The sequence below is a fragment of the Culex quinquefasciatus genome, chromosome 2, assembly GCF_015732765.1.
Source record: "Culex quinquefasciatus strain JHB chromosome 2, VPISU_Cqui_1.0_pri_paternal, whole genome shotgun sequence".
Classification (NCBI taxonomy): Eukaryota; Metazoa; Arthropoda; class Insecta; order Diptera; family Culicidae; genus Culex; species Culex quinquefasciatus.
The window spans coordinates 190,565,211-190,637,299 of record NC_051862.1 but is presented as its reverse complement, the minus strand read 5'-3'; positions in this window follow the sequence as shown (position 1 = coordinate 190,637,299).

Here is a 72,089-nt window from a genome sequence, read left to right as displayed (position 1 = left end):
CCGACAAAAACTTGACGGTCGAGCAAAAAAAAAAAGTGTCCAAAACTTTTCCCCCCTCCACGTTTGTCTCGCTAGACCTTGATTAAGGGTAAGCAATGCCACCCGCGCACGTGCACGATGCTCGTGGCAGGAGGAGTGTGCAACTTGATTTGCAAAACTCGACCCGACTATAGTGGCGAAACCAAACGAAGAAGAAGTCCTTTTAAGATGGTAAAAAATGGATGAAAGCTGGGAAAGTGAGCGTTTGAAGCTTTGACAAGCTATTAGCGGGATTTATTCATGTGCAAGTTTCGAGTTTCACTTGGGAGGTTTGTTGTTGTTTTTTTCTTTCGGTTGTTCGATAAACAGAAATGTTTGTTTTGCTCTCAATGCTTTCAATTCGAAAATCTATACCAAAATGCATGACGGTCAAAAAAAGAAGAATGTTTTTATTAAATTGAAAAGTGTTTATATACATCAAACACACAGTTCAAAATTATGGTATGTATTATGTATCAAGGAATACTGGTAACGAATGACCACCACCCTAATGGCACAAATGTCATAATATTGGTTTTAATGTTTTAGGATGGTTAAATTCTCAACAATTTGTTTATCAGTCATAGAAAGCAATCTAAAAAAACTCAAATTTCATTTAAATTAATTTTTAAGGAACTTAAATGTTTTAGAAAATCTTTAAATTGAGAAAACCGAAAAAATCAGCCAAAACTGAGCACAGCTCTACGGTTGAACTATCTTAAGGTAAAATAATAAGCAAATCTTATATTTGGTACCACAAAATAGTGGTTTTTCCACTTTACGGGTTGCATCGACATATTTTTGTGGAGGTCTAGAGCAACTATTTGAAGACCATTTTTTTTATTTTTAAAGGATTTTCTGCACAAAAATAACTGAATATCGATGATTTTTTTTTTTGGAAATGATTTTTTTCTTATATTTTTTGATTTGGTTCAAACTTTAGGAGGGCCTTCCCAATGAACAAAGAAGTAATTTTGTGCCATTGGTTCACCCATAAAAGTCTCCATACAATTATGGCAGCTGTTCATACAAAAATGGTACGTAAATATTCGAAAATCTGTTACTTTTCAAGAAATTTTTTGATTGATTTGGTGTCTTCCGCAAAGTTGTATGTATTGTGAATGTGGAAAAATGTGATTTTTGATCCACTTTTTCACAAAAATTAAATTCCCCAAAACCAGTATTTTTAATTTTTGTTTATTTAATACATTTTAGGAGACAAAAACCACATCTTTATGCCATTCATAAGTATGAACCAAACATTTTGCCGACAGCTTATAATTTTTTTAATTGTGAGTGTTTTAAAAACAAAAAATGTACTTAATATTTTTGAGCTCATTTTTAATGTAAAATCGATTATGCAATGGAAAAGCACTATATTTTTATTTTGATTCAGTACACCGTTTTCAAAATATAACCATCTTTTCGAAAATAATATTTTCAAAAAAAAATTATCAGGGCTGTTATTTCAAAAGGGTGTAATATTGAATGTTTGGTCCTTTTGTAATGTTGGTCTTTATTAAAAAAAAAACAGATATTTTTTCGAAAATATCGGAAAGTTTTACGAATGTTTCATATTTAAACATATTTTAACAAATCGGACCATTAGTTGCTGAGATATCGACATTGAAAATTGGAGGGTTGTATGGATAAGATTTAGAAAATTTTATTATTTCTTTTCTCTTATTTTCAATGTCTCTTAGACAATTTTATAGAACAATTTTCTGAACCTTTCAAATAAAATATTTTCAGGATTGGACATTCACGGACACTATTTTAGAAAATAAAAAAACTGATTTTTTGGATAAAATTTTATTTTGAATGGCTATATTTTGTAAACGGCGCACTCAAGCAAAAAAATTTAAAGAACTTTTAATCATCGATTGCAAACTCTATTTTACATAAAAAATGAGGTTAACCAATGTTTAAGAATCAATAATATTGGAGAGAACACTTTGCAGAACAATTTCCCAAAAAAAGAGATCATTTTGATTCATTTTGAAGGTTTGAAATAACAAACTGAGCTATTTTTCAAGCAAATATCTGCTAATATTTTCTGTTATTAAAACAGATTACACTGACCTGTAAAATTTGACAAAAATAACTGCGCAGGCTCAACTCAAGGGGAAGCATGAAGTTTAGGGTCCCCAGAAACACGTGCACTTTGATTTTTGTCAAAAATATTTAGACAGGGCCGAATGGTTTTTCTCCAAAGTTTGGAGGTTCGTCGCTGTTGCATACAAGCAGTGTTGCAAATGAGTGATAAAAAAAAGCTATCAAATGATTATCTCTGCACCAAAGTCATTCGAGAGTATAGCGGCCGTGACTATAGCTTGATCTCTTCTTGTGTCTCGTGATTCCCAGCGATGTCTTTCTCTCTCTCATATCATTCCTCCCCTTTTCCTTGACTATGCGCTCTCACCGCTGAGTCTCTCAATCTCTCTGAAAATGAAGAAGCGAGATGGCGATTAGGACGACCACGCATGACGTCCCGTTAAACTGCGTTCGCGAAATTGGTTTTGTGGCGGCTTTTTTGGTTAAACGCTCTTGCGGTAGGATGATCGTGCAAGCGGGAATGAGAGAGAAAGGAAAATGTCAATCGCGAGTGTGTAAACACGAAAACGTGTTCGGCTATGTTCGGCGCTGAGAGTTTCAATAAAGAGAGAAGAACAGTTGTATTTGAGGCATGAATATTCATGCGGAATAATTGTAGTTGCTGAGAGCTGATATTTTGATATTTTAACAACCCTGCATACAAGCAAAAAATTTCACGCAATTTGTAGGAGTAGCGAACAGCACTAATTCTCTATACAAACTTTGGAGAAAAATCTTTCGGCCCTGTCTAAATATTTTTGAAAAAATCACAGTGCACGTGTTGCTGGGAACCCTAAACTTCATGCTTCCCCTCGTGTTGAGCCTGCGCGGAAATTTTGTTAATCGGTGTGATCTGATTCGTTCAATAAAAATCCTGATCTTCTGCAGATAATGAACGTTTCAAGAACTTTATTTCCACCGTCTTGAAAGGTGTGACGGACGGTTTGTTTCAGGACAAGTCATAATTTTCTAAAATTGTGTGTTTTTTTTCAGTTGCATATCATAGCATAGCATAGCATTACGGGTCTGTATTACGCTGTAGGGGTTGCCACAATGGACAATTCAATATTCTTAGAAAATTTGATTATTGTCCGGTTGTACCTAAGAACGTTAATTTCCACACTGTGCTCCAAGGCCATACAGTCCCGTGGGGATTTGGGAGGGAAGTTTTTTTTGTTTGCTGGTGGCGAAAGTGCGGGTAACTCACGCGACTTTTAAAAGTAAACGGAATATTTTGGGGTGGTTTGAAGATGAGGGTAAGGGGAATTTCGTCAGGCCGATGAAAATTGGTGAATGTGTCATGCATAAAATATATTGGAAATTGTTAGTGTAAGAGTGAGTCTTTAGAATTGTTGTTTTTTAGGCATCGTAAAATTAATGTTTTTATTCAAAATTAAATTTTCAATCGGAAAGTATTTTTCGTAAAATTCTACGTTGTGAGTTGTCCCTTTTTAGATTAAGTTATTGAACAATTTTTTTTTTTTCATTTTCAAAAATAGTTTATATCAATTCCCAAATTTCTACACAATTGAAGTTTTAACGTTAATTGTTTTCATCATCATTACGCTTAATAAACAAGCTGATAGCTAAAACAACCTTAATTGTAATTAAATAAATGCTTTGAATATGTGAAGCATTGTGGTCCCGCAAATAAAGTGCGGGGTTTTAATAAAAAATTGAAAAGCTTAATGGGTTTGCTTTACAATTTTAAATTTCGGTTGTTTGTAGTTTTCTTAAGTTATGGAAAATCCTGAAGTCGTTTCAGAATTCATAGAAATCGTATTTGAAATCAAACATCCTGTTTTGATTTATTCTGTTTAAGCATAACACATTAAATGTATCATCTTCTACAATCCATTGTCGAAATCCGAAATGAAAGGCAAAATCTCGACTGTCATCTAGCTCAACCAATCCGCAAAATGTCAATACGTAAACCCAGTGTTAGCAGGGTCGTTCCTTTGGTTTCCATTTTCAATTCAAACCTATTCAATCGGCCCATCGAAAATCAACATGAACACAGACTCGACTCGGCAAACAATCGGCATTTGTTTGCACCATCCCAAGTAGATAATAGGAGGAACCTACAACCAGGACGACAACGCTGGCAACCAGGTCTGACAAACATCGCTCATCCAACCTGATGGCACGGCGTTGCTACCATCACAGTGCAATACCTGAAGGGACCTGAACCCCCCTTCGCATTCCCACCCTCACGCTCAAAAGAGACAATAGTTTTAATCCACATCTGATGATTTTCAACCAAATGCACTCAAACTAATGTGAATCCGTCGCACGTTGCCAATTTCCACGTCCCTTCCCCCCCCCCCCCTGATTTTCCCGCCATGATTTCGCAACAGTAGACAAGACTGGTGAAAATGGCTCGCACTAACAAAAGCGCCTTGTTCTGGCTGGTATGAGTTTTCAAATGAACAACCAGAGAGGAGCTTGTTCTGGGGCTGGGCCTTTCCCCGGACGATGTTCCGTTGATTTGACCGATGAGAGGCCGACTGCACTGCTCACGGTTCGACGCACAATATCTGCAAGCTTCGTCGTCTTTGCTGAAACCAGACCAAAGTCAACGAATCCTTCTACTGCTACTACTGATGGCCATGTACGTAGGCATGCAGAGCACGTTGCGTCTGTACTTCCGGGAATGGGGAGTGCTGTGTTTTTCGGGGGATTCAGGAAATTGCGAAGCTTTATTGTCATAAGTTTTGTTTTAATTTAAAAATCTTGAAAAAATTCGTGCTAAATGCAAACATAAAAATTATATTTTTTTTAACAATCATTGTGAATTACCATGGAACATTTCAAACCGGTTTCCCCCAATCATCATCCTGAAAACAGGCCCAGGAATCACGAATCTTCAGATCGTTCCATCAAGAGGACAAGCATGGCAGTATCCAGTGATCCAAAACGCAAACGATTCCGAATGCAAACGATGCCCTGGGACTGGGGCTGCTGCTGGGCCACACCCTGCCTAGTGATTGGAACTGCTGCTCACGGTAACCGTTTAACTGATGCAAAAAGGTCGTTGAGGTGATTCAAGGTCTGGCAGCAGTTGAGAATTTAAGAATTCTCGCTAGGATTGAAGCTTGCAATTGCTGCATGATTTGCAGGGTACATTTTTGTTAGGTAAGCTGTAATGATCTGAAAATTTCGAACTTGCAAGGTATCCCAGATCAGCTCTGGACGGAGCAGGCTTCACCTGTTCGGAAAATTCCTGGAGCTAAATTCTTCTGGCCCAGCATGCTTCCACTATGAAAAGGCATTGTCTGGCTACCAGATTGCAAGATTTTCACCGAAACAAGATGGATATTTGCTTGTTAACAATGTTCCCGTTGCTCACATGGGCCAGGAATCTCCTGCTGGGAAGTTCTTCTACTGATGTTCCCCAGAGAGGTGCCAAGCAGTGCTCTGGCAGCAATTAATCCTCTAGTTTTGAATTTATAAAGCAAATTCTGGTCTAGTCTCCTTAAGCTGGTGCTGATGCAGCTGCTGGTGCCAGGTTTTTGGGATAAACAAGATTTTCCCCCTATGAAGAGTGGAGGGAACATTCCAAAGACACATGTGAACAGTTTTATGTCTTTTCCAGCCTCCAAATTTGTTGAGCTGAATGGTCGTCTCCGGTTTCTGGGCCATTGCCAGACATTGGGCTGCACGGCACGATAGCTGATAGCTGGTGCCGGCGTTGTGCAGTGGTAATTTGAGGTTTTGCAAGATTAGCGCAAAATAATGTTTCATTTTAGTCTGAGTGTGTGTTGAAACATGAGGCTCGAAAATTGTGGCTGCCGATGTGGTTTTTATGAGTTATTTAATGGTCGGGTTTGGACAACTAATGAGCTTGTTTTGCTGTTTTGTACTAGAAGTTGGTCAGGACTTGAACAACCAACTTTTCTAACCCTCTGCTGCCATTTTGCACAAAACCTTTATAACTCAAGCCATTATTTACTCATAATCAAGAAAGATACATCAAACCCAGCAGAAACTGAAACAGTGCCAAACTCGAATGACTGTTCCCACCCAAAGGTAAACCAGGGGTAATGTACCCTCAAATACGTGCCTGCAAAGTTCACCATTCCGAAGGAGCATCTCCCAGGTTGCACTTGAGTCACACTTTACCAAAGTTGTCACACAAGTTCACTCAGCAAAACTTTTGCCCCCGGTGGGGATCCCACTAACTAGTGATTGCTAGTGACGATGCCAGAGTGATGTCCTCTGCTCGAAAGTTGGTTGCCTCCACCAGCAACATCGCACTTGTTAGTCAAATTGACTATCAAAACATCCAAATCAGGAATCTCATGCGACAGCAGTTCCACCTTCACACACACACTCACAAAATTTTCTTATTTATGTGATTGTTTGCCTCCCGAGCGAACGCAAACTTTTCCGGCGCTTTTCCTCGATGGTATTGTTGTTATTTGATTGTGTTTGTGTATGTTGGTTGGTGGGTGGGTGTGTGCTTTTGTTTGTGAATTTGTTCATGCTCAAGGACACTTGCAAAACAAGCGCGCTCTCGTGATGGAAACCAAGTGACGAAGCGAGCTCACAAACTTGTATAAGTTGGTGTGATTTTTGGTGTTTGTTGTTGAAAATTTTGAGCTTGCTCATTATTATTTTCAAATTTAATGTTTTTTTTTGTGTAATTCTTCGCCCACTCACACGAAATCGGAAAAAGTAGACCCGACCCCAGTTCGATTTGCGTGAAACTTATTCCTGTCACGAATCCGAGCTCAATTTTTCGGTATCTCATGGCGGAGGGGTAGAACGACCCCTTCTTTTTAATACATTCCAAAAGAGATGTGTTTTTAAATAATTTGCAGCCCGAAATATTGATGATTTGGAAATTTGGTGTCAAAGAGACTTTTATTTAATCCTTTACTGTCCTTTTTTCGATTTGAAGAAAACTTCATTCCTCGTGATTTATGTTTAAGCATAAGCATAAGCATAAGCATAGGTGCCCACCCGCAGTTGCTACTCCGTTATTGACCAGGACCTCCAGAAGTTACATCCACGAGCCGTGGAAGATAAGTGGGAGCTATCTTTCCTCGCATCGCAACTTCTCAAAGGCCCCTATCATGCTGATCAATACCGGCGCCGGCCACGACCAGTGGTAGGGTCACGGGGAAGTGGATGGGAATGTTAGTCCGATACTTGAGTGATAGAGACCGCCCAATCGGCTGCATCTCCGACAAAGTATCACATGAGTTTTGAGGGGGTTAGTAGATGGGTATGAGGTCAGGATTCACGAGTGGCAGTGATGTGACCATGAGCATTTTGTTTATCGGTTGAAAATTTTAAATCTTAGGCAGCCGGCTGCGGAAAGATAGATAATTGATCATTTAAAAAGTTTTTTTTTATCGAACGCGTGCCAGCCGAGCAGTAGTGCTATGGGTTAGACTTATCAGTATATTTTTAATATTTTCAATTTAGATAACGCGAGCAAATTTCAAAAATAGTAAATAAATGACGCTTTACTCTTCATAAAATCGATCGATGCCAGTTGAATAAATTTTACGATCATTTACGGTGAAAATTATCGCGAAAAAACACGACTGCGCGTCCCCAGAAGCACTGCACTTATGATGTCCAATAAGTTATAATAACCACTCACCCAAGCACACAAACAGCGACATAAAAGAAATGAAAATGAGCATGCAAAAACAAGACAGCGCGTCCGCGTGGTCAGCGCACTAATCCATTCCTCGTGATTTATGTTTTTCTTGTTTTATTTCTAGTATTTTAATTTGCATTTATCTTGTTTAGTTTATCTTTGTTTTTGTTAGTATTTGGCCTAGTCTGCCACTTCCTATCATTATCTTTTCCCCTTCTTATTTTTTCATGTCTTTACAGTCACTTTATTAATTTGTTGCTTGTTTTTCACATTTTCTGCCCTAGAAAGGCACCATTCTCATTAAAGTTGTAAAAAATGCGTAGAGTCATAGTCTGCATATTTCTTTTAAAAAAGATTAATAATATGAGTAAATTACTTAAAATATAGGAAATATTAGCTAAAAACACTGCCAAAATTAACCCCTTAAAAAATCATTTTTGAAAACATTTGCAAAGTCACATGAAACAAGTCAAACTACCAAACAATCTAAATTCCAAATAAATGTATTTTCATAAAAAAAAACCTGCCAGCTTACGTTACTCAACTGCAACAATCTTTTAGGCATTCGAAACTGAAATAACACTGTGGGGTCATTTTTTTTATTTAGAACTTAAATTTTCATTTTAAGGTTTCGTGTTTTTTTTAAACTTTGCCGGATTATATCTAAGAGCGCAATAATGCCTGCTCTATTCTTTTAGAATATTATTGCACTCTTAAAAAATATCCTGCAATGTTACAAAAAACAAGAAATTAAAAAAAATGTTTTAAAACAAAAAATTACCGGTCTGGGTTCAGACAAATCAGGGACCAGAGCGTTTTTAATGAGAGAAAAATAAAACATGTTTTACAACCAACAGATGGCCGACTGATTAGTATCCCAGAATAACAATCCAAAGGTGTGAGTTCGAATCCCACCTGAATCTTTTTAAGTTTCTGTTCATATTCTGAAATTAAATTTCTGATTCCAAATTTCAAAGGTCGATTACATTTGACCAGGATATGATCCCTGAACCTCCTGCCGGTGAGACAAAAGCCGTGTACCATTAAGCCACGAAGCCGATTTACATTAAATTCCCTTTAAAATTACATGTCCCAAAAAATTGCAGTTGAGTTACGGCAAATCGCAGAATTTTAAAACTATTTTTGTATTTTTTTTTAGATTAAAATGAGTTTTATATCAAAAATTCAAGTACACCATTAAATTGGGTGCCCCAAGACGACCGTTTTTAAGGAACTGCTAATGTTTAAAAGAATGGAAAAACACACAAACATATTATGATTGTCAACAATAGATTGTTTTCAAAATTAAAATAAGCATTCAAAATATTTTAGAAGTCGAACATTTTTTCAAAGAACTGCTCATGTGAGGAAGAATGAAAAATCTCACAAAAATATTATGACAAACAAAAAAGGCTGTTTTTAAAATCAAAATAAATCTTCAAAATATTTTAGAAGTCGAACTTTTTCAAAGAACTGCTCATTTTTGAAAGAAGGAAAAATCTCACAAAATATTTGACAAACAAAAATAGATTGTTTTTAAAAATTAAAATAAACCTTTCAAATATTTTAGAAATCGAACTTTTTCAAAGAACTTTTTTATGAAAAAAAAACCTGCCTCGAAAAAGTGTATAAATAACACTAAAGTGGACATAATTTTTAATAGAACTGACAAATCTTTATTTCCTTAACGTGTTGAAAAGAACATTTATATAACTAGTGTTTTTTTAATAGGTCCTATACTGCCCCTGTTTGCATAAATGTCCCATATGCAAAAACAGCAAGCTGAGAAAAATGCATTTGAAATTTGTCCCATACATAAGGCTACGTGTTATGTTTTCGCGAAAAAACTGGATTTCTTCCTGATTTCTAGAACAAAGTACTGGATGTTATAGGCTCTTTCGAAAGAGCTCACAATTTTGAACCAAACTGCATCAATAACTCGAATCGATGAAAATGCATATGAGACATTTATGCGATCAGGGGCAGTGCTCATCTTTGAAAGAATGAAAAATCTCACAAAAATATGTTGACAATCAAGAATAAGTTGTTTTTAAAAATAAATCAAAAATTTAAAAAAATAATATAATCAAACTTTTTTTAAGAACTGCTCATATTTGAAAGAATGAAAATCTTCTCAAAATACTATTTGGAAGTTATTATGTTTATTGAAAATAAAAATCATTTCTAAAAGGATCGAAAAAAACCCACAAAAAAAATCTGATTTGTTTGTGAGAATGTTTTTTCAAGAGTTTTTTTTTATTTTTTAGTTATACTTATTTGTTTCATTTTTCACATTCGACCTTGTGTCCTTTCGACATTTTTTCTATTCGACCTTTTGTCTACTTTCGACGTTTTGTCCTTTCGACCTTACGTCTTTCGACCTTTTTGATATTCGAGCTTTTGTCCATTCGACCTTATGTCTTTCGACCTTTTGTCGCACATCCATTTCCTTTAAAATATTGTTTGCATTCTGTAATTTTTTCTTCTTATATTTTGACCATTAAAGGTTTTATTGCACAAAGAAAGGGTTATTCCATATATATTTTTTAATAACACTACTCGACATTTTTGAAGTTGATGTCAGCAAATGCCTCAATTTTTTCAAGGTATGATAGATTTGAGCTCCCTGAACACGCTCTAATCAACGGAATTGAAATTTATTGAATTCTCTGCAAATAAATAAAATTGTAAATTTTTGTATAAAACCTATGGAATCATGTTAAATAACCATGCGTTCCCTCATATAAGCAACCATGTGCACTCCCTTATTTTTGCAACCCTCATAGATAAATGTGGGTGCGCATGGATGCTTAAGATAATTCCATAGAATTTTCTCCCAAATTTATAATTTTATTTATTTATAATTTTATTCTGTCAATTGGAGGCGTTTACTGACATCAACTTTAAGAATGTTGAGTTGTGTAATCAATACAGAGAAACCTTTTTTTAAGCGTAGGCGTGCCGTTTTTTTTTGACACATGAGTGTCCTGTGCAGATCTACAAATCGTTTTTTGAACATCCAAAATTGTTTTTTATACTGATTTTCATAAAATCGACAAAATAAAAAGCGTAACGCCTGAACGCCTGAACGCCTCTGCTTAAAAAAAGGTTTCTCAGTACCATGTAACGAAGTACCAAAATTATTATCGTTAATTTCAGGATTAAGAATATCAGTTCCGATTATCGCAAATAAACTAATCATTTCCTTTTGCAAACCCAATTACGCATGAAAATAACCTAAGGCAATTAAGACAGCGATCGGCAATTTCCTGTGAACACAGTGTGGGTGCTCCTTCCTTTTTCGACTTTTAATGGGCTCGTGACACGTGCCCAAAAACAAAACTGCTCCAAAACCCGGGTCGATCTCATTCCAGCGCTGACAGCCACCTTCACCGTTGATTGCCCGATGGAAATCATTCGCAGAAAAGTCAATTTATATCTCGAAGGCTTCACGAAGGACGACCCCACCGAACCACGGCCAACTCAACTGTGTGCGAGTTCTGCGAAATATTTCCAATCATGCATAAAACTTCGCCCAAGCCTCTCGGAAGCCGGTAAGAGCGTCCTCTGACCCTGAATAGTGCACGGCGCTCGATTTTGGTTGAGCGCAGAGTCAAGTGTCGTTATTCTGAGGGAAATTTCCAGTGATTGTGTAATAAACGGTTTTTTCAAGAGCCATTCAAAATTTGTGAAAAACATTATTATTTTTTCTAAATTAGTAATATATTTCAAAACAAACTTAATTGAGTTTGTCGAATACCTGCGGTGAGATAATTCCAAAATCGCTCGTCATCCAAGAGGGCAAAAGTTCTTCGGTAAGTGGTTTTCCACTCAAGTTGCAAATCGCTTTAGGAAAGAATTCCGCTCTATTTTGGAACCATTTTCTTTACGAAGAGCCAAATTCACCTGCCAAAACTTGGCTTTTTGCGTGTTCATTGGCTACCGTATGTTTCGGTAATTTTGATCATTTGAATAACTGTCTATTAAAACCCTCAAAGGGTAACGAAAATTCTAAAAAATCATCACAAACTCAAAATTTGAGTGCGCAAACTCCCACAACTTGACGGTAACAGTGATGGAACCGGTCGATCAACGCCATCAGCAGCCATCACGAGTTCGTGGTGGAAAGCTTTCAGCACACACTTCACGTCAAAAGGCTCGTTCCCGGCCCCGATCGTCCCCGGAGTGGCTCTGTCAGATTCTGCCAAGGTGCCGCACAGCAAGGCCATGCCCGTGTACCTTGAGCGGCCTGAAATGTTGTCTATCATCTTGAGCGCTGCCGCAAAACTATTCCAGAGTGCAAGCTGTCTTACGCGCCGAGGTCAGAGCATTCCGGACTATCGGGCTTTTGATGGGAGGGGGGACCGTTTCGGTGAACGCGTTGGCGGGAGAGCGTCAGTGAGAGCGGTGTTTGTTTGATGGATATTTTGCAAATACAATTCAAATCGGTATTTTCAAATTATAATTATAAATATTATTATTATAATTACATAAAAAATATAATTATACATAAGACCAACAGGTCTTAACTCCAAGAAGTCTTAGGATTACCTAGAATATCCCATTGTATCAGCAAAGTAGTACACCATACTCTGTGTGGTAATACGGATTTGAACCGGGGTCAAAATCCGACGACCTCTTGCTTGTTACAGCGGTAGACCAATAGGTCTTAACTCCAGAAAGTCCTCGGATGACATATAACATCCCTTTGTATCTGCAAAGTAGTCTACCACACTCTCTGAGGTGATACGGATATGATTTGGGGTCAAAATCCGCCGACCTCTTGCTTGTTACAGCGGTAGTCCAACAGGTCTTCAGGAAGTCCTCGGATGACATAGAAGATCCCTTTGTATAAGCAAATTAGTCTACCATACTCTCTGAGGTAATATGGATATGATCAGGGTCCGACCACCTCTTGCATGTTACAGCGGTAGACCCGGTAGATGTTAATTCTATAGACACCGATGTTCATTCCCGGGAGTTTTGGATGACCTAGAACATTCCAACATATCATCAAAGTAGTCTACTATACTCTCAAAGCATTACGGATAAGATCCGGGCTCAAAATCCAGCGACCTCTTGAACGTTATGGCTCGTTATAATCATTATTTAAAAATTTAAGATTGGCGAAACTATTTTTGCATTAAATAGATACCAGAAGTTGAAAAATTGGGAATTTGTGGATTTTAGTTTTATCTTAAATCATCAAGACTGTGAAGTCAGACTCATTACAAAGTCATTACCACTCAACTCTTTGAACAATTAAAATTACCAACGAAAACAAACAAACAGATCATCAACATTTTCAGTCCTTCAAATCCCTTTTCCTTGTTCTCAGTTGTGCACTGGAGATTGGAAAGTAGCTGCAATGAAGTTGAGAATCTGGTTCAGTTGGATTGTTGGGTATTGAAATTATGTTTTTTTTTTAAATATTATAAATCCAGAACTAAAATCCTCCATTAAACACTCCGAGTTCCACCTGCAGCGAACCACCAACCAGAAAAACGGACTTCCGTGGTCTGGCACCGCACATCACTCAGGTGGGGCGGTAAGCTCCACGAAGAGATTTGGATCAGCCCCAGGAACCGCACGGAACAACGGACGGCAGAGGACGGACGAGCTTGACGGACAACTATTCGCGCTGTGCAATAGTTTTGCGCTCGGGAAAACCGATGGAATTCACGGCGAGGAAAACATCTGCTGCTTGCGTTCCGGCTTTCATTTTTTCCAGTTTGCAATTTGAAATTCCACCGTACCGCAACGGGAGGCAAGAAAATTTTCTTCATCAACTACACGAAACCTGGCTCGCGAGCAGAGGTGAAAAATTTTGAAATAATTATAATCGCACTGAAATATCAATCTAAAGGATTTCCCCTCACTGAAATGTCTTGCGCGCAACACCTGAGCAGCAAAACAAAACTAGAGCCCGTCGTGGAAGAAGCCACGAGATGAGATGGAAAATGCACAATACTTCCTGATATCGGCCAGAGCACAAGGTTAAATAGTTTAGCGAACGGTGGCGCGATGCTGAAGAAAATGGTGTTGAGGCAAACCACCAACAATGTCAGCAAACTGCCAGCAGCAGCATAATTGCTGCGTTTAGTGGCAAGAAAATGCGGTTAAGAAGGGGTTTGCTTCAGCGTGGAAAATGTAGCTTGATTATCGGAGATCGATGATGCACGGTTTTTGGTGAACTAAAAGTTATGATTGGTCCGCGACAAAAAAATCATACAAACTGTATCAGTTCACACTTGAGATGTTTCGAAAAAATTAAATTAGAACCTCTGAAAATGAGTAATTTAAACATTTTTCGGGTGTAATGTCACTTTTTTTAGTCTAAATTGAGGTAAAATCACATCATTCAACCTTCCAAAATTACACCATCAAAATTTATATGATTTTTTTCTGTGTAAGATAAGCATAAGCATAAGCATAAGCATAGGTGCCCACCTGCAAAAAGGGGAAGGCATAAAACGCCGAATAATGAAAAACTTGAAATAGCCCGTGACAAAAAATGAATCATTTTTATTCCAATTCCGCTGTGAAACTGTCAACTTATCCTGTCCTTCTAGAGAAACGAAATGGCCTACTTTTCCCTACGGAAAATAACAAAATGGAAAATTAATACCATTCAATAACAGTGCTTAAAAGTTCAACTTTTCAGCACTTAAATGGGTGCTGAAAAGTTGAACTTTTCAACAATAGTATCGAAAAGTAACATTTTTCAATATTTTTTTTGTTTTGAGCGGTGAATTTACTAAATACATGGATGTTTCACATAAAATTCTATTGAAGAAGCTTTTTTCTGAATTGCAAAAAATGTTCTAAGCTACTCGTTGCAAAACTTGATTTTTTCGTCACTCATCGTATTTATTCAACTCGGTAAACCTCGTTGGATAAATGTACGACTCGTGCTGAAAAAATCTTCATTTTGCAACTTGTTGCATAAACTACTATTATAATTCCGAAAACACATTTCAAAACGAATTTTCAGGAATACCTACATTGTTTTTGCTTACTACAATTTTTTAAGGTACCTTCAAAAAGAAAATTATCAAACATTATTTATCAATTTTTAAAATGTGGAGAAATTCAAAAATAGAAGAATTTTTATTTTTGTATGCATTGAAAGGTGCAAAATAGCTGTTTTGCAAATCAGCAGATTGATTTTTTGGAGAATTTCGGGTGCAATTTTTTTTTCGTGATTTGCCTTCTCTCTCTTTCGCGGGTGAAAAAAGATCGCTAGCGAAAATGATTTTTTGCGATTATTCCATCCCTGCCTTCCTGAGATGTTGCTTCGTAATTAAGAGGAAGTCAACTAACTGAAACAAAGAGAATATTTTTATGTTTCTCACAAAAAAGAATACAATCATTTGAAAATGGCCTATTTAAAACCGTAAAATCGCTGTAACTTTTGAACACAAAATAGCTAGCGAATTTGTTCACGTTCAAAAAGACGTGTTTTTTAGTCCTTTTTACATGCTCGTAAAATTCCAAAATTGTTAAAAATAATGTAAAAAACAAATTACGGGATCACATTTTTAAAGCAATTTTTAAGTAATTTTTTTGAAAATAGTCGCAGTCGCATGAATTCTTTAAATTAGTGCCCATATTTGGCCACTTTTGAAAAAAAAAATTTTCGAAGAAATGAGAAAATTCTTCATATTTTCTCAAAGATTAAAAAACAGGAAAATTGATGTTCATGAAAACTGAGCACTTGCTCAAAATTTCACTAAAGTACTTTTTGATTGCAAATTCGATTTTACATTAAAAAAAATGAAGTTGAAAAATTGTTGCATCCACTACTTCGATTTTTTGAAAAATAAAACAATTTTGATCTTAAATTTATAACTCTGTCAATGATTTTTGACCCGTTCTGAAAATTTCTGAAAAGGTGACACATAAAAAAATAAATAATAAAATAAAAATAGTGTTTTTGGCAAATCAAGTTTAAGTGACAAAAGAAAAATTAAAAATCACCAAAAAATTTACCATCTATCTTTTTTCAGTATACCTTTTATCCATACCTACAACTTTGCCCAAGACACCAAATCAATCAAATAATTCCTTCAAAACAAAGATTTTTTCTAATTTTCATATATCATTTTGTATGGACATCTGCCAAGTTTGCATGGAAAATTAAATGGACTAACTAATGATGCAAAATAGCTTCTTTAGGCATAACGATGGCACCAAAAACTTTCAGCCAGATTAAAAATACACTTAAAAACGAGTAACCGAGATCACAGGGAACTGCTCATCTATACATTTGCCAAAGATAACAAATCAATCAGAAATTCCGATCTGAAAATTTTTGGACGAACTTACGACGCAAAATACAAGTTTAAAAAGTTTTTGAGATTTACTCAACACAATTGAAAATTGCAAAATACATGCAGGTCTGACAATTTACTGACTTTGGAACAATCTCCAGAAATCCTTTCAGAATAACTGCATGCTACACATGCTAGAACGCCAAATTCTCCGGACACGCATTCCGGTATGAGCACGAACACCAGATTCCGGAAGCTGCGGTTGCGGATTTGGCAACTGCTTGAACGGAGCAGCATGATGAGATTTTGCAATCGATTGGAGGAGCAGCAGTACCCTGTGTTGTTCCGCGCTAGTTCGATTGATCTTGGCATGCTGATGGCATCATTTGGTCGATCTGGAAGTGAGACATACTGGGATTAGTTGTCAGATAAATTGGACAAATTCAATTTCACAATTTAACATTGTATTATTTAGGTTGATTTAAAATCAATATAAGTATGTTTTTTTCTGAGTTCTAGTCTAAAAACAAGGTTCTACTGTAAACCATCACAATCCCGAGATGCGATAACCGCGAACGATGCCAAATATGTGCCATCTCTTAACGGGTTGTACTAGCACGGACCAACGAAACATGGCTGACTTTGGTGGAAAGGCACTTTTCAACACATTTCATCCAAAATAACGATGACGACGCCGTCTGGTACCTCGGCTTATCCCTCCGTTGTCGTTATCCTTTCGAGTTTTGAAGGAACGAGACAGGACTTACCGCGGAAATACGTGCCATCTTTTTGCCCGGGTTGGAAAATATGCCATTTCATCAACGGCATCAACAGCAGTCTGGCCTCAGAACCGTTGGAAAGTGCTAAAGGGAAAATATTTGTGCATCGATTCTGGTAAACGAGCACTCTTTAGCTAGAGACATCATGGCTAGAACCTTCAGCAGAAATCTGCTGTGTGTCACCACTTGAGAGCCATCATAGATGACGACAACGACACAATCGAAGGACCAATTCGATGGTCACTTCAATGTAGAAATGGCTGGTTAGGAAGCAAGAAATCGTTTGATGAAATCATTCGGATATTTATGTCTGGTTGAATTCGATACCAAATAGTAACACATCATAGATTTAATTTAAATTAAAAAAACAAGAATAATAAAACACTGAATATGCGCATATTAAATGATAAGATGAAAAAGGAACGAAAAATCGTGGAAATCCATAAAAATATATTGCCTAATTTGATAAAACTAGATAAATCCAAAATTTATATTTCTGGCAAACGAAAAAAAAAAAAATTATTCGATGTGTCAATTACTATAACAACTATGCTATTTCTTTTGGTTTTATCTCATGTGAGTTTCAACTTCAAAATGAAAACCTAATTTCCACTCGTGACAGAGAGAAGGAAAGGTTTGCCACACGAAATCCTGGAAGATGGCGCTGGCGGAACGGCTCATTTCCGCTCTGGCCGGGAAGTTGAACCGAGCAGAAAAACCACCCTGGAAAACCCCGGCTCAGAAGACTCCGTTTGCATATGAACAGGGGAGAACTTGATTGGTATAGTGGAAAACAACACACACACACACACGCGCACACATAAACGCCCCAAAGTGGAGGTCATAATAATTATGTCGGAAGTCCCAAGTTGTAGACCGTAGAAGATCAACAACCGGGCTGCTAGAAGTCATGTGTCTGTGTTTGTGTGTGAGGTGGGTTGTTGGTGAGATTTTGAGTGGGAGTCGAAAGGGTTTTACGATGTATGAAAAGAGAACTCATTTGCCGATTCGCGTGGTTGTTAATATTTTTCTTGTCGAGCTGGATAAACTTTCCCGTAAGGTTGTTTTTTTTACTGGTGAATGATTGTAAGAAGAGTTGGAGTTGCAAATTAAACATCTTTGCATTTGTTGCATGAAAACAAGGAAAAATACTTTCAAAAAATTCCATTTCTCGTTACTCGATTGTACTTAATTTAAGAAACATGTCATTTTAAGGAAGAATCATTACCTAAAAAAATCTTCAGACGCTCATTTAAAGAGAAAATCGGAAGGAACATAAAAAAATCATCAACTTGACTATTTGGCGGAACGTCTATTTCACTTCTACACTTACAGGTGTAAGGTCACACGTCGAAAAACGACCTGTATTTTTTTGTGGATTGGCAATGTTTGTAGACAAAATGAAATAAATTATTTTGAGTGTTAACAAGACATTCGCAAAAAAAATCTTTAGCTGATTGGTTTTATTGATGAAGTTCGGAAGCAATTTTTTTTGCGAGTCACACCTGCTCTCTCTTCCACGAATAAAGATAGTTCGCATGTAAAAATGATGTTTTTTGCGATTATTCCATCCCTGCTTGTAATTAACACAGGTAGTCGCGATTTTTGAAAAAAAAAAATATTTTGATGTGTGAATTGGCGGAGAATGACCCATTTTCATCGACTTGATTAAGTTTTTAAATTGGTGAGTTTTTGGATTCCTTCAAATTCAAGAAGTTCTTGAAAAAAATGTTTTGCCTTTCTTACTAAAGAAAGGTATAGGTTTTACTTTAAGGCTGGACGTCATTTTCAACTTCGTAAATATGTCGATTCAGCATGAATTTTCTTCGGAAAAATCGTCAAAAAATCACACTGCATCGATTTTAGACGCTCTATCGATTCACCTTGACAGAACTCGCCTATCTCCAACCCTCGAATTTTGAGAAAATAAATTCCGTGGAGTTCGAGTGATGTCCGTGTGTGGTAAATTTTTGCCAAATTTTGTGTCGCGTAATCCTCGGCTCCCTATTTTCGATTTTGATTGTTCCAAGTGCATTTGAAAGCTGGTGTGCTGAACAAGGGTCATTTTGAGACCGAATTTCGAAATATCCATCTGTTTTCGGATGCGGCCAGACTTTTCAACAAAATACACAGTTTTCAAATGAAAATATGGTCAAAATTTTTCATTTTCTTTTCTTTTATTTATCTCAAAATTGCATTTTCGAGCTCTACAACCTCCCAAATTTTCATCCAGATCCATAATCTGGTTCTGGAGTTAGAGCCGTTTGATTAACCTACCAAAAGAAAAAAAATCCCTAAAAAAAGGTAAAAGCCCACCTGGTGACCTTTGCCAACACTTTTCATTTCCGATTTTATCCGAAATTTCTTTCTACATCCATAGTACAGACCATGAGTGAGCATCTGAAACAAATTTGACATCTATCGGCAATCCGGATCAATTTTTAGAGCGATTTACTTTTTGCCTTTCTTACTAAAGAAAGGTATAGGTTTTACTTTAAGGCTGGACGTCATTTTCAACTTCGTAAATATGTCGATTCAGCATGAATTTTCTTCGGAAAAATCGTCAAAAAATCACACTGCATCGATTTTAGACGCATCGTCGCCAAGTCGACAAGTTGTCAAGTTGAGCTTCTAATGCTGGCGCGTACTGCTGGCGCGTCTTGTTATTGGGATCCAATATACTCTAATATGTGTTGGGTGCCCTATCGATTTTCATTTGCTACTATAGACATCGTATATTTTTCGGCTCTTTAGTATTATCATTATATGCATAACTGTCCAGTATTTGTTTGGAAACCTGCGACATGAGACCATTATGCGATTTAAATTCTGTCATTTATTTTTGTTGTGTGGTGGTCTAGAGGTTTGTGTCCTAACTAATATTTTATCTAGGTCAGAGGCAAAAGATTAAATCTTGAGAAACATTGAGGTGAATTTGAAAGAGCTTTTAGAGAGTGGGGATCTTTTTAGAAAGTGGGGATCTTCTTCGAAAGTTCTTGGCTTGCTTCTTGTTGTTGGGTGAAAAAGGAAAGCTTTGATCGCAAGCGAGCGAGGGAGAGAACTTTTATTCCTTTCCTCTCCACACTCGCGCTCACCGCACACGGCGCCTTGTGCTAAAGAGGCGATGGTGTAGAGGTATAACTTCAAGCGTTGTGTTGTTGTTTTTTTTTCGTTGCCAGCTAGAGCTTCTTCTCGCTCGCGGGCAAAACATCGCTGGCAACAGTGCCTGCGGCACTAGGGTGTAATATGGTTGTATGGAAAAAATTAAAGTTGTCCAAATTTAGTGAGCACAGCACTTTTTTAGTTTCTATTGGGGTACTCAACAACTCCTCAAAGTTTGGGACCGATTGGTTTAGTCCTCACTTTGCGCAAAGCGATTCAATTTTCCATATAAATTTGTATGGAGAAAACCATTTTTTTGGATTTTGATATTTATTAAATCCACGTTTCATGCTATATCAAAACCGGACTCATATTCGGATGCTCTGGAATCTGCTCTAAAACTTTCCAGAAGAGAGTATGGTGCTAGCTTGCCCCTAAAAAAAGATACGGCGTGATCAAAACTCGTCTAAAACGTGTTTTTTGCTCGAAAATCACGTTTTAGACGAGTTTTGAGGGCGCTATATCTTCTTTCAGGAGCAAGTTAGCACCATAGTCTCTTCGGCAAAGTTGTAGAGCACCTTCCAAAGCATCCGAATATGAGTCCGGTTTTGATATGGTATGAAACGTCGAATTGTTAAATATCAAAATCCAAAAAAATGGTTTTCTCCATACTAATTTATATGGAAAATTGAATCGCTTTGCGCAAAGTGAGGACTAAACCAATCGGTCCCAAACTTTGGGGAGTTGTTTAGGACCCCAAAAGGAACTGAAAAAGTGCTGTGCTGGAAAATCGATTTTGATATTACACCCTACTGCGGCACATTCTGAAATGCCGCGCGGCGTGTACCTTTGAAAAAAACGGACAATACCAACACACAAAAGTGCTCGTACCGAAGCTAAAAAACCAAAACCGCGGTGTTTGTTGTCACTGGCGCAAGGGAAGCTTGCTATGATCGCGTTTGTCATAAACGCTTGTTTGATTACAAACTTACAAACATATTGTACGATTGAAAATATTCTTTTGGTGAAAATTGCGTTTTTATTTCCTTTGGAAATCATATCATTTATAATACATTGCTTTCATCATAAGACTTTCTTTTGTGCTGACGTTATAAATAAACAAAGTCGATGTTATGAATTGAAAAAGGTTCTACCATTGTTATATTCTTTAGTAAGAAAGGCTCTATCTCACCCCAGGTGGGATTAAATCGGGTTTTTTTTGTAATTTTTTGCATCATTTTATTTATTAGGAATATTGTTCAGAGCAATTCTCTAAGATTTCGGTCATTCGATTTTTTTTGTAATTTTTCAATTCGGCTGAAACTTTTTTGGTGCCTCGGTATGCCCAAAGAAGCCATTTTGCATAATTTGTTTGTTCATATATAATTTTCCATACACATTTGGCAGCTGTTCTATCAAAAATGATATAAGAAAATTAAAAAAATGATCGATTTCTTGTCTTCGGTAAAGTAGAATGTATTGAAAGGACAACACTGAAATAAAATGATACACGGTTAAAAAAATTTATGGTGATTTTTCATTTCACTTGTTGTCATTAAAACTTGATTTGAAAAACACTTTATTTAAATTATTATTATCTGATATGTTTTAGGGGGCATCAAAAGTCAACTTTTCAGAAATTTCTAGAATGTGCAAAAAATTTTTTGCCGAGTCATGAATTTTGTAATCAATACTGATTATTTCAGAAAATCGAAATAATAGGACGCAAAAATTTGTCAACTTAATTTTTCGATGTAAAATCAAATTTGCAAAAGTTCTTTTGTAAAATTTTGGTAAAGTGCACTGTATTCAAGTTATAACCATTTTTTGTATTGTGAAAATAGAAGCAGTTATTAATTTTTCAATATTACTGGTCTGTTGAGTCTGTGGCATCGCGTAGAAGTGTCTTTCGGGAGCGCTATAAAAATTAAGTGCTTTTAGATTGTTTTAATGGTTAATTCATTTCGTGTTTGTACTTAAACTGAAGAATAGAGTTAGTGCTAAGACAAACCGATGAAGTTAAAGTGAAAACTTTCCGTTTTTAGTGAATTTTCCTGGATTTTAAATTTTGCGAGCCTTTTTATTAATCTTGTTTTTCTTCTTGTCGAGCATCACGATTTAATTTTCACTCGTTCCTAAATTTCAAACGTCAAATGCTACACGGGCTAGCGTTGCGTCGTTCTTGAATAATTTCCTGGCTGACAATTTTTGCTATGTTTTTGTGGCCTGGCTGCTGTGTGGAATCTTTATTTTGAGTTTTGAGTTCCTCAACGAAAAGAAATTTGTGCTCAGCCATTTTAGTTCGAAATAGTGAAATTATGATGAAACTCAACTCGTTCCTGGAAATGAAGTGTTTGAGGAAAAGTTTTATGAATTATGTTGTGTTAAAAATACATGAAGACAATTTTTCATAACAGAGTGTGCAACATGCTCCACTCACTGCACAGCTTTGTTTTTTGTTAATAATCGTAGTGATTTTTGTATTACGGAAATTTGGTTTTGTGGAATGGAGTGGCCGTGGCAGAATGGTTACGGTGTTCGCTTTGTAAGCGAATGGTCCTGGGTTCGAATCCCATCTGCTCCCAACGAGAAAGGATTGGAAATATAAATCTTGAAACTCTGAACATGAACGAAAAACCAAAGTCGCTCGAGTTGGGTTTCGAGCCCCCGTCCTTTGGATCGGTAAGCAAAAATGCAAAAATACATGGAAACAACTCAATTTATAAGAAGCGACCGCGTGGTCCCGTTTGGTTGGTTGCACACACACACACACACATACACACACACACATACACACACACACATACACACACACACACTGAGATATTGCCACTCAAAGATTTAATAACCAAAAAAAAAAAATGTTTTCTAAGTCTCACCCAAACAACCCACCATTTTCTTATGGCGATATCTTACATTCGTGTCGATATGAAACATTAATGAAATTTTTCGATCTTTTCGAAAACTCAGAACTAACATTTCAAAAGGGCGTATTTTTTAATGTTTAGCCCTTTTGAAACGTTAATATAAATTAACACTTAAAAAATATGTACTTCTGTTACAAAAGTTACGCTACTTTGGCTCAAAATATTTTTTTAATCGAAAGTCTATTCTCTTCAAAATTATATAGTTTTTGTAAATAATACTTAAAATCCTGATTTTTTCAGGAAATCTAGAGTTTTTTGAAGGTCCGATAAACCAAATTTGATTTTTGGGTGTTTTTTCATACTTCTGACCCAAGGCGGTTTCAGAAAGCAGCCAAAGTTGACCCAAAAAGCAAAAACTGGAAATTTGGTTTATTGGACCCTTAAAAAAAACAAATCTTTGTTCATATACACAAAACTAGCATGAGGCCAATGTAACACTTTTTGGTCAAATCAGGACATAAGGTTTGAAGAATCAAACACATATTATTTTTAAAAAGCCGAGTTATTCAGGATTTGGACCACCCTAACGGGGGATAGTAAGAGTCAATAAGGCGTTAAAAAAAGAAAATTTAATTACCAAAACAAGTTTAAACCATACTTTTCAAACAAGAACCAATTTTCATAAAACTTTTACAGACCATTGTTTCATGATCCTCCTCAATCCTAGTATTAAGACTAACCGTTTTTGTATGAAACCAACACACACACACATACGTATTATATGATGATGTGCGAGTTCAAAAAGCTTCACCCACGAGCTACCGAAAAGAGGATTTAGAAGTTTGGTGTAGGTGTACTACATGAACGACGTGTACGCCACGTCAACATGATCCAAAGTGGTTGGTGAAAGGTAAAGGGTTCTTCAGGGATAAAGGATGAAAGTCCTTGCGTGTACACAATACACACACATACACACACCTACTGCTGGTGGAGAGAGGTTGATGGCGGGTAAGACACGATGACGTGGTTGTGTGGTTTATGCCTTTTCATTGGTACGTCGTTAATCAATTTTAATTATCTTGTCAAGTGATTTACTGTGGCTAAATTGATTTTTTGGGAAGCTCCCAGAAGGCGTCAGAGGGAGGAGAGTGAGAGAAGGTGAGTGTACAACAGCAGCACATGGTGAAAGTGCATGATGTGGCTTTGCTGCGGTTAAGCTGTGGGAGCCTTGATGGGAGGATTTTCTTATCTGGGTCCTTGGGCCATTTAGGAATAATGGCAACTTGATGATATCTGGGCTGATGGCAGCAAATTGGAAAAGGCCACGTGGGCTGGGTGCTTGCGCTGTTACCCAGCAAGGATAATTTACGGCCCTCGAGAGTGCGAGCAGGGAAATTAATCTGTGGTACTCTCAGGAATTTTATGCAAACATGGAAGCAACATATCGCCGTCGTGCTAACTTTTCGTACGTCGCTTTTTGACGTTCCGAGAAAAACGCGTTTTAATGTTTGACCGGGAATAAACAAAAACAAGAGCACGTAATGTAAACAATAACAACCACGTTTTGTTTGGTTGACCATTCTGTGCATTGTCCTGAAGTTTGGTTAAATTTGGCTGCTGGAGTCCCGAGTTATGATTGAAAATGTTTGCGGTAGTCGTACTCCTTCTTGTGTCAAACGCGTTCTGACCTGAAATCCCTATGACAAATTGTCGCACTTACATCAATTTTCAGGCTGTGTCAAGATAGCAGGACAAGATTGTAACTTCTTTCATATGAAAAGTGACAAAATGGCACGGAGTTTTTTCGGTTTTTATTGAATATCTTGGGATTGAAATCGAATTTTGGGGATATATGAAAGTCAAAAGGTGAGGCATTGTGAGCTGCACAAAATGGCGTTCTTAACACAATTTGGTCCAAAATGCACGTAACTCGACAGCGATGATATTAGGTTCGATTAATTACAACAATATTAGAAAATTTATCTTTTCGTGTCAGTTAAAATATAAATCGAGGTTTTAAAAGTAATATTTATGAAGATAAGTAACATTTTAAGAAAATGTTGGAATGCGTCACCTTATTTTATATGAAAGTCTTTTTGACACCACATTTCTAAAATTTAAAATTTCTGGCTGCAAAACATGAAAAAAAAATTTCAAAATCAAGGTGAGATCGGGGCAATTTTTTCCGATTTCGTATGAGTTGACAGAGCATAACATTATTCCGAATTTAAGAATATCAACCAGGATTTAATCTCGGATTCCTCTGCTTTTGAGTCGAAAACCACAGCCATTAAGCCACGGGCTTATGTTCTATTGCTCTGTAATCATTCTAAGATTTCAAAATTTGATTCTTACCAAGACTACGTTCAATTAAATTATGTTTGATTCCAAATCAACTAAAATGTTTGCTTAATTTTTGCCCAGCTCGCACGAACATCAGGCCCGTGCTAGGGTTGATAATCTAATTAAAATTTTATAAATTTGCAATTTCCTGGGTCCTGGGTTCACAACCGGCTTGTGGTGGTGGCGCCACCTCCACCAAGTATGTTTGTGAGTCCTCATAATGATTTGTCATATCAAACATTTAATTAAATTTCGAAATCTCTCTAATGAAATAATTGGACCATGCACGCACGTACACTCAGACAAACACTCTATTGCACATCCTCACATCCACCCTGCTAGGCCAGGAATCGCAACCGCATCGTGGCACCAAAATAAGCCAGAATGAGCCGGAAGTGGATGAGAAATCAGCTGCACCGTGTAGACCCCTGGCTGCGGCTAGCTTATGAGTGTGTGTGCTGGTATGGACGTGACCCAATCGGGAGTGGGTGTGTGTAGGTCTGCACAAACACCAGATTCACCTCCGGAACAAGCGTTCGGTTTCCGTTCCTGATGGTACGGCACGCGCTTGGGTGGGTGTGTGTGGGATGCTGTGCAAATGCAAACGTCGGTATGAGAATTTACATAAAATATTTATTTTATTTTAATCCCGCAAAGGTGTTTGGGCAAAATTTAAATCAAATTTAGAGCAAATTCTACAAGAGCTACACGAGAAGTTGATTTTGAGGTTGAGGGTTGCTAAGCATCGTTGGTGCTTTGGACAAGATATTTTATTTGAGGAATAAATTAATTGTTATCATTATGATTGTTTCGAACTTGATTTTTAGACAGATTTCGAAATTAGTTTTTCGACAGATTATGCAGTAGAAATTTTTCAAGTTCTTCTTTTTTTGTGTTGGAGATATCAATTTGTGCAACAATATTTCACCCTTCGAAAAATGTTTCACGTTAATTGAATTCTTGACCATGAATCCAGGGTCAAATTTTCGGTATTTCGTTACTAAAATCTAAGTTAACCCGTTCAGGGCCGAGTTTTCAAAAAGGATTTTTTTGTTTTATGATGCGAAAAGAATTGTTATGATCATACGAATATTATATACTTTGGAAAATTTGCTGATTAATTAGACCAAAAAGGGGGATTTTTTCCTTCCTCACTCCTACCAAATATGGATCTCACAAAATTTCCGGAATCAATATCCGTCTGAGTTATAAATTCCATTTGAAAAAAGTGGGCAGAAAACTAAGATTTGAAATGAATAACATGATACAGGGTTGCCAGATCTTCAATTTATTCGAATCTTTGCACGAAATTTACGAACGATTTATTATATGAAATGATATGAGTTAATTTAGTTTGAGTTAAAGCCTACTCCGGTGGAATCGCTGGCGGCGGTTGGACTCGCAATCCGAAGGTCGTCAGTTCAAACACTGGGGTGGAAGGTTCCTTGGAGTAGAAAGAGGTTTGGGTGCTCTCCCCATTCAAGCCTTCGGACTCCTAGGTTCGAGCAAAAACTTGCAATAGAAACCACAAAAGACCCGGGGGTCGTTAATGTGGATGGTTTGATTTTTTGAGTTAATTTTTGTCACTTTTGTAACAGTCGGATATTTGCGAAATCACAACTTTTTAAATAACTCTTGAACTACTGATTAAAACTTCAAACAATTTAATAGCGCTGTAACTGGTTCAGAGAGTTCAGACAAAACCTGGCCAGAATTTTGGACAAACAGGGTTGCCAGATTAAAATTAAAACAAATTAAAAATTCAAAATGCACGTGATTCTGGGGACTCCAAACTTTATGCTTTCCCTCGAGTTGAGCCTGCCCAGTCATTTTTGTCATTCTTTGTAAGTCAGTGTTATGAATGAGGAAAGGAAGGGCGGATATGAATTCATCAAACATCTAGTTTAATTCCATTGTTTTTTGGCCTCAAAAGGACGAATTTTCATTTTCATTAAAATAAATTTCATTCGTTCATATGAATAAAAAGATGTTCAATTTTTGCGGAAATTGAAAAATCTATCCAAATCGGTCAAAATCTGTGTATGCGATAATAATAAATTTTTATCCTTACATGCACTATAATATTTTGGCATTCTCTGATTTATCTGGCAGCCTGGCAAAACACATAAATTTTTTCAACTCAACTTTCGATTCGAGATCGAAAAATTGACCTTGTAATCGTGATCAAAGACCAAATATACCGAAAGGTCTTAAAGAGAATTCAATTCATAAATTTGAAAAATGATTACAAAATTCAAATTAAGTTTTTCTTAAACTTTTTTGCAAATTTAAATGCCTCAAATTTCCGCAAAAAACGTATTTATAAGAAAAAAAGTCACAAAATAGTTTCAAAATCATAACTATTTTTTGGTATTCAGATTTCAAAATTCTAGAGACATGTCATTTTATGAAATAAACTGTACTTTAAAAATCGGCAATAACAAATACGTGGTCAATACAAAAATCTGTATCTTTTGATGGAATGTTTTGATCGCTTTGGTGTCTACCGCAAAGTTGTAGGTATGAATAAGGGCTACACAGAAAAAAAATGATAAACAGTAAATTATCAAGGTGATTTTTGATTTCACTTTTTGTCACTAAAACTTAATTTGTTAAAAACACTATTTTGTTTTATTTTCTGATATGTTCTTAAACATTAGGGGAAATCAAATGTAAACTTTTCTGAAATTTCCAGAATGTGCAAAACATCTTTGACCGAGTTACACTTTTTTGAAAACAAAAGTAAGTATTTCAAAAAAAAAAAATCGACACTTCATTTTTCGATGTAAAATAGAATTTCCAATCAAAAAGTCCGATTTTCAATGTTAAAATATGAAACATACGTGAAATTTTCCGATCTTTTTCAAAACAATATTTTCATTTTTAACTAAAGACTAACATTTCAAAAAGGCCTAACATTCAATATAACGTCCTTATGAAATATAAGTCTTAATTTAAAACAAATTGAAACTATTATTTTCAAAATGATCGAAAAATTTCAGGGATGTTTTTTTTTTTTTTTTTATTTTTTTTTTACTGTTGATTTTTTTTTTTTTTTTTTTGCAACATTATTCTTTTTGCATTTATGGAGCAAGGCATGTAACCTTCTCATCTTTTCAAAATTTACTGACATGTAATACAATTATAATTCCCAGTGAGCTAATAGCTCTTTTAAGGGAATACGTGTGTGTGTGTGTGTGTGTGTGTGTGTGTGTGTGTGTGTGTGTTTATATACTTTTACACTAAGTTAAACAAAATTGGTTTTGAGGTTGCTAGCATGTGCTTAATTGTGTGATGGTGCGCGGTGGGCGGTGGCTGATGGTGGGCGGTGAGCGATGGGTGGTGGCGGGCGGTGGGCGATGGGTGGTGGCGGGCGGTGGGCGAGGGCGGCGCTGGCGGTGGAGGCGGAAACGAGACGAAAGAACATTTGTTTGAGTAGTGACGGTAAGGGTTATGGCAGATAGCAGTCAATTTTTGTTTTAGGATGCGTCTAAGTTCATACTTAAACGCATGTAACCTGGTTAAGGCTTTGCAGGAAGGAGGCAGATCGTTGTAGAGTTTGGATCCAAGGAAAGCCAATCTCTTCTTTCCCATCTCCGTGTTTGGTTTTCCAGGACAAAACTACCAGCTTGTCTGGATGACCGGATGTGTACTCTCCTTTTGACCGCACTGTTGTGGTGCAATGTTGGAACAGTGGCGATTTTATGCATTTGTAGTAGGATTTGGTATTGGCTGAGGGCTTGTATCGGAAGAAAAGGTTTGGATGGGTCCGAGTACAGTTGCACGGTGGGGTACAGGAACGGTTTGTGTAGGATGGCTTTCATGCAACGGTTTTGGATGACTTGAAGTCCACGCAGCTGCTGTTTCGTTGCTTGTCCCCAGATTGCCACAAGATACTGTAGCCGAGAGTTTACCAACGAGAAGTAGATGCTCTCTAGACACGTACGTGGCAAGAATGCTGATACCTTGCGTAGAATACCACATAGCGAGCTGAGCTTCTTTCTAAGACCCTCTATGTGAGGACCCCAAGTCATGGTTTCGTCGAGAGTCAGACCCAGGAAACAGAAGGCTGGAACTTCCTCGATGCGATGGCCTTCGAACTCGATCTCATCGTGCGGCGGTACTGGTCTTCTTGATGAGTGTATAACCATGAATTTTGTTTTGGACAGGTTTAGCGAAAGAAGGTTGGCTTTGAAGTATCCATTCAACAGGACGATGTCTTGTCTGGTGAAGTTCTGCAATGTCTCCAAGCGAGTGTTCTCATAGAAAACTGAAGTGTCGTCCGCAAACAACCTAAGTTGACCTTTGATTTGGAGTTCGGCGATGTCATTAATGAACATGAGAAAGAGCAGCGGCCCCAAGTTGCTCCCCTGTGGTACACCGATAGAAATAGGACTGAGGGAGCTCCTACTAAGAATTGGACCAATAGTTGGTGAGATTGAGATATAGAGAATTTTTATAGCTATAAAAACATTTTTTTTAAAGTGAAGTTTCTGTGGCTAGAAGTGAAATAAAAAAACCACCAATTTTTTTTACCGTGTATCATTTTTTTTCAGTGTAGCCCTCATTCATGACTACAACTTTGCCGAAGACACCAAATCGATCAAAAAATTCCTTCAAAAGATACAGATTTTGTAATTTTCATGTATCATTTTTGAATGGACAGCTGCCAAATTTGTATGGAAAGTTATATGACCAAACTAATAATTTATGTTGTGAAGATTGCATGTATTCTTCATGATTTACAAGAATTTTAAGAAAATGTTTTTTGAATACGAGATGATTTTGACAAATTCTTACCAATTTTGGAGGTTTTCACTCCCAAAACTGAATCGTCTGCTTTGTAAGAATAATCCTGTTGATGAATTTTCAAATACATAGATTTCAAATTTCAAGATGAATTGAAAAAAGTATCAGAATGACCTATGTCATCAACTTGAAAAAATATTAATTTTTTTATTATAATTGTTTTGAGAACTGAAAACAAAACACTAATTTAATACAAATAACTCAGATCCGGTTTCGAAAAATGGTATTTTATACCTTAAGTACTTCAAACTCTTGTTAGGGTTGCCAGATTTTCGATCTTTTGGACTCATTGGAAAAGTCTTTTTTTGAACCTACCCAACGATCCGATCCGATATCCGATAAATAATCAATGTAACGTAGGTTCTCAATAACTTCGACAAACAGGACATCTTTGCATGGAAAACAATTTTAAAAGGGTCAAGGACCACATCATTGCAAAGTATGCCAAGCTGGTGTACTCCAGTGGAATCTGCTGTACCTCGGGGAATTTCTCAAACGCTTGCAAACAAATTTTCTCGCTTGATGTAAACAAAAATCTGACCTGTACGGGAAATAAAAATTCCGTTCGGTTTCCATACCAAATTTCCCCGAAAACAATAATGAAAATATTTATGGCAGGGAAAATATCACCTGGACAACACACTCTGCTCATCCCAGGCAAAAATCCCCAGGGCGCACAGCAGCTGCCAGCTTGCGTGGAAGCATCAAATTACTGAAATTCTGATTCCATTACTTTAGTGTTCACTTCCTGGTAGAGTAGAGCGAGGCCAGCTGAATTACACGTGTCACCATGGTGCTTGTCGTTTTTTTTTTGTTCAGCCCAGCAAGCATTCTTAACCTAACCGAAAGCATCTTCCCCGGGACCAGTTGTCCAGTTAGCTGGCAACACTAGCTCTCCTGAAGGTGTGCTCTCTATTATAAATTAAACCCATGGGGAGGGGGCCGTGCACACCTGCATTCAACGAACAGAAAAAAAAACTTGCGAAGCAACCTCCCTGCAGGCCACGGTGCAAAAGACTTGGACCGGCCTCTAATTCACTTCCTGCAAGTCCCAAGGTCCTGGGCGACTGGGACCACAGACTGTTTGCACGGGCTAGCCGGCTAATGGTGGAAAAAGTGTTGGCCAACAAACAACGCTGCGCTGCCACAGGATTCGTCGACCCCCGCGCGTGTGTGTGGGGTGCTCGTGTGGAAGAAGAAAAAAAAAGTAGTGGGAAGAAAATCTCTGGCACAACTAGCTTGCCAACCAACCAGGTTGTTGTTATGTGAAGTGATGCTGCTGCACACCACGAACGCATTGGAGGGTGGGGCAGGTGGATTAGGATTACCGGGAAATGTTTGATGGGTTTCCAGGATGAGCCTTTTACTTATTTATTTATGTCTCAATTTTCCTCAAAGTTTATTATTTTGATTTTGTTTCTTAAAAAAAGCTTTGATGAACATTTTTATAACCTAAATGAAACAAAAACAGGTTTTAGAAATTCAATTGATAATTCCTGTTATTAAGTTTTAACTGGCTGTTTATCCATAATTTTATTATTTAATCAAACAAAAATTAAAGGACAAAATTACCACAAATTATAGGTAAATTTTAATGCTTATTTTATATCTACCCGACACCCTCTTTTTTTAAAAGATTTCATTTAAGATATGGTTTTCCTATGATTTCTGCTGCTCAAAACGGTAATGGAATAGAGCAAAAATTAGTTTTAACACAAGGTTCTGGAAATTACATTTTTCGGTTTTATTTTTATTTGGTTGGAACTTTGTATGTACTTTGTCTTGAACCATTTTACATCAATAATTCGTCCATACAAGTTTTCATAGAATTTTATCAACTGTCCATACAAAGTTGTTAAATTAGTTAAAACAAATCTCTGTCTTAAAAACGAATTTTCTGATCAATTTGCTGCCTCGGACCAATAAAAAATAGCTGCATTATTTTTTTTTATTTATCTTTTCACTATGAAAGATGCACTGCGCAAAATAACTAATTCTGTAAAATCTGAATTCTTGTATGTTTCAGATGACTAAAAAAAATCTATCTTTTGAGTTATGGAACAAGTTGGTCCATATTCACTTGGCAGTGTTGCAAATTTTTCGGAAAAAATATGATTTTTGAAAAAAATAAATAAATAAACGGGAAAAACGTGGAATATCCAAAATAATTAAACAATTTTCCGAATTTGAATGAAAAAAAAAATTAAAGTCAAGTGAAGATTTCCGAGCTTATGAAAAAAAACGAATCTGTGAATTTTTCAATTTTGATAAGGCCGAAGCATATAAGGGGCAGGGGGGGGAAGGGAGGGCAAAAAAATTAAAAAAGCTAATAGCTAATGCATCATACACCTGTCCAGTTGTTTTGCAATCATTGATTTCCAAGATTTTTAAATACTGACGAAAATTTTATTTTTGCTGGAAAAAAAAGTTTTAGCGGTGCTGTACATTGTAATTTCATAAAAGTTCAAAATGTTTTAAAACGAGTCCAAACATGTTAACCATGATTATCAATGCAGAAAAAGACATTTAAGATTGTTCTCAGTTGATTAGACTTCTATTTCCATTGATATTTTGATGTTTTTTTGAAAAAATATTATTTTGCCCCCTGATTTTTCGGTTCAATTTTAAAGAGAGGGGGGACATAAACTTTGAAAAATATTTGTAACGGTCTAAATTTTAAATAAAAATATGTTTTTTATTATTATGTTTTCTGAAAGGTTAATGTAAAAAAAGAGATTTTTTAAGTTTAGCAGTGAATTATGCACAAACTTGTACAAGGACGTTGTTGTTATTTTTTGACAAATTGTACAAAGAAAAGGATTTTAATTGGTCATATTGGGAAGCTTGGATTTAAGGGTTATTGGAAAGAAAGCTAGAGGGACCATCAATAAACAACGTGGACACTTTTTTGGAAATCTCGACCCCCCTTCCCCATCGTGGACAATTGTCCATACAAAAAAAACTTTTTTGTATGGAGCGTGGACCCCCCCCCCCCTAAAGTATATACGTGGTTAATGGTTCGGAAACTTTTTATAAGAGGTTAAATGTTGGTCGAATAAACAATCTAGAAATATTTCAGCGGACCCTCTAAAATTTCTTTCATGGTGCCAAATATCAGACATGCCGAATTTTTTATCCTAATTTTGTTCTAGGAAACACCCCATGTTTTAAATTTTTCACATTGAAAATCGATCGCATATTTGCAAACATTTCATCACTTAAAATTCAACGCTTTTTTGGTGATTTAAGAAAACCTTGTTTTTCTCATGTGGTTTTCTCAGCAACCATTTGTTCAATTTTCAATATGTTTTAAAAAACTAGGTCTTGATCTCACAGGTAAAAAAAGTTAATATGAAAAAAAAAAACAGTAAATAATTCGTGGATACAACTTGAAAACGGTACAAGATATCAAAATTTATTAAATGTACGTTTTGATTTCAAAGTTTATTTCATCAAAAAATTGCCAACACTGCCAAATGTATTGTTTACGAAAAATCAATCTTTTTTTTTAATTTTGACAATTTTGTTGATTTTGTTGATTTTGATAATTTTGATAATTTTGTTGTTTTTGTTGATTTTGTTGATTTTGTTGATTTTATTGATTTTGTTGATTTTGTTGATTTTGTTGATTTTGTTGATTTTGATAATTTTGATAATTTTGTTGATTTTGTTGATTTTGTTGATTTTGTTGATTGTGTTGATTTTGTTGATTTTGTTGATTTTGTTGATTTTGTTGATTTTGTTGATTTTGTTGATTTTGTTGATTTTGTTGATTTTGTTGATTTTGTTGATTTTGTTGATTTTGATAATTTTGTTGATTTTGTTGATTTGGTTGATTTGGTTGATTTGGTTGATTTGGTTGATTTGGTTGATTTTGTTGATTTGGTTGATTTTGTTGATTTTGTTGATTTTGTTGATTTTGTTGATTTTGTTGATTTTGTTGATTTTGTTGATTTTGTTGATTTGGTTGATTTGTTGATTTTGTTGATTTTGTTGATTTTGTTGATTTTGTTGATTTTGTTGATTTGGTTGATTTTGTTGATTTTGTTGATCTTGTTGATTTTGTTGATTTGGTTGATTTGGTTGATTTGGTTGATTTGGTTGATTTTGATGATTTTGATAATTTTGATAATTTTGTTGATTTTGTTGATTTTGTTGATTTTATTGATTTTGTTGATTTTGTTGATTTTGTTGATTTTGTTGATTTTGTTGATTTTGATAATTTTGATAATTTTGTTGATTTTGTTGATTTTGTTGATTTTGTTGATTGTGTTGATTTTGTTGATTTTGTTGATTTTGTTGATTTTGTTGATTTTGTTGATTTTGTTGAATTTGATAATTTTATTGATTTTGTTGATTTAGTCCATGGAATGCAAAATCGGATGAGTTTTGCAACAGAAATGGAAGTGATGGGTGGTGAAAAATTCTACTAGCAGTGATTTAAATTTGCTTTTATTTAAATTTCTAGATGCAATCAAGTCACCCTAATCCAGCCCTATCCTAGGCTCCATGCAAAGCACCAGGTTCAACCAACCAATGCACGGCACCATGCTCGAAATGAGCAAACACGTGTGCTCCAACAGCGGTCGACAACTTGCATCCCACCCTCTCTCTGTAGGTATGTATGGCTCTGCAAGATCACCGTCGGTATACGTTCGAGATGGTACCAAGTTAATGGTTGTTTTCCTCAACTTTATTTCCCTCACAATGTGCAGCCGCAAAAAAAAAAGCACAACCTAAAAAAGATGCTTCGCACAACATCAGTCAACAACCGGTTTGGTTGGGCTGGAAAAGGTGGCCAGAGGTCTTTGCATATAGGGAACACTTTGGTTAGAGCGATGAATATCCGGTGTAGAAGGGTTGGCATTTTAACATTTTTATTAAATTGATCTTGGGGATTGAAAGAGGGGGATTCGAGTAGCTTGTGAAAGGTTGTAGATTATGCAATTAATTTCACAGTTTAAACTCGGTTAGTGCGATAGTTGTCGATTTTTCTACAGTTCAAGTACCCGTTTAAAATTCAGTTAACTTTGTTGACCTCCTCAATATGGTATTTATCACGGACGAGCAGCTGTAATTGAAAGCTATTACCTAATTTTTGTTTTCCTGACCTGTCCGTTGTGGGGTCGTTCAACGAAAACAGCACCGAACTTACCAAGTGCCTAGGACACATGTTTGCGCTATAAATTTTCCTCGGAAAGCTCTTTTTCACCTCTCACTTCAAGCATTACCGGACTTCTCGGTGAGGGGCGGTCCTTCTTGTTTTTCGAAAGTGTGCAAATGCACACACTTGACTGTTTGGATCCTTGACCTGAAATTGGCCTCCAGCTACTACCACCTCGTCTTCCTCAACATTCCAGGGCCCCCATAACTTGGCAATGTAGAGCAATTTGCAATAATTACTAGTTGAGCCTGGCAGCCAGACAGTGGCCGTCAGCTTTGGTAGTGTGACGGAAAAAGGTTGGCATTTTCCAAATGGCGAAAAAGCGGAATCAAATGATTTCACAAATTTTTACACCCCCTTGATACCGGGGTTGGGGAAGGGGTTTCTGGGTCGACTCGACGATCCGAGGGGTCGCCCGTACTAGATTCTCATTTCTATTAGTGCCATTTGAGTAAATTCCACCGGCTTAAACGTGTTCAGCTACTTTAATAGACAGGACGGACCGGAAGGTGGGCTGCTTTTGCGATTGGAAGAATTTTCCATAGAAAATGCCAATTTAATCTGTTCCATTTTGCATGATAATTACAATCTATTTTGTTCTAATGTTTTGAAAAGTTTAAATTTAGAACAAATGAACAAATAATCATATTTTAAACCGCAAGATTAAAAAAGATTTTATAAATAAGTTCAAATTTACCTATTTCTCCATGGAACAGCTCACGATACGTAAACACGGAACAACTCGACCAGTGGAACAAGGGTGGCTGCCCAGAAGTTCCGCCCGATAAGGCCGGGTGTCGATAAAAATAATTCCACCATCTCCACCAGATTCGAAACGGACACACTCCGGTTTGGCATTCGGCAAGTATATACAAAACAACGAGACCTCGCACAACGCCCAAGGACCATTCGCTAAACTCCCGGGTAACGAAGCTTTATTGCTTCTATTACACTGCCTTCGGGACGGACTCGGACCCGGGGACATCGGGGGAGACCCAACTGCGAGTGTGTCGAAAGAAGACACACCAAGTCCATAGTTGTGCGCCAATGCTATGAGTGTATTCAGTTTCAATGAAAGGCCATATCGGACATTTTTCCACTGATATTATCATCGAATGAGAGATAGAGGGGGGAAACACAAAAGGTATTTATACATGTATTTGCTGTTCCTTGTTACAGCACAAAAAAAAAAACAGGAAAGAGATCAGAAAGGATCTAGATATGTCCTGGAGGAGGGTGGGGACGAAGGCGATGACGATGTGCGTTGGGCGGTCAGTAGTCTACCAAACAGGGTTGTGACGAAAAATTTAACAGAAAGCATGAAGGATAAGGCTGAAAAAATCTTGTTTGAGTTAATGTGAGTCATTCTAATGCCTTTTATGATAATTTTCAAATTGCTTGAATTTCTCAAAATTTAAACAGTTTAATTAATTAATTTCAAAAACTCATTGAATTGTGCCATCCCTGGCAGATGGTTACAACAAAATTCATGCCCTTTCAATAACAAATACTGTCAAAATAACAGAAAATGTTATTGATTCTTCTTGAAAATTTCATTTTTTGAATAATGATTTAATAACAGTTTATGTTATCATAACATTTTTTTTTATTGGTCTGTTCTTGGTTGAAAGCCAAAACAACTTTTGTTATGGAAGAATACCTCCAACTGTTATTGGGATGATCGAATAAGTTGTTAAAAAATTTTGTTATAATAACATAAACTGTTATTCAACTCTTATGCAAAAATGATTTTTTCAAGAAGAATCCATAACACTTTTTGTTATTTTAACAGAATTTGTTATTGAAATGGCATGAATTTTGTTATTACCGTCTGCCCGGGATCGACGAATAACAAATCTTGTTCTAAATAACATGAAATGTTATTGAAATAGTATTTTCAAATATCAAAAAATGTTATTCACAAGTTATTTCCGTCTGCTCGGGATGCAATTCACAGAACTTCATTTGCCATTAGATACGACGTTTCTTGACGTTACGAGAAAAACGCGTTGAATGTTTGACCTTGAATAAACAAAAAACGAGATAACACTATGTAAACAATAACAATCAATGTTATGTTTGGTTGACATTTTGTACAATATCCTAAAGTTTGGTTGAATTTGGAATGATAATTTCAAATGATTACGGTAGTCGTGCATGTACGTGTGTCAAACGCGTTCTGATCCGAAATCCCGTTGGCCAGTTGTTGCACGTACAGCAAATTTCAGGGTGTGTCGAGATAGCAGGATAAGATTGAAATTTCTTTCATATGAAGATCTGATTCGTTTCAAGTATGTTATTTTTTTTTCCTATATTTTCCAAATACATCCCTGTGCCATTCGGCCAACATTCCACAGCAATATTTTCTGTCCTGCACAATCTGATCCTACTGTCATTTTCTTATTATAAGCCTGTCACCCCCTATTCTCCCCGGACTTGTAGTGTACGTGGACTTGGGGCAGCTTCAAGAGTCTTCCAAACAAACAGGCTCACATTTCTAAAACTATTTGAAACTTCTGTTCCTGAATTTAGGCTTGAAATGCTAGAGACAGATGCAGAGTTGGTATTTTGAGATTTTTGAGAGGTTTTTTTTTAATTTTCCAAGGCTGATATGTTTTAGAGGATGTCACTTAAAAACAAAATATAAATGAAAATTTTCACAACACTATTCTAATCTGATTTTTTTCCAGGTTCCTCACGTTCAACACCGAAACAGTAGTCTAGAGCTGCTTGTGATGTGGTCCTCAGTTCCTCTTCGTTGAAGAAGCAAATCCGAAATTTCAGCAATGCTTACCCCAACCAACAACCTACTGGATGGTAGGAGGAGGGGCTGAAGTTGCCCAAAATCTGATCTTCAAGTGGTGATAGAGCCTGACCCGATAGGCTCTCGGGCATGACAAGGACGAACAAACTAAATTGAAAGAGTTTGTGTGCATGAATTTATCAGCCCAAACGCACAAATCCTGAGACAAGAGCAAGCTCCTAAGCCACAACGCCAATCTAATACAGCTAAAAGCTTTTGGTACAAGTTGTGGGTTGGGGGAGGGCCTGACTCCTCGAGAAATCTGCACCAAAATCACGTGAACTTGGTGCTACCGAATCGACAAACAACCGTAACGATCGAAGCAGAAATCTCCGACAGAGTAATTGACACACGGCAAAGATTGTGGTTAAAATGTTCAATTTTTAAAGAAAGGATGCGTCTTTTGTGGAGAATTTGCCAAAGTATTTTTTCCGTGTACTATCGAAAGCTTTAGCTCGTTCACCGACTAGAACTAGTTTCATGATGTTGTTGTCTGCTGAAGTGCCATTGACAGTGTATCACCTGTTTCCAGATCCCTGTCGGTCCTTCTCGGGGTCCAACTGAAAGTCACCGCTCCAACCAGGGCACGAGAGTGTGTCACATTTAATCAGCTTGTCAGAGATTTTGCCTAGTGCCCGTTTTTCGAAGCGCTTCCACGAGCAACGCAGAAAGAAAAAGTTCTGCGATGGCCATATTGTTTCGTGATAAAGTTCTGGAAAAACTTTCATTTCGGGAACTTGATTGAACCATTTGCTGGGACGGCAACCGGTGCTTGTTGCCGGAAGTTCGCCACTTGATGGAAGGCCAACAAGGAAGAGAAATAATGTCCAGGATTAAATAGCAGCAGCTGTTAACTGTTGATTTTGTGTGTAATTTGGCAGATACCTGTCGGACGATAGTTTCTTTGATAAAAGAAATGGTGAAAACTGAACAACTCGTATAAAGGCAACAGAAAATACTTCATTAATTGCATATCAGTTAAAAGGAGCAACTGAAGTTTAAATACAATTTATGTAATACTATTGATGGCTTGAAACTCAAAAAAAAAATATTTCAACAATCATGGAAAAGTTAAATGAATCTGAAGCAAACACTTGCTCTCGCTACTCTCCAGATCTGCTGAGGTAAAGACATTCACATTTTCCATTTCAAAATCTAAATTTAAATTTATAATCAATTTCATGCTGTGTTCACAGTCTGGCCGAATCCGCTCTACGCCATCAGCCAAAATCTGAGTGCTACCGACCATCAGCGTGGTGGATCCCTGAACGGCACTAATCCGGTGAGGTGAGTGAACCAGTTGGTCTCCCCACCCCCCTTTCGATCGAAACCACAGACAAACCTCTCCAAATATTGCGATGGCCATCGTGTGGGGTGAGACCAATTTGGCTTTGGCTTTTCGTTTCGCTTCGATGCTGATAACGTTCCCTGAATATCAATTATGGTTTGAAATTGAGGGGTTGAAGGTCGATGCTTTTGTGAAACACCTTGATTTAAATACAAATCTTTGTTTTACTTTTCAATCCTAAAATGTAGTTTACTTTACTTAAACACAACTTTTATTAAAATTTCAAAAACTCAAAAATTAATCAAATCGAAATTCAAAATATGCCAATTTGCCAGCGAATTATGCAGTAGTTTTTTCCCAATCAGAGAAGCAAACCCTGATAGAATATGTAAAGTACCAAAATTGTACTTGTCCAAAGCCAGCTACCACGGGGTTGCAGTTCTGGGCAGGGATTTTTCGAACGTGTCTTGTTTGTTGACTGACTCCCCGGGCTATGTGTATCCCTTTGGTTGGTGGCCACCATTCCGGCGATCAGTCCTGCCCGTCAAGCCCCGCCGGTGTGATGAAAGCCGATAAGACACTGACAAAGGTGTACAAATATTTGCATACAGCTGAATCTTTTCCTACGAGGAAGGAGCGCGTGTTGAAAGAGATGTTTACTGGCGTGCAGGGAGGTTTTTGGGGTGGTTTTATTGTTCTTTTCAGGTGAATCAACAGTTTTGAATGTGCACCATAATTCTTTGTTTAGCAAATATTTTAATTTCTTCACCCAGAGACATACCTTGGGTCCACGGCAATGTTTGCTTCAACGAGTTATAATTGCATTTGTAGCCCTAAAGATGATGGTTAAAAAAACAGAAGCACAATTAGTGTTCAAATTAATATGAGACAGATTCAAATTATAATTTACTGAAGAATTATTGATCTGCAACTTCAACTTGGATTTTTCCCACACTTTTGACAACAAGAATTCAAAATACTTTGCGACCAGTAGTTGTATATTTATATTTTCAATCACAGTAAATTTTACTTAATATTTTGTCAGATTTCATAAGATCGATAATGATAGCAGGATTTTGCTTTTCTTTATTTTGGCAGGTTAATGCCCAGAGTCAAATGCATAAATTTGGCTTCAATAAGTTCTGATCTAGCATTATTTTGATTTTAATATCAAAAACATTGAATCGCATTTATGAAATATTTAGCTGATTTGTTAGTGAGTTCCATTTAAGTTAAGGCCGTTGCAAATGTTTTTTTGAAGTTTATGTCGCTCGACTCTGTTAAAAAATTGAAATTACAGGTCATGGAATCAACATTTGAATGAAAAAAGTGTTTTAAAATGTATCATACACCTATCCATTTGTTTTGCGATCATTAATTTTCAAGATTTCTGAGTATTGACGAAAATTTTATTATTGCGAGAAAAAAAAAACAAAAGATTTTGCGGTGCTGTACATTGTAGTTTCATAAAAGTTTGAGATATTTTAAAACGAGTCCAAACATGCTTGATATAATTATCAATGCAGCAAATGAATTAAAAAATTGTTATCAGTTGATTATTCTTCTATTTCCATTAAAATTCTGATGGAGTTTGAAAAACAAAATGTTTTTGCCCTCTGATTATTCGGACCAAATTTGAAGGAGGGGGGAGGGGGGGGGACATATACTTTGAAAAATATTTGCAACGGCCTTAGTTAGATAATAAGCTTCTTCAAATAAAAAATAAGTTACATTTTAAACATGCAGCAGCAGGACAAAATTTTCTTAAAAATCAATTAAAAATAACTCAAAATCTAGCGCAATCTATGATGAAACTGATTTAAATGTTAGTTATAATGTAAATCATATTTAGTTAGAAAAAGATATAAAACATTCACTTATTTTTAGTTTTTTATATTGAAACCGGTATTTTTATGTGTTTTATTTATTAATGTTAAGCTCGTTAAAATTAGATATGAGATTCTTGCGAATTTAAAGATGTTGTGCAAAGCCAATAAATAACAAAATAATGTATTTTTTTTTTGTTCAAAAAAATATCAATCTTTTTTAATTTTGACATAATATTATGTTTGTTTTTAATTGAAACCACATTTAAAATCGTTTAATTATCGTAGTTGTGTAAATATTGGCAAAATAACACATGAATAGCCTGAAGCAATAAATTCATCATTAAGATTAGTTAGAAGATTAGTCATTTTCGGTTTGTGTAGCTTTTTGGCGGCTTTTCTGTTTGAAATATGTTCTGTTGACTTTTTATCAACATGAAAATTGTGTTCGAGCATCGTTTTGGGCGAGAATTCATTCCACCTTTATTTTTTTTTTTATTTGGTTAAATTTAATTCTTATTTATGATTTAAAACAAGAAAAACCATAAAATGAGTAATAAGAATAACCTCTTTTATTTGTTTTTTTTTTTTCAAATGGTGTGTTTTGGTATTTGGCTTTTTGTTTAGCTTGTTGAATGTGATTTTGGAATTTGAATGAATTTTATTTGGATTATTTTCTTTTGCCCAAACTTTTTAGGCGCTTTTCATTTGCCAAAAAAATGCAATTTGTGTCATTGTAACGCAAAGCTCTATACGATTTTGGCACCTGTCCGTAGAAAAATGGTACGTAAATCTTCGAAAAAGATTTTTTTTGTTGCAACTTTCGAGCCATAAAAAGTAAAGATCATTATTTTTCAGCTGATTTAAGTTTTTTTTTTATTTTTATCGGGAAATATAGAGTTTTGAATTTATTTTGCTTTTTGAAGTAAAATTTTATTTGCATTTCAAAAGTATTTCTCAGAAACTTTTACATAGTGCGTACTTTCGAGGTTATAGCCAATAAAAGTTTGATTTTATCCTAAAAATAATCCGATGTTTTTGATTGTGCCTATCGGTATACACATCTGATTTTTGCTCGAAGAGCTTAGACTTTTGTTCATGATGTTAAAAAAAATCAAAGGGTTTAAAAAAAAACTATAAGTTTGATTAAAAACTAACTTAATCCACATATGTGGTTGGAGCCTTCCTCACTTATTACCAACAATGACTGATATGAGGGAATTGTACAAAAATTTCATCTATTTTTAAATCCGGAATGAAAAAGTACATAAATATCACTTAAGTGGCCATACCTCGAGACAGGGTTGTCAGATCATCAATGTTTTGGACACGTTGGAAAGATCTTTTGATAACCTAACCAACGATGGGTTGGATGGTGGATCCGGACATAATTTACATACATTTATGAGAGATCCGGCATCCAGAAAATACATCAATATCACTTAAGTGGGCATATCTCGAGACAGGGTAGCCAGATCTTCAATGTTTTGGACTCGTTGGAAAGGTCTTTTGATAACCTAACCAACGATGGGTCGGATGATGGACCCGGACTTAGTTTACATACATTTAAGTGAGATCCGGCTTCTAAAAAGTACATCAATATCACTTAAGTGGCCATATCTCAAGGCAGGGTAGCCAGATCTTCAATGTTTTGGACTCGTTGGAAAGGTCTTTTGATAACCTAACCAACAATGGGTCGGATGATGGACCCGGACTTAGTTTACATACATTTAAATGAGATCCGGCTTCCAAAAAGTACATCAATATCACTTAAGTGGCCATATCTCGCGGCAGGGTTGCCAGATCGTCAATGTTTTAGGCTCGTTGGAAAGGTCTTTTGATAACCTAACCAACGATGGGTCGGATGGTGTACCCGGACATAGTTTACATACATTTAAGTGAGATCCGGATATATGTGAAAACACCTTTTTATGCATAACTTTTGAACTACTTATCGAAACTTCAATCTGTATAAAACTCGATCTATGGGACCCTAAACCAAGTCGAATGCAACAGGTTCGGGTCAAATCGGTTCAGCCAGTGCCGAGAAACATGAGCTAGTTTGTTGGTCACATACATACATACACACACACATACACACACACATACACACACACATACACACTCACATACACACACACATACACACAGACATTTGTTCAGTTTTCGATTCTGAGTCGATATGTATACATGAAGGTGGGTCTACGACGTTTTTATACAAAGTTCATTTTTAGAACAGGATTATAGCCTTACCTCAGTGAGGAAGGCAAAAAGTATCATTGAAGATTGAACCTCTGATTGCTGAGATTTGAAATATTCTAAGTCTCACCCAATATCATCATCATCATATCATCAACTAATGGTCCAATTTTAATGTAAAAAATGAATATCAGTGAAATTATCTAATCCCTTCGAAAATTTTTATTCAACGTTCTAAAATCAAGATAAACATTTTAAAAGGGTGCAACACCGAATTGTATTCAATATAATAATAGACTTTTTTAGTAAAAATAAAATAAAAAGAACTGATTTTTTTGTCAAACCAAACTTTAAATAACTATGTATCTCGAAAATTGCGCACTGTATTATAGTTGTTGTAATACACTTTTTGATTGCAAATTTAATTTAACAATGAAAACTAAAGAAAACAAAACGTTGAATAAATTTAAAAAAAAATCCTTTAACATTAGAACCCGGCAGCAAATTTTATGTCTGTACTTCATTATGGCTCAAAACTAAGAAGATTTTTTTTTTCAAACTAAAGATACAGAAAAGATGTAACCATTCCTACATGTAATTTAATCTCAGAAAAATGTAATATTTCTCATTTTTATGTTAAGTATCAAATATTTAGGAAAATATATATGTATTATAGGAGAGGCAATATTAAAATTTCCAATTTACAAAAAAAAAACCTATTTACTGAATAATAAATCAAGTTAAAGAATTGGATCCTTAAATTGAAATAAGATTGCTTATTTAACTACACATAACGCTTTAGCTAATTTCCCTGAGCTCAATGAAACTTGACAGAAAATATTTTGCTTGACAGTTCATTCCAAGGATGAAGATGATCCATCGCAAAATGTCGACTTATCGTTTTTTTTTTTTTTTTGCTTTACACTAACTTACTAAAGAATTTGATATAACTCATCGAAACCAATGTTGAATAATTAAAATTTAAAATTAGAAGGTTTAATTTCAATATCTTATTAAAGATGATAAAAGATTTTTGAAATTTCGGATTTCAAATACCCTTAGCACACCCCAGCCAGTTCAAAACCAACCCTCAAAATTCATAACTGTCATCCCCTATCGGCGAGGCCAGTGAGCTTCCACCAAACGTTGTTTGAGTTCTGACCAACTCCAGAGTCTCCAATCCCAATTGCCGGCTGCTGTCGTCGCCCAACTTTGTCACGACACGGGTCGGCCTCGTCTCATAGCTGGGCGAACGGCCCAGATTGCTTTTATTGACGAGTGTATTGAATTTTGATGAAGAACGAACCATTTTCCTCTTCTTCCCTTTGCTCTCTCGCTAGGAGTGGAGGGGATTATCATTAGCTTTCCCCGCGCCACCCTCAAACAAAGTTCAAAACTTTATTTGCAGGATTTTGCGCCGGGGTTTTCCTTTTTCGACAGCCTCCGCTGACATTGTTATGCAAACACAAATTTCATGAAATCTCTTCCGAAAGGGAGCAAATTCCTAGAGTGCTCTCGGTCGCCGCCATTGTTGACGTTGACCCTCATCAAGCGGACTAGTTCACGGTCTTTAGGGGGGATGGGAGGTTTTTCGACAAACAAAAAACCTTCCAAGGATCGAATTTCCACCAAATATGGTGAAATGTGTGGAACGCTGGTGATCTTAGCATTAGGCAAATTTCGGTACCATTATCGAAGATCATCGACTCTGTTAGAGGGAAAATTGTCGAAAGCGATTTTTATTTCTTGAAAAGAGTAAGGTTGGAGTGGAGTACCACAGAGATTTCAGAAGCCAATTTACTCTTTCAATTGCAATCCCTCTTAATCCTTTCTTCAACATTTTTTGGTCAATGTAATCGAAATGCTTCAAAGTGAACGGACCAGTTTTCTCACATCAAAGTTCAATGCCCCAATAACTAAGCTTTTCCTGCTGGAATTGCTGCAATCAAGGCTCTATATTTTCGACAACTTACGAATCTTGCCAGCAGGAGAGGTTCGTAAGATTATGCTATGTATAGAAGTTCCTTCAAAACTGTTTGCATAGAAATCTCTCTATGCTGAAGGTGCTAAAATCAAACAGTTTTTGACCTAGGTTGGTGGTGAGAGCTTTTGGGTGAGGGAGCTTTTGTGGTGCTGCTGAATGATCTCTGGAGTCTGTTCAAGTTAGAAAGGGGGGAATGATTTGAAGCATTTCAAATTTTAATTTAGCAACAATTGCCATTTGAGTTCTGCAATCAATTAGGAGTTCATTCTTCTTCAGCTATTGTGAAATGATTTGGATTTGTAGTTTGATCGCTGCTGAAGTCAAACATTGAAAAAAAAAACTACAAATTACAACTTAATTCTTGAAGAAGATCAAAAAGTAAAACAGTCCCCTCAACCCTACCCATAAAGTCAACCAGTGATTATTCGCAAAAACTTTGCATAAATATTTTATGGCTCTTTGCAAAGCAGTTTGCTTGATTGCAGTCAATGCAAATGGTATTCTAGTGTCGTCGGATCACATCGTGCTGGATGCTGCTGCCCCCCTCCCCACTAACTCAAGACAGTTGCACAACAAAGTTTCACCTTCCCCAGTACCAAAGCAGCAACAAAAGCAGCAGCTGCCATAAAAAGCGTAGAAATTGTTTAAAGTTTTGCCCCGTTGTCGTAAATTGCACAAAGTCGGTATTCAAAATGAATTACTGGCTGAGATGGTGTTGGGGGTGATGGTAAGCACATAATCTGCCCTAGTAACATTTTTAAACTTACAAGTTTTACCATGGTTCTGAAAACCCTCATACGGCCTAAATAGGCTTTTATGGCCTACTTAAAACCTAAAATGTTACTAGGGTGATGACGTTCGTTGGCTTGACCTATCACGCCAGAAAAGGGTCAAAGCAGCAAAGGACCACGGTCACTAAGGTGTGTATAGGTTATGGTTGTGTTAGGCAGTTCTCTGGCGAATTCATAATCTGTTTAGCTATGTTTTCAATTACAAATTAAGTCACTTTTCTTAAGTAAGGTTTCTTATCTATTCTAATCTAATTGAGCACAATCGCAGCCATTGTGGCAGCAAATCAGTTTGCTTGATGTTTTAAAAATACATACAAAGAAGTTTGGTTTTGCAACACGGCAAAGAACTGCCTCAAAGGTTGCACGAGGTATCATGTGGAATGGCCCCTAGCTCCTCGTGCTATGCGGAAAGAGTGGCAACAAATTTAAAACTTTCGCTCGTAAAAGCCAGCTCTCTGCAGCCAGCTCTGCAAGGAGGGGATCCCAAGCGCCCTCCACCCCACCCGCCGGAGGATGGTCAAAGTGGCAAAGCAGTAAAGATAAGAAGCTTCAGCGGCCACTGCTGGCACTGACTCACCGGTGCTGCTGCTCCTTTAAACTAAAGACTATTATCTCGTTCCGAGCAGCCAGTGGCCCATATTAGGCCAACATGGCCGCCGAATCCATCGCCCTTGGAAGCTGCGCGAGTCACCATCACCACCCCCACTGGGACAGATAAATATCGATCGAATGTCTCCCACCTGATCAATTACTCTTCTGCGGGAGTTTGCCAAGGACTTACCTTAACACAACCGTCTTTGTGGGGGTTGGGAGCCGGCTTTTTTGTTTGCCCCAATCCCCTCCCCCATCTTATTATATGCCTTATCGTATTATCACCCCAGGAGCATCAAGCTCGAACTTACCGTCCGTCCGCGTCGAAAATGTCCCTCGTCCAGGAGCCGTCATCCGAAGTGAAAGTCCGAAGAAGCGTAATAAACTTTGGACATTATTCCAGAGTCTTATCTTTATAACTAGTGGCGCGCGCTGTGCTGTGCTGAGAGCTGGATGTTACTGGCAGTGGGCCACGTGGGCGCCCGCCCCGGACTCCATGAACTGCGGTAGTGAAACTTTTCAGAAGCATGCACACAAAAACAGGCACAGCCAAACAGCCATACAAACACAGACACCCGAAAGAATGAAGCTAATACAATATTTATGAATGACAGAACAGTGGTGGTGGCGCTGTCCACAAGGTGATACAGTGATGCCTAGATTTTTTTGTATTTTTGTATTTTTGTATTTTTGTATTTTTGTATTTTTGTATTTTTGTATTTTTGTATTTTTGTATTTTTGTATTTTTGTATTTTTGTATTTTTGTATTTTTGTATTTTTGTATTTTTGTATTTTTGTATTTTTGTATTTTGTATTTTTGTATTTTTGTATTTTGTATTTTGTATTTTGTATTTTTGTATTTTGTATTTTTGTATTTTTGTATTTTGTATTTTTGTATTTTTGTATTTTTGTATTTTTGTATTTTGTATTTTGTATTTTTGTATTTTTGTATTTTTGTATTTTTGTATTTTTGTATTTTTGTATTTTTGTATTTTTGTATTTTTTGTATTTTTGTATTTTTGTATTTTGTATTTTTGTATTTTTGTATTTTTGTATTTTTGTATTTTGTATTTTTGTATTTTTGTATTTTGTATTTTTGTATTTTGTATTTTGTATTTTGTATTTTTGTATTTTGTATTTTTGTATTTTGTATTTTGTATTTTTGTATTTTTGTATTTTGTATTTTGTATTTTGTATTTTTGTATTTTGTATTTTTGTATTTTGTATTTTTGTATTTTGTATTTTGTATTTTGTATTTTTGTATTTTGTATTTTTGTATTTTTGTATTTTTGTATTTTGTATTTTGTATTTTGTATTTTTGTATTTTTGTATTTTTGTATTTTGTATTTTTGTATTTTTGTATTTTTGTATTTTTGTATTTTGTATTTTGTATTTTTGTATTTTGTATTTTTGTATTTTGTATTTTTGTATTTTGTATTTTTGTATTTTGTATTTTTGTATTTTTGTATTTTGTATTTTGTATTTTGTATTTTGTATTTTTGTATTTTGTATTTTGTATTTTTGTATTTTGTATTTTTGTATTTTGTATTTTGTATTTTGTATTTTTGTATTTTTGTATTTTTGTATTTTTGTATTTTTGTATTTTTGTATTTTGTATTTTGTATTTTGTATTTTTGTATTTTGTATTTTTGTATTTTGTATTTTTGTATTTTTGTATTTTTGTATTTTTGTATTTTGTATTTTGTATTTTGTATTTTTGTATTTTTGTATTTTTGTATTTTTGTATTTTTGTATTTTTGTATTTTTGTATTTTTGTATTTTTGTATTTTTGTATTTTGTATTTTTGTATTTTGTATTTTGTATTTTTGTATTTTTGTATTTTGTATTTTGTATTTTACTTTTGTATTTTGTATTTTTGTATTTTGTATTTTGTATTTTTGTATTTTGTATTTTTGTATTTTTGTATTTTTGTACTTTTGTATTTTTGTATTTTTGTACTTTTGTATTTTTGTACTTTGTATTTTTGTATTTTTGTACTTTTGTATTTTTGTATTTTTGTATTTTGTATTTTGTATTTTTGTATTTTGTATTTTTGTATTTTGTACTTTTTGTATTTTGTATTTTGTATTTTTGTATTTTTGTATTTTTGTATTTTTGTATTTTTGTATTTTGTATTTTGTATTTTTGTATTTTTGTATTTTGTATTTTTGTATTTTGTATTTTTGTATTTTTGTATTTTTGTATTTTTGTATTTTTGTATTTTTGTATTTTTGTATTTTTGTATTTTTGTATTTTTGTACTTTTGTATTTTTGTATTTTTGTATTTTTGTATTTTTGTATTTTTGTATTTTGTATTTTTGTATTTTTGTATTTTGTATTTTTGTATTTTGTATTTTTGTATTTTTGTATTTTGTATTTTGTATTTTGTATTTTGTATTTTGTATTTTTGCATTTTTGTATTTTTGTATTTTTGTATTTTTGTATTTTTGTATTTTGTATTTTTGTATTTTTGTATTTTTGTATTTTTGTATTTTTGTATTTTTGTATTTTTGTATTTTGTTTTTTATTTTTGTATTTTTGTATTTTGTATTTTGTATTTTTGTATTTTTGTATTTTGTATTTTTGTATTTTGTATTTTTGTATTTTTGTATTTTTGTATTTTTGTATTTTTGTATTTTTGTATTTTTGTATTTTTGTATTTTTGTATTTTTGTATTTTTGTATTTTTGTATTTTTGTATTTTTGTATTTTTGTATTTTTGTATTTTTGTATTTTTGTATTTTTGTATTTTGTATTTTGTATTTTGTATTTTTGTATTTTTGTATTTTTGTATTTTGTATTTTTGTATTTTTGTATTTTTGTATTTTGTATTTTGTATTTTGTATTTTGTATTTTTGTATTTTGTATTTTTGTATTTTGTATTTTTGTATTTTTGTATTTTTGTATTTTTGTATTTTTGTATTTTTGTATTTTTGTATTTTTGTATTTTTCATTGTTACTGGCAATTTTGCCTAGTTCATTCTCATCTTCCCATGCCCTGGCTCCTCCACCAAGGTGGGAAACCTCCCGAGACTACCACAACAACGACGGCAGCTGCCAGAAGAGCTGCTCTCACCACCTTATTTAAGGTCAGCCAGCGAGGGAGCCAACCAAGATGACAAGTTCAACTCAACTTACAGCAGCAAAAATTATATCGTACCATATTTATGTCATCCTTTTGTTTGGCGCAAGAAACCTTAAAAAGCTCCACCTTAAAATGAGAACTTGACGCAAAACTTGGCCTGGGAGGAAAAACGCTCCAGACACTCCAGGGTACTCAATTTGTGGGAGTGAAAAGTTTTTCATTTGGAAGGTCTTTTTTTTTCTTGGCCTTCAAACAATTTTTTGGACACATGAAATACAGGTCCTGGGCAGACCGGGATTTTTTTGGGTTAGTATTGTGTGGAATCGGTCCCTTGGGACGTCCCCAACTTTGGAAGTCATTTTTTGATGCCAAGTGGGTGGAGGTGGAAACTTTTTGTTTTATTGGGCAGGGAATTTGAATGTTCAGACGAAAAATTGTGAATTATGAAGCAGGGAAATTTTACAGCCCGTCCATGCCTGACCTTCATTGTGCTGAAAGGAGCAAAAATTTGATGGGATGATGAAGCGAGAGTGAGAAAATGGAATCATTTGTCGGGAGATGAAGTTCGGTCAAATTATATTGTGACACGTTAATCAGAGTATCACGATTTGTTAGTCAACTTTGTTCAAGATTGTTTACTATTGCAATTTATTCAAAACCATTGACAAAATTCTGATTTTCTTTAGTATTGATATGTTTAAAGGTCCAATATAGTTTTTTTTTTTTGCATTTTGGGTGTTCTTTTATTAACCTTGAGGCAACCAAAAAGCAAATAATAATTTTTTTATTGAAACATACAAAAAATCTCAAGAAATTCTTTATAAACAAACATTAGTTGAATAACCATTCCCCCAACCTCAAGGGGGAGAATTGTGTACGATACATTTTTTTTTCTCAATTGTGTCAATATTCTCAAAGTGAAAATAATTCAAACTTTTTCGAAAATAATGTTTAACCAAATAATGTTTTCATTAGTCACACAATCTGTAAAAATAGGTTTAAAAAAATGCATCAGTATTCAAAAGCAAATTCTAGCATTTTTTTTCCAATGTTGGCTAGATATTTTTATCTGTGCGTGAAAAACGACACCGTTTTTACCCATTCCAAAACCGTGATAAATCAATCACAAGCTATCCCGTCATCCCTCCGGAAAACCCCTTTTTTTCCTATGCTGGTGTAACTCCTATCGATATTTATTCAGCCAGAAACTCCCCCGTTCCTCCCAGCAAACCTCATTTTTATTCCTACACATTTGTTACAAGTTCCCAATTTTGGTCCCACTCCCACCCCTGAGTACAGCATTTCCCAGCCGATCATCGACGGAGAAATTACGGGCCAATCATTTATCTTTTTGTTTCCAAAGTGCCGTCTCAGCGAATTGTACGCTACTTTGCTTACCTCACTTACACACACAAATACATACACAATTTCGTGCCCCGCACACATGCACAACAAAAGCGAACAAACCAGCGGCGTGGAGTCGAGACCGAAAATTCAATTTATCTGCCATTGGATGAAATGTGGTAACCTTTATCAGGCACACACCCCTGGTGCCTGGCGAGCTAGCACACCGAGTCAGTGTTTACCCTTTGCGCTGGTGTGGAGGAAGAGGACGGTATCCTTTTTCTTCCCCTGATCCTGGTGTGTACTTACAACTTCTTGGCAGAAGTACACCATTCATATAGGGAATTAGGGGTTAATTTAAGGAGAAAGCGAAGACATTTTTTTTTGTCAGATTTATATTCCCTCTGTAATTTTTAAAAGATAATTTTAACCTTTCTAACAAAAGAAAAGTTAAAGGTTTGCTTTTGGAAAAACGCTTCACTAAGAAATCTTTGGTAATTCATATTCGGGTTAGGAATCGACCTAATATAAAAACCCAAGACTTTTTTGTAGAGTTTATGCCTTTCTTTGATTACAATTTGACTCGAGAACCAAAAATCAAAGCTTGATTTCTGAGAACTAATTTTCTCGAATACTTGCGAGATGTTCTAGACTCAGCATTTCAGGCTGGTAAAAATGATAAAAAAACAACTTTTTAGAGGTTATTTTTTAAATGTTTTACAGAAAAACCATTCCAATTTCAATGACTACATTTTTCAACCTAATTTTTGTTCCATAAACTGATTGTGTTTTAAATTTGTAGCAATTTCAAAATTAATTTCAAGAAATATAGTCATTTTCGTGATGCACGTCTTATTTTTGCCCCAAATCAAACAAGCGTCTAGGGCAAAAACGTTCATTAGTAAAAGCAACAAACAAACACTTATTTTTGGTATATTTTTCTTATTATTATTTTTATTTTGGCTTTATACAGAATCATATACGGGTAATTCTCTACCAACTCACACGAAATCGGGAAAAGTTGCCCCGACCCCTCTTCGATTTGCGTGAAACTTTGTCCTATGGGGTAACTTTTGTCCCTGATCACGAATCCGAGGTCCGTTTTTTTTTTATATCTCGTGACGGAGGGGCGGTACGACCCCTTCCATTTTTGAACATGCGAAAAAAGAGGTGTTTTTCAACTATTTGCAGCCTGAAACGGTGATGAGATAGAAATTTGGTGTCAAAGGGACTTTTATGTAAAATTAGACGCCCGATTTGATGGCCTACTCAGAATTCCGAATAAACGTATTTTTCATCGAATAAAACACTAATTTTTTTTAAATTCTCCCATTTTCCCATTTCCCATTTCCCATTTTACTTGACTGTAAAAAATTCTGGAACATGTCATTTTATGGGAAATTTAATGTACTTTACAAATCTACATTAACTCAGAAGGGCCATTTTTTCATTTAGAACAAAATTTTTCTTTTTAAAATTTCGTGTTTTTTCTAACTTTGCAGGGTTATTTTTAGAGTGTAACAATGTTCTGCAATGTTGTAGAGCAGACAATTACAAAAATTTTGATGTATAGACATAAGGGGTTTGCTTATAAACATCACGAGTTATCGCGATTTTACGAAAAAAAGTTTTGAAAAAGTTGGTAAAGTAACTTTTTCAAAACTTTTTTTCGTAAAATCGCGATAACTCGTGATGTTCATAAGCAAACCCCTTATGTCTATATATCAAAATTGTCTGCTCTACAACTTTGTAGAACATTGTTACACTCTAAAAAATAACCCTGCAAAGTTAGAAAAAACACGAAATTTTAAAATGAAATTTTTTTTTCTAAATGAAAAAATGACCTTTTTGGGTCAATGTAGATTCGAAAAGTACATTAAATTTCCCATAAAATGACATGTTCCAAAAAAATTTACAGTCGAGTAACGGAAAATGGGAGAATTTTTAAAACTTTTTTAGTGTTTTTTTCGATGAAAAATACGTTTTTTCGGAATTCTGAGTACGCCATCAAATCGGGCGTCTAATTTTACATAAAAGTCTCTTTGATACCAAATTTCTATCTCATCACCGTTTCAGGCTGCAAATTATTGAAAAACACCTCATTTTTCGCATGTTCAAAAATGGAAGGGGTCGTACCGCCCCTTTGTCACGAGATATCAAAAAACGGACCTCGGATTCGTGGTCAAGGACAAAAGTTACCCCTTAGGACAAAGTTTCACGCAAATCGAAGAGAGGTCGGGGCAACTTTTGCCGATTTCGTGTGAGTTGGTAGAGAATTACCCAAGTATTAAAAATGAAATAAGAAAAAAAGAGAACTAAAGTTTTTAATAGAACAAAAAATGCTAAAAACATCCTCCTGAACACGGGAAAAAAAATTTAAAATAATTGGGCTGTAGAGGATTAAGAAAATATCGAAAATATGGTAAGACATGAATGCCACAAAAGTGATAAAATGTCTGGAATAAAAATAAAAAAAAAATTAAAAAAATATGGTCATACAAAATTAAAAAAATTAAACTGATTTAAATTTAAAAACAAAGATTCGGAAAATTGCGTAACTCAATCTCATGTCCAGACCCAATGCCACCCTGCCAATGGTATTTTAGAACTTTACAAAAATGTTGCGGTGTCCAAAAATGTGTTCTGGATTGATAATTAATGATCACTGTTTTCAACAACTAATTCTGGTTGAGACAGCATTTTTGATGTCATGAATGATTTTATCTCGGATAGTTCTGCAGTAAAACTTAATATATTTTAAAATTCTTTTTTGTTTTTTTTTTTTTAATTTTTTTTATATCATTCATTTATAAAATAAGTTTTCCACTTTCTTCACAGAACAATATCGCTCGAATAGCAAAATGAAGACTACCAACTTTCCTTCCCGGTTTGTGGGTGGCACACTTCAGCCCAAAAGTAAAAGTGGGCACACCCCCACTTCGGTTTTGCGTCTGATGATTGGCTAAAGGAGGCGAGCATATGCATGATTTCCTATCAATGCCGAAACCAACCGTGTGTGTGCGTTGTTTTTTGGACGTGATGCTCATGTCGAAAGTTTGCTCTTTTCGCCTTCTTGCGATAAATTTATATCGAATGCGTGTTGTAAAGGAGTCCCCCCCTCCCCCTTCCCCCCCTTCCTTGTTTGAGAAATATGGTTGATTGAAGGGTGGTTGAGGCGCATCCTCGCATGACACACAGGGCGCACGAGAATTCAATCAGGCTCTTCTGGGGGGTATGGGGCGTCATACAATCTTCTTTTTGGGGGGGTTGGGGACCGGCAGTTTATCATGCCGGGGTCCAATATATTATCGTTATTATGATAAATCGTTGAAATCTGCCTACTGGTAGCGAAAAAACAGACGAACTCCTTGGGGTTAAAGAGGGAGGAGAGAGGAGCACTCGATCGCAAAAGGTGCTAAACGAAGGTTATTGCTGACTATCAATATTCAGATGGCTCTTGTTTTCGAGAAAGGTTAGTAAAACGTGACTGTATGAGATTATGCGATTTTTCTAAACATCAAATAACCGATGTTTTGAATTATACAATTTAGAGAATTCATGTTTCTGCGATGAGCCAAACATAGCCAATTTAACAAAATTATCAATGTCAATTTTTAAAATGGGTCACTAGCACTATCCACGAAATAGTGAACAGTGCAAAATGTTCATATCAAGTTACAACTCCACAAAAAAGAAGAAACGAAGAACAGTCACAATTGTACAATTTGTCGCTGGCAGCTTAGCAAACACCAGCCAATTTTGCCACATGTTAGAGTGAGGAGGGCGGTCGTTTTATTGGGTTCCATCCAGAGCGCAGCTTAGATTGAACAAGAGTGGAACAAATTTTGAAGCAAAAAAAAAAAAGAGATGCTCTCCAATATCCAACCCCACTACGACGAGTTTGAGTCTATTTGCTGAAGCTTCGGGCCAATCTAATGGAATCGATTCAACAGTGGGACACAAAATTGTACCATACTTCTTGGTTCGGGAAGCCCGCTGTCAGATCCATCTGGCCGGGAAGAACCCTCCTTCAAATATCCGAAACAACTTCATATCTCATCCTTTTTTTGTGCTGCGGAGGGGTTCCACTTGAATATGAAAAGCAACTTTTCCATTCATCATCCCTCAAAGAGTCCTCCACGTGTATAAATTTAAGCTGAATGACTTCTTTGTCTAGCTTGATACTTTTTATTTTGTGATATTTTGTACTGTAAGAATTTTTTTTATTATCATCAAATTTTGAAATTCTTTTTTTTTTTGTCAATCTGGTTTTAGCAGGGATTTTTCTAATAAAATATTAAAAACTAAATTTCTTTCAGTGTCCCTCTTATTTCGCCCGCTCCAGTTTTAAGGACACAAGTGGCGCATCCTTTTTTTCGCCAAATGGAGCGCTCATTTTCGACGCTCTTGTGCTCTTTCCCTTGCCTGATCCCTTCCAATCCCTGGGCCGTCCATCCTCTCGAACCGTCTCAGAAATCCGTCATCGAGGAGCTCTCCGCAAAATTCAAGCAGCCAGAAAAATAAAAACATTTCGTCTTCATTTTGTTCCCTCAATCAACCGCACATTTGTACACTCTACGCTTTTCTTCTTCGTTTTTTTTTGTGTTCGTTATGCTTTTTCAGACAGCAGCGACCCCGTTTTCCCAGAGCTGCCCGCTGCTTCTTTGAATTTTCCAGAGGAAATCCCCAAACCATCCAAAGGTGCAGCCTGGTTTTCCTGCCATTCAATCATCTGCTCATTCAGAAAATACAAATCAGCAGCAGCGGCTACCATTGTGCACCCAGTTAGTGCTACTTTGCATCTTGTTGTGTTGTTTTAAATTTCAAGATTTTCATCAATTTAAAATTCTCGAAATATTAAGTTAAACAAATGTTTACCTTTTTTGGTTATGAGCAAAGTTTTCAGATCAGCTTGCATCTAGGGGAACTATACCCTTTCTCAGCCTATTTCTATTATCGGCCTATCAGCACTTTGATCATGAATAACAGCTTAAATAAATTGTTTTTGACTGTTCCAATATAATGAATAGCTCAAATAAAAGTGAGCAAGCAACTCATCATTGTTGATACACCTGAAAATGTTATTTAATAGCGGAAAACAGCCAAAGTGATGAGAATTGGTCGAACGGCTTAGTGTGATTAAAATGGGTATATTTCCCCTATTTATAAACCTGAAAACTCATCGTTCATCAAACTTCCCTCCGTGTGCTGCAAAATAAACCTTCCATCATCGTCAAAATATTGTTCCACTTCGACATGGCTACATGATGTTGTTCAAATTTTGCCTCAAAACTTGCTCATCGCCTTCTTCGATGGTCTTGTGATGTGTGTGTTGATCTGATGTTTCAATTTTCGTCCATGATTCGGCACATGCAGCTGTTAGTGCCGTGAAGCACATTCGTTGCATCAATCTATCCTCTCCTCGTGAGCTGGATTGAGCTGGATCCAGCCACATCAGCTACAATTTCCAGTATGCACCCACAACCCTCGGGGGAGCACAAGGTCAAACGGGGAGCCAACCTTTTTCTCACAGCTAGGAGTTCGAGAGTGTTGTAGTTTTGGGTGGTTTGAGGGGAAATTTGCGAAACTTTGTGTAAAGAATCACCAAACTCTAAGTAATTCTTAAAATCAGTTCGTTCATTACAATTCATTTGTTTCGTTGTTTAAGCAAAACTTGTATCCTGTCTTAAGCTGAGATGTGAAGTACCTTTAAACAACTAATTAATTCAAAGTTGAGAACAGAGTTTGCGGGTGCTTAAAGAATTTGATCAAATTAAGTTTTGCAAAAATTTTATGATCATCTTGACAAGCTTTCAAATAATCGTCTTTACAAAAATGGTAGCTGTCCATTAGGATGACATGAAAAATTGAAAATTATGGAAAATCTTAACCCCTCCACAACCTAACCCCGCTTTTAGGCGGGCTTCGATCTAAACAGTCGACAAAAATCAATTTTTCAACCAATTTTTGATCTTTATAAAGCATTAGAAAGAATAACTCTTAAAATTTTAGAAAATTTATGTGTTGGAAGTTTTACTTGTTTAATGTGACTTTGCCAATGTTTTTAAATTGTTTTTTGGGTCAACTTTGGCTATGTTTTTTACTAACATTTCCTATATTTTCATTAAAAAGAAGTATGCAGTAATTTTTGTAGAGTCCCAAACTTTGTCTCTACGCATTTTTTTTTTTACAATTTAAATGATGATGGTGCCATCATTCTATAGCAGAGAATGTGAAAAACAAGCAACAAATTGAAAAAGTCACTGTAAAACGTGAAAAAATATATAGGCAAAATGTAATGATGGGAGGTGGTAGAGTAGGCCAAAAACTACCAAAAACAAACATAAACTAAACAAGATAAATGCAAATTCAAAACCTAAAAATAAAACAAGAAAAACATAAAACAAGCTCTCTAGAAGTAAAGTGTTTCGTAGAACAAAAGATGTTCAAAATTACCTTCTGAACACGGGAAAAAGGGCAGTAGAGGGTTAAAAGAAACCCCCTGGCTCGATGTAAAATTGTATGACAAACAACTTTGTCGAAGGCCGCAAAACGATCCGAATTATCTCTGACGAGCTATTAGCGATTTGAAGAAGACGTTTTTGTATATTTTGCAGTTCTTTTTTTCAACGACTTTAACGGACTATAACCACCCTTAAACCTTACCCGATTTGGCTTAAAATTGGCACAGTTATCCCTGATTTTTATTATTGTCCCCCCTGTTCATACAAAAATGGTACGTAAATATTAGAAAATCTGAATCTTTTGAATGAATTTTTCGATCGATTTCATTTATTTGCAAAGCTGTAGGCTAAATATTTTTACGGATTGTTTAAGGCGAAATTTTAAATTTAATTTTTCACAAAACTCACTGTTCGAAAATCGATATTTTTTTTCAAATTATATGATATGTTTGCATTTATATCATTTTTTTAAATAGTGCCCATTGTTACTATTCCTCAAATTATTTCTTTTCAAGATGTTTAGAACATTTGCTAAAAATTTCGTTTATGAAACATTGAAGACATTGGTGCTCAAAATTTTAGAATTAGCTCAATACTTTTAATTGGTGATAATTTAAACTTCAATCAAAACAAGGACGACAGTTTTAAAATAACTCAGATTAAATATAAAATGGTTGTTTTTTTTTTATTTTTTTTTGTTTTTTTTTTTTTTTGTGCTAAGGATTTAAAAAACACATTTAATACTCAAAAAATCAAATCAAGTAAGGCTTTTAATAAATATATTTATGCAATATTATTTAACAAATAGAAAAGCTTCAAAAACATCTTTGAAATGTTTTAAAAACGAGAAGCGACAACAAATAAAATGATACCAGTCAATGTAATTTTTTAGAAAAGTTTTGAAATTGATGTTTAATATTAAACATATTGCAAAATTATCTTTAAGTTACTAACGCCAACTGAGGAAAATCGGGACTACAGTCTGAATAGGGTTAAGAGATTTAAGAGCGAATAATTTGGAAATTTGTGTATTAATTGTTTTGTTCTGTTCCTGTTTTATCGGAAGTCAATCAAAACATTATGTATAAATATTGAATAATGAGCTGATTTAATTATAACATTTTTGTTCTGATTTGCCCTGAATGGCGGTATTTGATGAAAAATTATTTAATTTCTTTTAACTACGTAAATATACGTAAACATGATATCTAGACTATTAAAAATAAATAAAATAAAATAGAAAATATTCAAAGCTTTATGCATTAAACTGAAAGTTTAACAGCCAAATTAATGACGAATACAAATGCTTTGAAATTCTTATGTAATACTAAGTATTCAGTTGATCATCTATTTGCACAACTAAATCTGAAATTCCAGACCAAAATATGATTTATCCTGGGATTCCCGGTTTTAGGAAAAATCTATGGTTTCATTGAACATTCTTTGCAAATCCTAAAAAAGTTCTTTGAATAGATCTTTTAGTGAAATATCCTTATGTTCTGTCAATTGATTTTTCAAATCAAAACTATATTGAAAAATGCTGAAAAGTTAAACTTTTCAGCACCCATTACAGTGCTGAAAAGTAGAACTTTTTAACCCTTTTTGAAATATATGACTTTTGATTCAGTTAATTTTGGTAAAGGGGCATTTCATCGTTCGAGAATGACAGGAAAAATAAGTAGACTAATTCTCCGAGATTTTGACCATTTGACTTTTTTCAATTTTTTTAATTCGGGTGAAACTTTTTTAAATGCCAGCTTTTCAAAAATTTCCACGGGCGAAAAGTCGTTGACCGAGTTATGAATTTTTGAATCAATACTGATTGAAAAAGAATCTAAATTTAGCTTGCAAAATTTTTCAACTTCATTTTTCTATGTAAAATTGATTTGCAATCAAAAAGTACTAAAGTGAAATTTTGATATTAGTGATCAGAAAAGAAAAATATTGAAAATTTTCTCAGCTTTTCAAATTTTTTTTTTTTCAAAAGTGGGCAAAATTAGCAGTAATTCTAAAAAATGAACAACTGCTACTTTTTTTTTCAAAAAAGTTACCCAATAATGGTTATAACTTTAAAACAAGGATTTTTGCCCGTTCTGGAAATTTAAGAACAGTTGGCATTTGATGTCTCCTAAAACATATAAAAAATAATAAAAAAGTGTTTTTTTTTTCAAATCAAGTTTTACTGGCCAAATGTTAAATAAAAAATTGCACAATTTATTTTTTCATTTCATAATTTTTTTTTTCAGTGTATTTATAACTACAACTTTGCCGAAGACACCAAACCGATCAAAAAATTCCTTCCAAAGATACATATTTTTGAACTTTCATAAATCATTTTTGTATGGACAACTGCCAAATTTTATGGAAATCTAATAATGCAAAAAGGCTTCTTTGGGCATACCGAATGCACCAAAAAAATTTCAACAGAATTAAAAAATACAAAAAATCAAAATTGCAAAAAAAGGACCGATTTCGCAGAGAACTGCTTAGAGCAATTCTCTGAGATTTCTGTCATTCGATTTTTTTTGTATTTTTTAATCTGGCTAAAACTTTTTTGGTGCCTTTGGTATGCGCAAAGAAGCCATTTTGCATCATTAGTTTGTCCATATAATTTTCCATACAAATTTGGCAGCTGTCCATACAAAACGATATGTGAAAATTCAAAAATCTGTATCTTTTGAAGGAATTTTTTGATCGATTTGGTGTCTTCGACAAAGTTGTTGGTATGGATATGGACTACACTGAAAAAAAATTATTCACGTTAAAAAAAATTGGTGATTTTTAATTTAACTTTTTGTCACTTAAACTTGATTTGCAAAAAAAACTATTTTTATTTTTTTTTATTTTTTGGTATGTTTTAGAGGACATAAAATGCCAACTTTTCAGATATTTCCAGAATGGGCAAAAAATCTTTGACCGAGTTATGATTTGTTGAATCAATACAGATTTTTTCAAAAAATCGTATATTGGTTGCAAAAATTTTTCAACTTCATTTTTCGATGTAAAATCGAATTTGCAATCAAAAAGTACTTAAGTGAATTTTTGATAAAGTGCACCGTTTTCAAGTAATAAACCTTTTTACGTATTTTTTTTAAATAGTCGCAGTTTTTCATTTTTTTTAAATTAGTGCCCATATTTGCTTACCTTTGAAAACATTTTTTTTGAAAAGCTGAGAAAATGCTCTATATTTTGCTTTATTGAATTTTGTTGATACGACCTATAGTTCGATGCCTCTGTGCTCTGATGTACTAACTGACTTTTGGGCCAAAATGAGTTAATGATGACATCTTTTAGCTAATTAAATTCCCTACAAAACGCTTCTAAGAGATCTGAAAAATTCGTTTCCTACGCGGAGATATCGCCCTGCAACCATTTGTACTAACTGACATTTTCGAACGCACCATGGATGTGCTCTTTTATTTTTCATCATGGCTTGACCTTTTGAAAACACGCAAATCCATAAAAATACGATTACACTATAATATTATGGTGAATTGCCAGGTGTCCTTACTAGTTTGAGCAATATTATGGAGCACTATTTTGGAAGGCAATTAGCACAAGTGTGCACATTTTGATACCTAAAGAAGTTGCAAGTTAGACGAAGTGTGTCAAATAATTATTTAGTGGCAGAGTTTTTTTAATTGGATGACCCCTAAGTGTGACATTGGTAGGTGGGTGGTGGGAGCTTTATTGAACTTTGTTGATACGACCTATAGTTGCTGAGGTATTGCCATGCAAAGGTTAAAAAACAGGAAAATTGATGTTTTCTAAGTCTTATGGCCTATCTACAATCACTTAGCTTAGAACATCTAAGTAAAGTAGTTACTTAGGAAAGTCTGCAACTTACGTTCGTCATCCACAATCAACTTAGAAAACTTGCTGGGCTGATATACGTTGCTATGCAGTTGTTTGTTTACTTTTGATATGGAAACGTCAACTTACCGTAGATTTTGAAATTTTCCAAACCAAACGTCAGTTTCTAATTTGATTACTTTTCCATTGTAGAAACTCAGACTCATTTCCATTGATTCAAATTCCTAAGCTAAGTGAAATTTTCTAAGCTAAGTGATTGTAGATAGGCCATTACCCAAACAACCCACAATTGTTTAATGTCGATATCTCAGCAACTATAAATCCGATTTACAATGTTAAAACAATTTTCACATTTCATTTTTGTATGGACAGCTGCCAAATTTGTATGGAAAATTATATGGACAAACTAATGATGCAAAATGGCTTCTTTGGGCATACCGAAGGCACCAAAAAAGTTTCAGCCGGATTAAAAAATACAAAAATTAAAATTGAAGAAAAAATACCGATTCCGTAGAGAACTGCTCATTAGTAGTTTCACGACGGAATTTTGAAAACGTTAATTTGATTTAACAAAAAAACTGTAGCCAGAAAAAAATTGGAGTGAGATTTATTCTTTATTTTTTATTATTTTTTATAATTTGTATACATGTTTTTTTTCGAAAATCATAGCTCGGTGAAAACATTATTTTGTGTTTTTCTCTAGGGCTCAAAAGTTGCGGGTTATGAACCCTTAAACATATGACAAAATTTAATATTTGCGTTTAGTTTCATTAATTTATAATTTGCATTATTATTTGTGCGTCGATCAATTTATTTCCAAGTACCATTTTTATTTGGATATGTAAGCGCCAATGTATTTTATTTTTTGTTTAAAGCAACGATATTACAACAACTTGTAGTAATGTTTCATTTCTGAACAGTCAGCCAAATTGGTAAGAGAATTAATTCACAAAGTTTTAGTTTGAGCCAATAAAAAAACGAAAAGGATGAACGAAATTGGCCGATCTGCCCGGAAATAGCGTTTTCTACAAAAACATAAATCACAGAAGAAATCACTTTCAAACGTCCTATTTGATGCTCCAATAATTTGTTTTTAATTAGAAGTAAAATGTAATGATTATTTTATATTTTGAAAAATGTTTTGAATCAAAACATCATAAACAAACAAGTTGGTTTTTTTCATCACATGTTTTCAGTTCACGAAGTGATTTCATTGGAAGCGGACGTGTGTGCAAAGACAGTGAAAAAGTTACAGCTAGCAGTTCAAGGACATGGAACCCAAAAAGGAATTGACCATCCGAATTTATTTCGGTGTTGGCCAAAGGAAGCCGAAGGATCCGGAGATTTTCCAGTTCTTTAGGAATCACGGCTGGAAATGGGAGGAATTATCTGCAATGTATCGCGAGGATCACAGTGTTTATGTGAAGTTTCAGTCAATGGAATTGATGAGAAAGGCACTTTTGAGGTTAGGAGCGGAAACCACGTTTTGGTACGCCGACGGAACGACAACGGAAACAATGGTAATGGTTGCTGGAGGGGACATCCAATATGTCCGGATATTTGGATTAACACCGGAAATAGGAGATGACGAGATTCGAAGGGAATTGGGAAAGTATGGAAAGGTAAAGCAGTTGTGTCAAGAAAAGTTTGCAGTAGAAACAGGATTTCCTATATGGAATGGTGTGCGTGGAATATTCATGGAAGTTGTAAAAGATTTACCAGCACAGATAAAGATTCAGGGAAAAGCAGCAAGAATTTATTTTGACGGTTTGAAGGATAAATGTTTTGGATGCGGTTCTGAAGGTCATATGAAAGTGAACTGTCCAACGCGTAGCAGTACTGGGGCATCTTTTTTGTCCAAGCAAAAAAGTAGCTCATTTGCTCAAGTTGTCGCCAACGATGCATCTGTTTTGCATCCAGTCAAGATATTGGATGTTTCAACCGTAAGCAACCAGGCTGGAGAAGGCGAAAAAGGATCGGATGAGAAGAACAGGAACAGTGACAATGCAAATGAAACGATCAGTGTCTTGCGAACCTTCGTGGTGAACGGACACTAGAGCTGCGGTATTTTTTACTACCTAAGCTCAGAGTTATTTCAAAACAAAATTCACAGTCTTTTTAAAGACTACCTGAGTTATTTTCCAAAATTCTAAACAGTCTTTTCAAGACTAACCCCACCTGAAATTTTGTTGTATTTTACAAACGAAGCCATCTTTTAAGAGAACTTTGCTTGCAAAATGCGTCAAAACAAAGGTAAACGCAAATCTTCTGAAGATTTGGTCGTTACGTCGGTGAAGCGTTTGAACGCTAAACCGGCTAACGGAAACAGAAAAAGAAAACAGCCTCTTCTGAGGTCTGATTCTGATTCTGAATGTGAGGTCAATCCTCCAATTCCATTGACAAACAGTTTCGGTGTTTTATCCGAAACTGATGACAAGGAACCTTCTCCTCGTACTGAGCCTTCTGCCGTCGAGAAACGAGTAAAGGCTCCGCCAATTGTTGTGACTTCCGTCTCCGATTTGGCCAGCTTTCGAACGCAACTGAAGAATTGCAAGGAAACTTGCAATTTGAAGGTTTCGTTCCAGCTTGGTCGAAGAGGAGAATGTCGCTTGTTGACGGAATCTTTACAAGATCACCAAACTTTTGTTGGTTATTTGAAAACCACAAACACAATTTCTACACGTATGAGACCAAGAATGCTCGGCCATTCAAGGCGGTCTTGAAAGGTCTCTCCAACGACTTGTCGGTGGATGAGATCAAAAACGAACTTAAGGTGTTGCTTGGCTTTGCCCCATCCCAAGTAATACCAATGAAGAAAAATCAAACGGGAATATTTCTCGCTTTGGTTTGACTTCACAATTTTATCTGATTCATTTCAACAGAAATGAAATCAACAATTTGAAACTTTTGGACAAAGTACAGTTTTTGTTCCATGTACGGGTAAAGTGGGAGCATTTTAAGAAACATGGCGGTAATGGCCAGAATCTGACCCAGTGCCGGCGTTGCCAGGCATTCGGTCACGGTACTGATCATTGCGCCATGGTTCCAAAATGCATGGTTTGCGGGGATTCTTCTCACGACAAGGACAATTGTCCCGTGAAAGAAGTCACCCAATTTAAATGTGCAAATTGTGGTGGAAATCACAAATCAAATTTCTGGGATTGCCCCATCAGAAAAAGGTTTTGGATTCTCGTGCTAAGCATCAGCCGAAATCCAAACCGAAATTTTCTCAAAGTCAGGTTGTACCTGCATCTTTAAATCAAACGTTCGTGCTGTCTCACTCGAACAATTCTAGAAATACCCCTACCGTGGAAAAGTTAGGTAACAACAATGGCATTTCTTATGCTAACGTCGTTTCGGGTTCATCCACGAATTTTAAATCCTCTACCAATTTTCAAATTGGGCAGGTACCTCAAATTTCATTTGAAAATGTTTCTGCTGGCAACGCTTTGGGATCTTCTGATCTCGGCGATGTTACGTTTGAAAAAATGACTTTTTTGCAAAACTCACTGTTTGGTTTGATTCAAACAATGAGTAATGCTACATCCATGATGGAAGCAATCCAGATTGGATTAAAATTTGCGAATGATGTTGTTCTTACCCTGAAGTTTAATCATGGATCTAAGTAATTCCATCAATATTATGAATTTTAATGCTCGCTCTTTAAAAGCGAAAGAAAATGAATTTTTCAACTTTTACGAGTTCATAACGTGCATGTTGCTGTTATAACCGAAACATTTTTAAAAACTGGCACTTATTTGAAAAGTGATCCAGATTATAAAGTTATAACTAATAACCGAATGAATCGAAATGGCGGTGGAGTTGCAATAGTTATCCACCGTAGTATGACTTATAGCACGTTACGTGACTTTAAGTTAAAAGTTATTGAAAGTTTGGGCATTGAACTTGAAACTTCTTTTGGGAAAATTATGATTGCAGCTGCATATTTGCCATTCCAATGCACTGGGGAAAATAAAAATTATTTCAAAGGGGATTTGAATAAACTTACTCGGCATAGATCTCGATTTTTGATCATCGGTGATTTTAATGCCAAACACCAATCTTGGAATAATTCAAAAGTAAATTCCAATGGTAAAATTCTGTTCAGAGATTGCACTTCTGGTCTTTATTCGGTTTTATACCCGAATGGGCCAACTTGCTTTTCTTCTGTTAGAAATCCATCAACAATTGATTTGGTTTTGACAAATCAAAGTCAGTATTGTGGTCCTTTAGTGACTCATGCTGATTTTGATTCTGATCATCTTCCAGTAACTTTTTCACTTTCTCATGAAGCAGTTACCAGACCCAATAGTTCTGTGTTTAATTACCACAAAGCTAATTGGGACAGGTATCAGCATCATATTGAGAATAATTTAAATCATGATTTTGTTTTAGAAACCAAAGCTGATATTGATTCAGCCTTGGAATCTTTAACTAATGCAATTTTGGATGCTAGGAATATTGCTATTCCTAAAGTCCAAGTCAAATTTGATTCTCCCATTATTGATGACGATCTTCAGCTTCTGATTCGTCTGAAAATGTTCGCCGAAGACAGTATCAACGTTCTCGTGATCCTGCACTGAAGCGAATTCAAAAGATTTGCAAAAGGTTATTGACCACAGATTCACTCTCCTGCGAAATGAAAAGTTCGCAAGAGATGTCGAACAAATTAAACCTTATTCCAAACCTTTTGGAAACTTTCAAAGGTTCTTAAGAAACCTCAAAACCCATCCCTTCTTTAAAAGATGGTGATAATATTCTATTAACTAATGGGAAAAAGCTCAAAACTTGCTCAGCAGTTTGAGAGTGCTCATAATTTCAACTTGAATGTTTTGAGTCCTATTGAAAATCAAATTTCAATAGAATTTCAGAATATTGTTGAACAAGAATTTTCATCAGATGAAGTTTTTAATACGGATCTGAATGAAATAAAATCTATTATCAAAAATTTAAAAATATGAAAGCCCCTGGTGAGGATGGCATTTTTACATTTTAATTAAAAATTACCAGAAGCAACTTTAAGTTGCTTGGTCAAAATTTTCAACAAATGTTTTGATTTGGCATATTTTCCCAGTAGTTGGAAAAATGCCAAAGTAATTCCGATTTTGAAACCGGATAAAAATCCTGCTGAAGCCTCAAGCTATCGGCCCATTAGTTTGCTTTCATCTATTAGTAAATTATTCGAAAGAATAATTCTTAATAGAATGATGACGCACATTAATGAAAATTCAATTTTCGCTGATGAGCAGTTTGGATTTCGCCTTGGGCATTCAACTACTCATCAGTTGTTGAGAGTTTCAAATTTAATTCGAAGCAACAAATCTGAGGGCTATTCTACTGGCGCTGCTCTTCTAGACATAGAAAAAGCATTTGACAGTGTTTGGCATAAAGGTTTGATTGCGAAATTGAAAAGGTTTAATTTTCCGATTTATATCGTGAAAATTATTCAAAATTATTTGACGGATCGTACTCTGCAGGTATGTTATCAGAATAGCAAATCTGATCAACTACCTGTACGTGCTGGCGTCCCTCAAGGAAGCATTTTGGGTCCAATTTTATACAATATTTTTACTTCTGACTTGCCTGATTTGCCCCCAGGATGTCAGAAATCACTTTTTGCTGATGACACAAGCATCTCCGCCAAAGGCAGAAGCCTTCGTGTCATCACAAGAAGATTACAAAAGCTTGGATATTTTCAATTCTTATTTGAAAGAATGGAAAATTACTCCAAATGCTGCAAAACTCAACTTATTATTTTCCCTCACAAACCAAGGGCTGATTTTCTTAAACCAAAAAGTCATCACATTATAAAGATGAATGAGGTAAATTTAAAGTGGGAGGATCAAGTGAAATATCTTGGACTTGGTTTTGACAAAAACCTTACTTACAAGGATCACATTGAAAGTATCCAGGTTAAATGTAACAAATATATTAAATGTTTGTATCCACTTATAAACAGGAATTCTAGACTTTGTCTCAAGAATAAACTGTTAATTTATAAACAAATTTTCAGACCTGCCATGCTTTATGCTGTGCCGATCTGGACAAGCTGTTGCTTAACCAGGAAGAAAAAACTTCAGAGGATTCAGAACAAAATTCTGAAAATGATTCTGAAACTTCCTCCCTGGTTCAGCACCAGTGAACTTCATCAATTAGCCGAAGTTGACACTTTGGATGTTATGTCCAATAAGATAATTGATGCATTTCGACAAAAATCATTGCAGTCTTCAGCTGCATTGATCCGCTCTTTATATAGTTTATAAGTTAGTTTTAAGGTATCCCTTTTCCCTTTTGTACATGTAGGACCTCCTACATTTGAAATCACTGAATAGCGAAAGCTACAATATTTCATGAATAAATGAAAGTTGCTAGTATTTAAAATTGAGGTGAAAAGTCATCGTTTGTGATTGGACACTCAATAATATTTTAACTGAATGAATGTACATGGAAAAGAAATTTGAATAAATATAAATTAAAAAAAAAAAAAAAAAAATGAAACGATCATGAAGGAGAACAAAACACTAGCGGAACAAAACGAGTCTGGAAAAAGAAATGATGAAATGGAGAATGCTAAAAAACTGGAAGAAGCTTTGAGTGGAACTAACACTAATCAAGGGAAGAAAAAGACTAGTGATTATTACAGGCCGTGGCCTAAATACCGATGAAATGGATCATTTAAATGTATGATAATGAGTAAATAAAAGCAACGATTTTAAGAAAAAAAAAAAAAAAAAAAAGAATCACAAAGTGAATGTCATTTTTGCCGAACATACCCATCATTACTAAAAAACTTTAACCCGAGCTACGAGCTAACATGGTTTTGTTGAGATTTTCTTTTGGTCTTCATTCACCGTTAGAACATTTTTTTGTTACCGTATTTTTCTGCATAAAATCAGCACGCTTTCTTTTTGAGGAAACTTTCGCTCAAAATCACAACATAAGAAGGGGACTACGTCTTTTTTCATCCTCCTCACAGCATAACTTTCGGTGACATGGCTTTGTTTATGCCCATTATAATTTTTCCCAACTTTTAACGGAATCCAACCGTAACCGAGTGTGCGTGTGTTGTCAAGCCAGGTTTTTTCGTAGCACTTTTCCAACCCCCACACACACACACACACACACACAATCACACATCTTGTTCAGGCTTGAATTTTGAAGCACACACTCGCACACTTCCGTTGAGCCGCTTTTGAGTTTTTCACTTGTTAGCGAACTGTTTGGTGGGGCCCTCCAACGGCACTATAATAGCACGCCAGCAGGGCTTAAATGCTAGCGCGGGCAAACTTTTAAAAATCTGTTCGCGTGATGTGACGTAACATTGTTAGCGGCGCGCAGGTGATTAAGGCTCCACCCAGCAGCAGCAGCTCGGGCACAGTTCCAAGGTAATTAAAGTCAGCTTTGGTCGTAGCTTAACTAGATCGGGCAGGCCGCGCGGTAAAAACTTCAAACGCAGAAACTTTGGGCGGAGTGAAATACTAAAGTGGGGGTTTTTAGAAGAAACAAAAGGGTAAAGTGTCAAAATTTGAGGAAATTATTCAGATTTTTTTTATTAAAAGACTTGTTAGAAAACCTTTGGAAAAATTGCGAAAAAAAAGTTTCATCCAAAAAATGAACACAACCTTTTTCTTGCAAAGACATCACTTTCCAGCACGCAACGGCAGTAAAGCTTCAAAGCAGCACGGGGGAAAACCAACCAAGTGGAAAAGTCGCAGGACATAGTCAAAGTTACAATGGGAAAGTTTCCCTTCTGGCCGCCTGATCCGTGGTTTACGCGAGGGATCTAAGCTTAAGGGGGTTCGAAACTTTCCCACCACTTGCTGGTTGGTTGGTTGGTTAGCCGGGTTGGAGTTTTTTTTTTAGCTCCGGCCGTTCGTGGTGGGCTTCCACTTGGGGTTGGGAGGCATGATTGGTGCCTTTCTCGTGGGTCTCCGGGTGGAATTAGTTGAATACCGGGCGAAGATTCAAGAATCGAAAAAATCTAACGTTATCTGTGGATGACATTTTTTAAATTTAATTGTGGAAATAATTTATAAGCTTGTAGGCATGTGCTCATAACCTCATGGAATATGAATTTTGCTGAATGACAAAGATTTTACTAAACAAAAGGCTAACTAATGTTCACTTCATTAAAAGGGAAAATGCAAATATTCGCAAATAGCTATGCAAATTTAATGATTTCTGAAGTACAACCTTAATATTTAAATTTAGTTTTAAATTATTTTTTTAAGTGTTAGCCCTCATTTTTCAAATCACGATATCTCGGATCATAGAATCTCTATTTTAAATATAAAAATGTCACCTTTGTGAAATTTCCTATTTTTTTCTTTAATGTTCGATATTATTTTTACAGAAAAAAAAAAACAAAAGCAAACCATACAATTTTAAAATTCTCGGCAATCAAGTACGATCAACAACGTCAAGATAAGAAAATTATTAGAAATTAGCGCTTTGAAAAAAATATTTTATTCGGGGGTGATTTTCCCAAATGAAGTTTTTCTTTAAATTGCAAATTTCACCTCCAAATGCTTATAACTTGAAAACGATAAACTTTATCAAAAAAGTGTACAGCCATTATCGATAGTAAATTAAATTTTGCAGCTCAAAAATGATTTGTGATAGACAATATTTTTGATTTTTTTTTCCAAAATCTTTTTTTTTTATCATATCTTCGCTGTCACCTTAACTCATGCGCTAATAACGTTTTTAAAAAAAATCTTAAGTTACAAAACAGATATTTTGGGATCCTAACTATAAGCATAAGCATAAGCATAAGCATAAGCATAGGTGCCCACCCGCAGTTGCTACTCCGTTATTGACCAGGACCTCCAGAAGTTACATCCACGAGCCGTGGAAGATAAGTGGGAGCTATCTTTCCTCGCTTCGCAACTTCTCAAAGGCCCCTATCATGCAGATCAATACCGGCGCCGGCCACGACCAGTGGTAGGGTCACGGGGAAGTGGATGGGAATGTTAGTCCGATACTTGAGTGATAGAGACCGCCCAATCGACTGCTTCTCCGACAAAGTATCACATGAGTTTTGAGGGGTTAGTAGATGGGTATGAGGTCAGGATTCACGAGTGGCAGTGATGTGACCATGAGCATTTTGTTTATCGGTTGAAATTTTAAATCTTAGGCAGCCGGCTGCGGAAAGATAAATAATTGATTATTAAAAGTTTGTTTTAATCGAACGCGTGCCAACCGAGCGGTAGTGCTATGGGCTGGACTTATCAGTATATTTTTACTGTTGGTACAATTAAGATAACGCGAGCAAATGTCAAAAATAGTAGATGAGTTAATACTAAAGCTGCCAGTTGGAATAAATTATTACGATCAACGAATATAAACGAAAAGAAAACAGGACACCACGTAACCGATTGTTATGAAATTAAAACAATAACTTAAACGAACTTAACCGGCGGCGTGCCTTCCTATCAACGATGATAAAAGAAGGACTTATAAATTTAAAATATAAAAAGACTCCAAAAAACACGTTGCATAGTAACCGCGAAGTCCTACTACTCACAATCGAATCCGAAAGATAGATATGTAGAATTTTAAATATAGTATTAATTCGACCGCGATCCTCCAGAAATTCTTCGTCGGCGTGCCTTCCGATCAACGGTGATGTAAGAAGGGCTTTATTCATCAAAATGATTTTATATCATAAGCCTTAAAACATATTCGTCGGCGTGCCTTCCGATCATCGATGATTTAGAAAGGACTTAATCCAGCAATACGACTTGCTTGTCTCGAAAAAAAAAAGAATTCGGATCGTTTCTATCGAAAACAATGTAAAGAGAACAAAAATAAACTCATTGGCCAACGAACGCGCGAACTAAAAATAAAGAAAAAAGAAGAAGAAGAAGACCAATCACCCCATGCACACAAACAGCGACACAAAAGAGATGAAAACAACACGAATCAGAAGAAATCCAATCACCCCATGTACACAAATAGCGACACAAAAGAGACGGAAAATAACACGAAAAACAGGACTGAGCGTCCACACAGGCACCTCACTACTGATGCCATTATTTATTTATAATGACCAATCACCCCATGCACTCGAACAGCGACACAAAAGAGACGGAAAATAACACGAAAAAACAGGACTGCACGTCCACACAAGCACCGCACAACTGATGCCATTATTTAATTATAATGACCAATCACCCCATGCACTCGAACAGCGACACAAAAGAGACGGAAAATAACACGAAAAAAACAGGACTGCACGTCCACACAGGCACCGCACAACTGATGCCATTATTTAATTATACTGACCAATCACCCCATGCACTCGAACAGCGACACAAAAGAGACGGAAAATAACACGAAAAACAGGACTGCACGTCCACACAAGCACCGCACAACTGATGCCATTATTTAATTATAATGACCAATCACCCCATGCACTCGAACAGCGACACAAAAGAGACGGAAAATAACACGAAAAAAACAGGACTGCACGTCCACACAAGCACCGCACAACTGATGCCATTATTTAATTATAATGACCAATCACCCCATGCACTCGAACAGCGACACAAAAGAGACGGAAAATAACACGAAAAAAACAGGACTGCACGTCCACACAGGCACCGCACAACTGATGCCATTATTTAATTATAATGACCAATCACCCCATGCACTCGAACAGCGACACAAAAGAGACGGAAAACAACACGAAAAAAAACAGGACTGCACGTCCACACAGGCACCGCACAACTGATGCCATTATTTAATTATAATGACCAATCACCCCATGCACTCGAACAGCGACACAAAAGAGACGGAAAATAACACGAAAAAAAACAGGACTGCACGTCCACACAG